Source organism: Rhinolophus hipposideros (genome assembly GCF_964194185.1).
Source record: "Rhinolophus hipposideros genome assembly, chromosome: 19".
NCBI classification, from domain to species: Eukaryota; Metazoa; Chordata; class Mammalia; order Chiroptera; family Rhinolophidae; genus Rhinolophus; species Rhinolophus hipposideros.
Window position 1 is genome coordinate 3118497 of NC_138065.1, and position 70620 is coordinate 3189116.

The 70620-nt window shown below is 49.4% G+C and overlaps 3 protein-coding genes across 3 annotated transcripts; 1 reads left to right on the plus strand and 2 right to left on the minus strand.

The window, feature by feature from the left end:
* Positions 1-2365: 2365 nt before the first annotated feature.
* S100A9 (S100 calcium binding protein A9) lies at positions 2366-5003 on the minus strand. Its single transcript, XM_081025168.1, has 3 exons — positions 4984-5003; positions 4433-4598; positions 2366-2774 (listed from the first exon to the last, which is right to left on the minus strand). Exons 2-3 carry the CDS (start codon positions 4571-4573, stop codon positions 2478-2480), a joined length of 438 nt encoding a protein of 145 aa, XP_080881294.1. The 5' UTR covers positions 4574-4598; positions 4984-5003; the 3' UTR covers positions 2366-2477.
* A 6378-nt stretch (positions 5004-11381) lies between these two features.
* Positions 11382-20218, plus strand: LOC308487329 (peptidoglycan recognition protein 3-like; the record flags this gene model as incomplete). The annotated part of the gene is made up of 8 exons (XM_081025412.1): positions 11382-11436; positions 12077-12175; positions 12837-13038; positions 14418-14536; positions 15480-15632; positions 16813-17011; positions 19254-19372; positions 20040-20218. 8 exons carry the CDS (start codon positions 11382-11384, stop codon positions 20216-20218), a joined length of 1125 nt encoding a protein of 374 aa, XP_080881538.1.
* Positions 20219-38262: 18044 nt separating this feature from the next.
* Positions 38263-39856, minus strand: LORICRIN (loricrin cornified envelope precursor protein; the record flags this gene model as incomplete). The annotated part of the gene is made up of 1 exon (XM_081025513.1): positions 38263-39856. The coding sequence occupies one exon, from the start codon at positions 39854-39856 to the stop codon at positions 38501-38503; it is 1356 nt and encodes a 451-aa protein (XP_080881639.1). The 3' UTR covers positions 38263-38500.
* Positions 39857-70620: the final 30764 nt, after the last annotated feature.

Here is a 70620-nt window from a genome sequence, read left to right on the forward strand (position 1 = left end):
TTCTGTGTCCCTGTAAATGTGGTGGGAAACCAGTGTTAATGCCCAGCAGGCACGAGGACCCAGCCTCTGGCTGGGTGTAAGCACAGACCTTCCAAGTGTCAGTGCCAAAGGAGGAGGCTCCTCTCCTGGAGGAGTTCGGGCAGGGCTGTTGGGGACAAACCTGGGGTGCGGCAGGTTGGGTTAAATCAGCAATTTTCAAACTTCTTTTTTCAAGACAAATCCCTTCCTTCAAATGGAAGCTTCTGGTGTACAACAGAGAAAGACTGGTACGATTGAATAAAGCCGGGGAGGGGGCTTCAGATCCATCAGCTCACTGCTCCCTACCTTCCAGTTTGAGATTCCACGATGATATCCAGAAGCCTTCCATCTACTGGATTTAATCCCACCCTCTTCTTCGCCCCTTTCTCCACAGCAGCAGGAAGCATGTAGGAAATCTGAGGACATCTGTATGTCAGTATCTGTTGAGAACCTACCATGTACCAGCCACTACTCTAGGTGCTGGGAATAAAGCAGGCACTAGGCCAGGTGCCACAGACTTGGCCCTCAAGGGGTTCGTGGTCTAGTGGGAGGCAGTCACAAACATCTTCGGGCACATTATGATAAGTAATGGTGGGCAGAGGGGTGAGTGGTCTCCCCTCCCCTCTCCTCCCCTCTCCTCCCCTCTCCTTCCCTCTCTCCTCCCCTCTCCATCTTACCCTACTCTACCCTACCCTAGTCTAACCTACCCTGCCCTACCTAACTCTACCCTAACTCTACCCTTCCCTACCCTACATTTCCCTCCCTTCTCCTCCCCTCTCCTTCCCAACCTTACCCTACCCTCCTTTACCTGAAGCATGGAGTTCTGGCAAGGCCGCTGATACCACGCTGACCTCCCAACTTCCTAACTGGTTCTCTTTCCTCTACCAAGCTGCAATCAGAAGGGGTGGCCTCTCCCCGGACATGAAGGTGAGGGAGCAGGGCTGTCCGAAGGTGAGTGTCCCCAGCTGTGGAGTCCTCAAGTTAGGCAGGGAAGGGATTGGCGGCTTCTAAACTCTGCTCCCCAAGTTCACGGCCTGCAGTGGGTCCTGGAAACACCCTCGTGCCCTCAAGTGGAAGCCCTTATATCTTTGCACCCACAGCAGAGGCCCCAGGGGTGTGCGTGGCGGGGGGCACCAGGCAGTGTGGGAGAGGCGACTGTGATCAGTCAGCTCTTTTCTTCCCCTCACCATTGGGGAAGCAGCTGGGAGGCACAGCTTGCAGACAAGATGGGTTTCAAGCCCTTTTCTCTGTGTTGGACAACTCCACCATGGAGGATTCTAGACTGGTCCCTTTCCCACTCTGTGCCTGACTTTCCACATGTATAATATGGGGGATAGAGGGGACATAGATGGCTGGCAATCTTTCTCCAGCTCCCCCTGATCCTAATTCCATCATCTTCTCTCTGCAGGAAGGGTTGGGCAAGGCAGACACCCCTGATTTGGGCTTTGGTCTTTGGAAGGCCCATCTCAGCCTGGTACCTGGGCACCTTGTGGTGATGTTGTCAGGCCCGAGGGCCAGGGGAGATGGCAGAGGAGTCACTTGCATGTGTCTGAAGTGAGCAGTTGGGTGTGGAGGCCGCTGGAGGCAGGGAGCTGGGAGCCAGGCTAGGCTGCAGGTTTTGCAGAGAGGCAGGTGCCCCTGCTGGCCTGAGCCCTCAGCTACTGACCGGGATGGAGGAGCCTCAGGCACCTCAGGGTGGTTAGCTTGCCCACAAGACTTAGAACCAGGACCTTCAGGCCTGAAAGCCTCTCTGGACCCAGAGTCCAACCTCCTTGACTTTCACCCCTATGTGGACCAGCCCCAGTGTCCCTGGGGAGTGTGAGACACAACTCCCTTAAGAGACACCCACTGGTCCTGTGGCTTCTGAGCTCCAATTGTGTGTAAATACACCCATCTATGCTTGTCCCCTCTGCTCAAACTCCCATATTCCTCAGGTATGGCCCGTCCAGTGTGCATCTGAAAACTTGCAGAGGAATTAGTTTCCATTAGGAAAGAAACGGCTGTGTGGACAGTACAGGGTGAAGAGGGCTCGTGGCTGCAGGGGGTAGGTGTGGGGGCTGGCATGTCGAGGGCATGGGATATGGCCCTTTTGCTTTCTGTGGGGACAAGGCTGGACAGGGAAGTCCTGAGCTGGGCTGGGGTGACCGGGAGTAGGACCTGAGGTTAGAGGTAAGGAAATGGTCGGGGCAGGGAGCCCAAGGGGCTCAGAACAAACCCACATTATGGCGGCTTCTCATCTTGGTATCATGAATGAAGGGGTTGAGCCCCATCAACGCCAGGGCTGTGCACCCCAGACCCCCGGGGCAGGACGGGTTGGGAAGGGAGTGGAAAAACACGCAGAGAGCGCTGGCTTGGAGGAACACTTTATTTCAGCCCCGGCCCAGCCCCACAGTGAAGGCGATGCCGCATGCAGCCCTGGGGCCCTAGCTGGGCGGGGACAGGGTGGCCTGGCCTCCTGATTAGTGGTTGTGGCTGTGGCCGTGGCCACCATGGCTGTGGCCGTGGCCGTCATGGCTGTGGCCGTGGCCAGATTGGTCAGTGCCACCTTTGTTGTGGCAGGTGCCGCGGCTCTCCCCGAAGCCTGGCCCGTGGCTGTGGCCTTCCCCTGGAGGGGCGTTCTTGTGCATCTCCTCGTGGGACGCCACCGTCAGCCGGGCGATCAGAATGGAGAACTCCTCGAAGTTCAGCTCCTTGTCTCCATTTGTGTCCAGCTCCTCCAGGATGTGGTTTATCGCGGCCTCATTCCTCTTCTGCTTCTGTAGGTTGGGAGGCAGGGCGGTCAGGCCTGGGTGCCGCCAGGGCCGGGGCCCGGTAGCCCAGCAAGTGACCCGATGGCAGAAGCACAGGGAAACCTGGCTCCTGGGCCTCAATTCAAAATTAGACACGACCATTGACGGAGTGCCCGCAATGGGGCAGAGGCACCGTTTGCTGTCCCGTTTATTCCACGTACAACCGGGATCGACTCAGAACCCGGTCGTGTCCCATTCCCTCCACTTCTGCCGACTTGGCTCCCTCCCTTTCCATCACGCTCCCTTCCCTCGAGGTTACAAATTAGTGATGCTCATTACAACCTGTGTAACGGGAAGCACCTGAGGAAAACAAGATGATTCAGCTCTAGTGGAGGGACAGAACAGGGTGGGTCCCTGCTGACCCCACAGGGCGTGACAAAGTATGCAGGCCACGCAAGGTGAGGGAAGGATCCAGGTGGGGCAGAAGTGAGCTCGGGCTGTTCCAGTTATGCTACTCGCTGCCTGGGGCACCTCAGCTAAGTCCCCTTCAGACCCTGTGGGTGCCCAGCCCACCTCCCAGGCCCTTCCGCGGCCGCAGCGCTCTGTTCGGTCTGTTTTCCTACAATATTGCCATCGCCCCTGGGGAAAAACAGTCACCCTGAGCAGCGCATTGGCCAGGTCCCAGTTTCCCCTCCTGGCCTGTGGCTCTGCTTCTGGCAGAGGGCGTGGGGGATGGGCCGGCCCAGGCCTCGCACAGAGGAAACCTTGCCAGCACTACTTCTGGGCTGCGCTCTTTCTTGTTTGCCCTGGCCCAGCGTCCTGCTTGCTGAGGTCTGCCCCTACGGGGAGCTGTCATCATCCTGGTATCTCCTACTGCTGCACCATCCCACCCACTGCGGTGGGGAGGGCTGGCCACCGACCCCAGGACGTCTGCTCCAGGAATGCACCCGAGGCTGGGACCCGGGTGTCCCACCTTTCTTAGTCCAGGCCTCTCTTCCCCCAAAGTCCCCAAATTGGTGAAGAAACCCAAAAGATCTAGTGGAACAAATCCCCCTTTTTCCTAGAACTGCACTAATCGTTTTCAGATGGGTACATGCGTCCGGAGTGCCGTGTAGCAGCCAGTCAGTGCTGGGCGGGGCTTTCCCACAGGCGGTTTGTTTCCTGCTAGAGACCCTCTCGGTGGGAAGAGCCCCCTCAGGTCTTGTCCCCAGTGTCTGCCTGAGGCTTAGTCTCCTGGGCTTCTACTTCCTCCTCCACCTTCAGGTCTCAGCTCAAATGTCACCATCTCAGAGGGGTCCTTCCTGTCCACCTACCTAGTCAGTCACCTCCCCCGCCCAGCCCCACCCCCACACAGCACTCCCGTTTACTTTCTTTCGGGCACCTATTGGCTTTGGGTGTATCTGTGCTCTGCACTGGTCACCCGCTTTGCTGTGTGTCTGTCTCTCCCATCGGGACACTGGGTCCCTGTTTGCCACCACACTCCCCTGCCCGGGACAGGGCCTGGCACACAGCACGGCATCAGTCAGTCTTTCTTGATTCCGTGGGTGCTGCCTAACTTGGAGCCCCTCCAGGGCCTCGGCGCCCGCTGCCTCCGGAGGCTGGGCTGAAGGCTGGGATTTTCTCCTTGACCATTGCACCCCTTCCTCCCTCCTCAGCCCAGGCGGTGGCCAGGAGCCCAGCCCTACCTTGAGGAAGTTGGGCAGCTCCTTTTTCACCATCTGTTTGAACTCCTTCTGGTTCAGCCGATCGTGGTGCTCCTGGCGCGTGGAGTAATGGTGGAAGGTGTTGATGATGGTCTCAAGGCTGCATTCCATCAGCGACGACATTTTGTCTTCTACCTTCCTGGTCCGTCTGAGCAGAGGAGATGCAAGGGGTCAGCGCTTAGAAGAAAAGGCCGGAAGCTTCCCTGACACCTCCTTCTGGTTGCTCTCAGGTATGAAGGGGGAAACAGAATATAAGGGAAGCCATAGGCTGCAACTGAACTGGGAGATGACCCTGTCCCTCACGTGTGAGAAATGGTCGTTAGAATATATCTGGAGAATGCCCCAAATCAGAGCGCTTGAGAACAGGAGTCTCCTGCAGAACAAGACCTAGAAAATGTGAAGGAAGCTTTAAAGTGAGTGGGTCAATCAAGGAGGGCTTCCAGGAGGAGGGTTTGAAAGGAAGATGGGGGGGAGTAAAGGAAGAGTCGGCAGGCAGGCAGGCTCCTGCCCAGGGAAGCTGGCAGCTCACTCACCAAAGCCGAGAGAAGTCACACAGAGGGGTTTGACAGGGCTGTTAGTGCCCAGCATTTATAGGCCACCCCTGGCCATGACTCTCAGCCCTCTAGTGGGCAGATTGCATCACAGGTGAGCAGTGTGGTAACCCCAAGTTGGGCTGTCACTGCCAGGAAGGGGGCTGGGGTGTGACAGGAAATGTTCACACAGATCCTTTTGCTTTTTTGTGAAATTCCTAGTCCTGGGCCTGGAGCTGGTTGAGGAGGAAGCTGGTTGGTTAGTTCACTTCCCCTCCACCCCACACCCCTGCCCTCCCTAAACCCGGACAACAAGCTGCCTCTCCTCTGGCATCCCTCCCTCCCCCTGCCCTGTTGAGGTGTCACCTTCCCACCTATGCTGGCCAGTGGTGGTGGTGGGCAGAGGACCCCCGAGGAGCCCGGTCCACTCTGACCCCTCCCCCATGTGGGTAGCCCAGCAAGGATGGCTGAGCCTTCCCCTGCCTGCCTGGCTCTGTGCTTGTGGGAGGGTGAGCGGTTGACATGGAGGTCTTAGATTTATGGGGGGCGGTATTGAGTTGGAGTCAGAAGGGCCCTCAGGGTTGTCAACCCCCTTGTATTGCAGATGAAGAAACTGACACGCAGAGAGGGACCTGAGTAAGGTCACATAGCCTGTTGGTGACATATCAGGAATTGGGCCCAGCATCCTGGTTCCTGATTAAGGGTGATTCGGATTAAACTTCCTGTTGTAGCCTGGGTGAGAGACCCTCAGGGCTTGAGTCTCTATAGAGGCTGTCAGCATTACTCCTCTAAATCCTGCTGTGGGAGCCACGCCTTCAAGGAGCTTATAACCAGAGACAACTGTTTTGATGTGGCCTCTTGGGCAAGACCCGTCCCTCCCTGGCTGCAAACCTCCCATCACCCAGGGAGAACAGGGGAGAAGGCTGAGCTGCTCTGTACAGGCACAAAGCTCCCCACCCTGCCTGCCCTCCCCCCCTGAGTCACCCCCCACCTCCAGGCCTTTGTCTTTGCTGCTCTCACCCCGAATGCCCTTCCCCCTCTGTAGGGTACAGTCCTACCTGCCCCTCATTCAAATGCTACCTGGTCCACGGAGCCTGCTCTGTTCTTTCCAGCGGGGCACAGTCTCTCTCCTCGGACAATGGACAACGATACCCCCGCCACTTCTGGCTCTCAACACTCCCTTTCTGGAGTGAACTTATATACATATTTTGCTTTTGTCTGATCTTGGCCTGTAGGTCCTCAGGGGGCGTTCTTACTCACGTTCATGTCCATTCAGGCCTCGGCACAGGGAGACCTCACATCTGCTGAAGAATCGTGTCCTTACTAGCACCCCTGCCCCTCCGCCCAGGAATCGTGTCCAGAGGACCTACTGTACGCACCTTCCCTAACCTATTGCTTCCTCTGGCCTCTCCCCTTTCACCAGGGAAGGTTCTCTCTTCCACTTGAACCAGACCTTCGTCTGGTCCTCAGGAAGCCTTCCCTCACCGCCCCGGCCCTCACTGCTGCTCTGCCCCCTGGAAGCCCGAGGCAGCCCGTGTGTGCGACAACTTGGCCCTCAGCACGTCCCGTCTGCACTGCTGAGATGGCACGTGGAATAGTGGCTCAGTTCACACTGGCTGTGTGATCTGGCCTCTTAACCTCTCCGTGCCTCACTTTCTTGATCAGCAAAGTAGGATAATTACAGGACCTACCTTGAGAATTGAGACCCTACGTGTAAAGCTGGAAGAGATCGGTAAATAAGAGGTATTATTATCGGTTGTCTTTTCACTCATTCATTCATACAAGTATTGGTTGAGCACCTACTATGTGCCAGACGCTGGAGGAAGAGTTGGTGAGTGAATCACAATACACGGGGAAGGCATAATCTTATATCCTGAGTTTCTAGTCACATTTGAACTCTGGGGAGCTAAGGACAGCGCCTGGCACAGTGCCAAGCACACAGCACATATTTAACGAATGCTTGCTGAATGCGTGCTTAAATGAATGAGCAGATCATCTATGAATCAATGGACAGTGCAGGTAGGGCGCAGGAATACGTGGATGGAAACTTCAGGGGCATTCCCCAACAGGACCCCATTGTTTGAGCTGATGGAGGAAGCGCACAGGGCCGCGCCCTCCCTCCTCCGGCTGTTAGGAAACCTCTTGTTTCAGGCAATTGGGACAGGTGCCTGGGCACCTCTCATCTGTGCGCCCACAGCACCCTCTGCTGCCTCTACCGAAGCACGTTCCACTCTGAACCGAGGATCTCAGACGCAGTTTTCCGGGACACGGTACTTAGAGGAAACGGGTGAGGCGGGCTGGGCCTGAGAATGTCAGCAAGAAAGTCACCTGTTGGGTGACTGTGGCTACTGACGCGGGGCCTCAGGGTCGAGACACTAGGGAGCGGTGGAGACTGTGGCGAATGGGACAGCTGGAACTGGGCCGCAGGCCAGGGTGGCCACGTGGGAAAGTGGACCTGGTGCTGCTGGACCTCCGAAGGTTCGGGACATCTGAATTTTTATGTGAGAACGTCTGCTTTTAAAATTTGACACCTAATTTTAGAGGAGAATGAAGACATTCACAGTGAAGCATGGTGTGTGAAGGACAAAGTTTGACCTCTGCTGCGCCTCGGAGTTCTCGCGTCCTCCGTGTTGCTGCGGGACTCGCTCCTGCAGGTCCCCACAGGGCCTGGCTCAGGGGGCGTCGGGGGAGCGTTTGTTGAATGAATAGACGCTGGAGGACACAGATACACGAAGACGTGAGTGAGTGTGACATGAGCACTGGTCTGTTGCCCGGTGACTTTCTGCAGAGCCACGGATCTCCGCATGAAAGTGAAACGAGGATGGGAATAGTATCAGCAGTTGGTGGGAGTGAGCGGCTGGACGGGCCTTGGAAATAGACGGCATCCCATGTTGGCAGTGGGTTCTCTCTCGTCCCGGGGCACAGCAGCTCCATGGTCCCAGACTAGCCCGGACTGGGGGCGGGGGTGGCAGGCCTGAGCTGGGCAGGTCCTGACCGTGGCAGGCCATTCCTGGCCCCATCAATCGGAGCCCCACCCCCACCCAGCCTCCTCACTGCCACCTGAGGCCAGAGGTTGGGATAGGGGTGGTGGGCAGTGGGGTCATCTCCTTGGGGAAACTCACAGCCTCCTGCTAGTACATGAATTGGGGCAAGTTTTCTGGTTCTGAACAGTGACTCTGGAGGTGGCCATTGGGAGAAAAGGGTCTGGTTTCCTGGGCTGTGTTAAAAACAAATCAGCACAGGTGAGCAGGCAGAGCTCCTGCAGCTCTAATGCCATCGTGGTGCTCCCCCAATCCCCACTTCCCCCACACCCACCCCGGCCCTGGACCAAGAGTGGGTCTGTGCCTTTCCCCTTCTCTGCAGCCTGCTGTTGTCTGCAGAGAATCCTGCTCCTTCTAATAGTACACCAGGTGTTATGTCGGGGGTGTAATACCAGACCCCCCTTGGGGGCTTTCCCCAGGCTCTGCATCCTGTAGCTTATGGGAGCGACCCTGGTTGAAAATTAGAGCGGACTGAGGGCTGAGAGCTGGGTTCTAGTCCTAGCTTTGCCAGGCCTGCTGGGGGGGGCTTTGGAAGTCATTTCCATGCCCAGGGCTCCATTTTCTTATCCATTAAGTGAGGTCGTGGGATCAGCTGGCTTTTAGGTCAGCTGTTTGCTTCCCCCGGACTCTCTGGAATCCCTTTGAAGTATAGAGCCCTTTAGAGAAAACAAAGGGCATTCACACACATTACCAGGTTGCCATTCTAATCACTGGCTTTTGGGTCAGTCTCCCTCACGAGATTATTATTAACTCCTTGAGAGTGGGGGTTCTTGTGTGTACTCAGCCCTGGCTGATAAGCTTTGTGTATGAGAGACAGCTGATAAACGTTTGCAGATTAATATGTGATTGAATGGGTTTTGATGGAACCTATGCTTAGAAAATTGTTCTTTCCTGTGATTAAAAAAGCTGTGCAGCTGGGAGAACCCAGAGACGGAGGAAAAGGAAGTGGGGAGGAGTGATGGGGATAGGGAATGGGGCGATCCCTGTGGGTGAAAGGCCGAGTCCGTGCTGCCCCCTCGTGGCCTACCTGCGTCAGGACAGCCTGTGGCATTCGTTGGACCCGGTTCTCAACCTTTTTGTTCTTTTTTACTTGAAAAATTATCAAGTGTCCAAAGAACTTTTGTTTACGTGGGTTACATCTATTAATATTTGCAATATTAAACATTAAAAAATTGGAAGTACTTATTCATTCACCTAAAGTAGTATTAGTAAACCCACTGCATATTAACACATTAAACAGAACACACAAAATAATTATCTTTGAAAAAGCTAGTGAGAAGAGTGATATAAAAAAAAAATTTTTGCACACCTCTATGGCTTAAAATAAGATCACTGGATTCTCGTATCCACTTCTGCATTTAATGTGCTATATGTGATGTTTGGATTGAAGATATAAAGAAAGTCCAGCGTCACACAGATAAGGAGGTGGAAAAGGGAAGTGTATATTTATAGTCTTTAAAAATCATTGCGGATATTCTTCTTTGATAATTCACCAAAACTCAACAAGTGGAAGTTTCTTAAAGGTTAGTTGCCATGTAGAATCTGACACCATATCAACAAATCCATTGTACTCTATTAGAATTCACTGGTCTAGCATAAAATTTGAATTGGTCTTTTATGCAGTCATGACTTTGTAACTTTATGTGTTGGTCACCTGGAAAATATGGATTCACTAAATTATACACATCTTCCAACTGTTGACACATTTCATTATCATATATATATATATATATATATATATATAGGCATGTATTAATATCACCATTGATCTCATCAGAAAAGTCTGTAAGTATTGGGAAATGGTCATACTCATGGTGGCAGGCACAATATTCCAAAATTCTAATTTGTGCTTGAAAGCTCGCTCCATACGTGTTTATTACGCTAACAAATCCCATTGGTTGTTTTCCTTGACTTGAAAGTTTCACTCTGTTCATTTTTCAAGAAAATGCCTGCCAGGTATATACCCTAGCATAAATATCCACATCTTGGCTATTATCTGTTCTTTAAGTGAAAATGGTGTTCCATGAAAAAAGTGAGACCAGACTGCAGAGTGTGGCACCGGTCAGGCGATGAGCGTAACGTGGCCTTGTGCTGCAAGTGGGCCAGGGGCTGGAGATACCTGGTTTGTGGGAGGTTTCCTGGGTGGGTGACAGTTGACACTGAGGGTGGGGGTATGGCAGGAGGGGGGATGATGGACACGTAGACTGCAGGGGCAGAATAACAGCTGTCTCCTGGAATGTACCTTTCTATTTCTCTGTCCCCACCCTGCCCCTGCTGGTGACCTGGTGGAAAGGGGGTGGAAGGGGGTGGATGTTGCTGAGGGACCTCCACTCACAGCCTCCACACCACGGAGCACGTCTGTCTCCAGGGCAGGAAGTCCCCACATGTGGGACACACTCCCAGGTCCCAGGGGCACCCCCAGGTTGGCTGGGCTTCCCGGGAGCTGGGACGAGGCAGCCGCTCAGGGACCTTGGGCAATTGTGTCCTTTCCCAGGGAGGAGGCACCTGGGCTTACTCACAGGGCGGGTCCTAGCTCTCAGCCCGAGTCCAGTCTCACCTGAGCTCCTCTTGGTGCTGTGGACCCAGCCTGGAAGCTCTGCTCTCCTTCTCCTCTCCACCTTTGTTAGGGGCCCAGCTTTCCTCTTCTCTCCTGGAAGCCAGAGCCTGAGGCTCCATTCCCGGGAGGGAGTGGCCTCCAGTGCAGGGAGAGTGAGGGCCCAGGAAGCAGCGGCTGGAGGACAGGCCAGGGCCAAGTGTGAAAGGGGGAGCTGCCTGTACCCAGAGCTGCACGGGACCCCAGGTATTTCTGAGTGTGAGTGTGTGTGTTTCTTTCTGGGAAGCCCTCTCCCATCGAAGGATCTGGACTTCACCCGGTGGAGTGTTAAGATGAGGAGATTTCTTCTGCCCTAGAACTGGGGACTGCCCCACTTCGACACCCCTCTCACCCCACCCTACCCCCAACCGGGAAGGAGGTCTCCGCAGTGACCCACGTATGTGCGTTTCATGTTGGTTCTAGTGTTCCTGGATTCTTCTATGAGAATGGGAGTCTGCAATCCTACATTGCAGCTGTGGTGTAAGGATTAAATGAGATTGCATGTTCTAGTGTCTTGCACATAGTAGGCCCTCAATGAAATGGAGTTGCCCAGGGTAAGAGGATGAGGGTGTTTACCATCCGATGAGTAGCTGTCCTGAGTGTGGCACCCTGGGAAGCCTGGCCACGTGCTGGCCCTCAGGAGGCCTGCGTTTGGCAGGAGGCAGACATCCATTGGGGTGGGTGCCTGAGGAGCCAACAGGGTCTGATTCACTGTCTGCGTCTCCTCTTCCACCGTCTACACTCTCCCTGTTGCTGTCTAGGACCACATGATGATGCTGTCGTGCCTTGTGGTCTTATCCGCACTGGGTCTCGGGGCCTGGGGTGAGTTTTCCTTCACTGGATCGGAGAGGAATGGAGAGGGATGGTCCTCAAGTCTCTTATCAGGAATTCTTTAAATGCTGACTCTTGTGTAGGGAGAAAGGGTCGCATTGCCTTCAGAGCCCAGAGCTTGGAGTCTGTAGACTAGGGTTCAAATCCTTGCCCTGCCCCCGGCAATGATTTCAAACGAGTTATTCAGCTCTTTAAACCTTAATTTTTCCACCTGAAAATTGACCCAAGGCTCCTAGATTTGTGAGGGTGAGGGTGAAAGGAGACGGTGCGCAGGAAAGGCTCAGCCTTTGGGAAACGGGAGCAGGGATTCTGTTGGTGGTGTTATTATGTAGACCAGAGTCTCACCTCTGACCCAGCTTTCTGCTTGTCAGTCAGAGAGTTCCTTGGGAAAAGGGTGACGTTCCCGCTCCCTGCCCCTCACTGTGGAACTAACCTCGCAGGATGATGGGGAGTTGGCTGGAGAAAGCACACCAGGTCCTGGGCAGCACAGAGGGGCTCCTGGAGGGGCCCAGGGACCTGAGGAGGAAGAGAGACCATGGAGGGGCGGCCATGCCTGGCCTGAGCCCGTGCACCGAGCTGGCTGGCACAGGGCTTCCTGAGGACCCAGGCAAAACGGAATGTCCCTTTGCAGGTGACGTCTCCTGGGATCAGGCACAAGCCAAACACATATTGGAGAGGCTCCAATACCTGTTTACCAATGTCTCCCTGCTCACAGGAGAAAGCAGAGTGGGTCTGTATGCGAGGAGGCTTAAGGACCGCTGGGGTTTGTCACGTGACCAGATGTCTCTGAGACAGAAACAGCCACTTGTGACTGGGATGGGGACATGTGGGGCAGAGTGGGGCACCGGCAAAACACCTGCACAGATTACCATGGCCCTTGGGGGTGGGTGGTGCCTGGAGGGGACAGAAACCAGCAAGGGGAGAGGTTGCCACTGCACTCAGAGGACCCTCGCCTGAGGATGGAGACACACTCTCCCCACCCTCCCTACCCGGGCTCTGCCTGGAGGGAGCCCCCAGGCAGAGGAGATGGAGTCGCTCAGGGGGTGCCCAGGACAGGGGACTCAGGGAGTTGCCCAGAGTGGGTGGTGAGAAGCTCCGGAGAAGACTTTCTGGAGCAGGGAGGGTGGGCGTGCAGGGTGGGGACAGCTGGGAGTCAGCAAAGCGTCCAGGTTCTCCGTGCAGGTGCAGACTCCGTGATGGGGGTGAGTGGAGATGAGATGGGGGTGTGGAGGGGAAGGGGGTATGCCTGCTGCTGAAGGCCTCCTCCTAGACGCCTCACCTCACCAGCACGGGGCAGACACAGCCCAGGATGGTACATGCCACCGCCCGGGGCTGATGTGACAATGAGCAAGGTGTGCTGAGTGACAACCCCTCCTGCGTTCTCCCCACAGATGTCTCCACCATGGTCTCTCGCAAGGAGTGGGGGGCAGAAGCTGTGGGCTGCAGCACTCGGCTGGCCACGCCGGTGCATTTCCTTGTCACGCACCACGTCCCTGGCCTGGAGTGTCACAACCGGACTGTGTGCAGTCAGAGGCTACAAACGCTGCAGACTCAGCACGTGCACCACAACAGCTGGTGTGACGTGGCCTACAAGTACGTGGCTGGGCTGGGGACACGGGGAGGCTCGCGGTCGGAGCTGCTCTTTAGGCACACGCCCTTAACATCTGATTTCCTGGCTTTCTGGGTTGAGGTTACATTGGGTTTATCATGAATGAAATATTTAAAAAACCCTATAAAAACTCCAGGTCTTGTGGGATTTTCTGTGAGGTCCTTGACACTGAGATCTCCTGCAAGGAAGCCGGGAAGGTTAAGTACTAACTATACTGTCGAACCCCCTGGGAACCCGGTTGACACAGCACACTGCAGGGTAGGGGGGAGTTCCAGGGCCCGAGTGCGTTTCCTTCTATCTAAGTGGTACTATCTCCATGCTATGGGCCAGGGGACCAAGCTAGGGAGGCTGATTTCTTCCAAGTCACACAGCTGTGTGACAATTGTGGCGCCCACCCTGGCTCCGAACTGTCTCTTTGTCCGCTGCATATCCACTTCACCACGCGTGTGGGCTTCCATCTTGGTGAGGCGATCGTCCATCTCTCACCCTGATGGTCACTCTACCAGACCCTATTGGTGGCCACGACCACGTGCCCGCGGCCCACCTCTGACTTTCTCTAATTTCTGTGCATGGTGATGGCTGCCTGCCTTAAATGCCCGCTGCGTCTCTCTGTTTCCTGCTCCGGGCTTTCACCCAAATCCTATGAGGTGAAGGGGAGTAATATCCCCCTGATGGGGGGAGGAGTTGTGGGTAACTTCCTCAGGCCCCAGCCCTCCTGAGGGACAATTCCAAGGTGTAAGTACACGGTTCCTGGGAAGGTCACGTGTGGGGCTGGTGGTGGTGGTGGTGCCGGGGATTGAGCCCCAGGTGGAGACTGTTCCCATCCCAGCTCCCACATTTTGTTGGGTTTCTACCTTCTGTCCCGTTCTTCTTGATCCCTCATTATGGCTTCTGGGATCTCTTCCCAAATTCACTGCCTACGTCCACATCCTTGTCGGAGGTGCCCCTTCCTGGAGAGTCTTTGTAAGACAGTTGCCCTGGCAGGGAGAAATCCCATGGACAACCTGTGTGGAGACTACCCGGAAGCATGCATTGTGGAGGAAGGAAGGCAGGCATGTTAAAGGAATGTGGAGGCAGAGAGAATCTTACATCGTGTGCTTGGGTGTGTGCTAATGGCAGACCTCGTCTCCTTCTGAGTATGAGAAATCCCAGGGGTGTCTGAACAAGGGAGTGGGTCCTTCTGAATTCTAAGGACACGTATAAATGACTTAGCTTAGCCACTGTCTGGGACGAGTCCACACAGATTCCCTTTAGTGACCATGGCTCGAGCCATGGTCCCTTTGGAGGGGAGGCAGGTGGTTCCTCCTCTCGCAGGCCTGTACTACAATGCCGGTCCCTGAGCCCATATCTCCCTGCTCCACAGCTTCCTGGTTGGGGACGATGGCAGCGTGTATGAAGGTGTTGGCTGGGGCGTGCAAGGCATGCACACCCGGGGCTACAACAACGTCTCCCTGGGCCTCGCCTTCTTCGGTGCCAAGGAAGGTAATGCGCATCCCTTTGACCCTCCGCCAGTGGGTTGACTACGCTGCCTTCCTGTGGTCTCTCGTGTCCACACCCTTGTCTTTTCAGCCTACATCATACTTGTCCTTGCTGACCATCGCCCGCCTCTTGAACTTTTCTCGCTTGGATTCTGTGACATGGTGACATGGCTTTCTTTTCGTCCTCTTCCTCTTCTCTGGTCTGCACTCCTGCGAGATTGCTGAAGCCACCACTGACTCTGCTTGAGCTCATGAGTTTGTCCTTGCTTGTGGAGTCTGAGGTTGAGTGACTGAGGGGCAGGTGGCAGAGGTGGAAAGGCATGGTTACTCTCTTCCTCCAGCGTCTCCCATGGGGACAACCCAATCGGAAGCCGCCAGGCAACGCAGCCTGGGAAGTGTCGTTTGCAGGGTTTTAGCCCCTTCTAAGACAGGAGAGCAGAGGGCAGGATGGAGTGGAGAGCTGACAAATGACTGGCACCTGCCAGGATCCTCCTCTGACAACCGGGGCGACGAATAGCATTTATCTCAGAGGTTTTCCATGAAAATTATATGAGTTAATGGATGTAAAGAGTGCTTGCCGCATGTCTGATCGCGAGAGCTCCTAAGTAAATACTGTCACCCTTTTCTCCATGCTAGGGCGTACCTGACTGGGTGAGGGAGGCCTCCCTTCGCATGCAGCTTTTACTGCCTCCCAGCTCTTCCACTTACAGATGGAGCGGATAAAAGTCTTATTTTGGCACTTGGAAAAGGTCAACTACTTTGCCTCCAGGAGCTCTGTCCAACTAGTTCCTGGTCTCTTCGGTCCCCTGTCCTGGCTACTGGTCGAGCTTCCTCTCTTCTCATCCATCAGTTCTGTAGGCTCAGGTGGTCACCGTATCCTCCTTCCAGGTCTAGACCAGGTCGGAGTTTCTTGCTGACAGCTCTGTGTTCTGTGTCACCTCTTTCAGGCAGTACTCCCAGCCCTGCTGCCTTATTAGCTGCAGAGGACCTGATCTTCTATGCCATCCGGAAGGGTCACCTGTCACCCAGGTATATTCAGCCACTTCTCTTGAAAGAAGAGGCCTGCCTGACCCCTCAGCAGCCAGTGATGCCCAGGAAAGGTAAGGTTCTCAATCCCATCTCACCCTTCTCCCAGTGAGCACTCAACCGTTAGGGAAGGCTTTTTCCTATTGGCGTTCATTGGCTTCTTGGACCAAGAACACCTTATGCTGAGGTCCAGAACATTCTGAGATGGTGTCTTCCTGGGCTCCTCTCCTCCCCATTGGAATAATATAGCCATGGAGCCGTTCTTGACATAAATACGTATGTACACACATTTTCACTTCATCAATAGTTACCAAATACTAGACACTCTTCTAGGTACTGAAGATACAGCTGTAAACAAAACAGACAACACTTCACATTTCAGTGAAGAAAGACATAACGTGAAGAAGTCAGAAATCAGCACGTAAAATACATATGATGTCAGCTGACAGGAAGGCTATGGAGAAAAGTGGGCAGGATAAACATGTATGTATATTCATGTCTACTATGTGAACACACACACACATACACACATAAGTGCAAAACTCCGTAAACCTGCAACATGACCACAGGGCTGCGAAAAACTTGAGTTCACCGATTACATTGACGTCAGAGTGAATATTCAGAGAAGGTGGATAAGAAAAATCATGATAATAAAAATCAAGCAGCCACCTAAAACCAGTACAACGAGTAAGCACGTTCAGTAGTTTAGCATTCTCAGCGAGGGTGGACTTTTTCTTGGAATCACGGGCATCTTTTATTAATGTTTTTGGAAAATTGTCTCTAGTGTTTCTTGCTTTCGGACAACTGTTATCTTCAATAATGATAACCTTTCACACTTGGAGAGTCCTTATTAGATTTCAAATTACTTCCATATACATGCGATTAGTAGCTGAGCAAGTCAGTTGATTTCTGCATATTGGCCCTGTTCCATACGTCCACACACCTGTATGTATTATATCTACGAGGCATATTCAAGCAGGTAGGTACACTTTGTCTTTTGAAGGAAATGGCCATGACTCTGTACAATCAACAGAACCCGTAGATTTTTGCTCCCGTCCGTTGGCTCCAGCCACTAGACCCAGGCAATTCTTATCTGGCCTTTCCCAGAACCCCACAGCTGAGTGCGTGTGCTGGTGTGCCCGTCGGTACGAGTGGTTCGGGGAGACTGAGCAATAACCCAGCCCACAGTGGTGAGATGGTCCGTGTGTGGGCACAGGTGAGCGCCCATGTCCTTGGCTTTTCACTTCGTCACAGCTTGCCCCATCATCATTACGCGGTCAGCTTGGGAAGCGAGAGAGACGTACTGCCCTAAAATGAACCTCCCTGCCAAATATGTTATCATCATCCACACTGCTGGGGCCACCTGCAATGAATCCATGGATTGTCAGATTCGTGTCCGAGACACACAGTCCTACCACATGGACAAGCTGGACTTCTGTGACATTGGATATCAGTAAGTGGGGTTGGTGGAGATGCAACCCTCGTTTTCTTTAGGGCTGTAGGAAGAAAGGCTGGGGGACGGAATCGATATTTATGGAGCCCTTCCTGTGTACCAGGTGCTTTACATACGGTATCACGTTTTATTTGTGTGAGACTCTGGTCTATCATTCAGACATAGCGAAGAGTTAGTTATCTCTCTTCTCCACGAGGGGCTGAGAAGTAGACTCTGGAAAGTAGACGTTAGAAGCAGCAGTGATACAGCAAGACTGTGAGCGCCTTCCACAAGGCCGTCGAAGGGTTGTGCCTCTTTTGTTGTAATCCCTTCCAACCACTCAGAGACACAGCCCCTGCTCACCCCCTGCCTTGGTCTCCCAGCCCCAAACTTGCTCTCTCTGCTGTTAGAATCCTCAGTACCTCTGGTATTGTTTACTCTGTTTTATATGCACAGGAGCTTTTCATGTCTCTGGGCCCCTCTCCTCATCTCTCCAGCAGGGACAACAATCTCTGTTCTATTTGAAGATACAGAGTGACATCAGAATGTTCTTGTTCAGTGTCTTTAACGCCACGTCCATAATAAGGAAACACGAAGCTAATGGAATAGCTGAAGCTACTTGGCATTTCATAGAAGGGATTTAGCGTTAGAGTATGACAGATGGCAACCCTTTGTGACTTCATCACGACAAACTTCACAAAGTCTCGGGTGGACGTGCTTTTGCATGTGTCCTGTTTTGGCTGCTGACTCTCTCCTCTTAACTCCCACTAAAAAGCAAGCTTTGTGGACAGCGGAAACTGTTGCTGTTTTTTGTGGGACTTTCCACGGCCTTGGATGGTAAATTTGGAAATCCCAAATGCAAACTGCCACACGCTGAGGGAATGTTAGTTTTCCCTTCTCATTCAGTCATCAGGGACTCGATCCCTGTTTCTTGACTTTGAAACCTGTTATGCTGTCCCCTTCGCCCTCCAGCCTCGGGGTCCGTCATCTCTAATCTGGATGTTGACTGTCATCAAGACAAAGCATCCTCTCACTCACTGTGTTCTAACTTTTTTACCTGTGTTTGTTGGGTATCTGTTATGTGCCTGGTGCTTGGCAAGATAGAAATGGTTCCTTCCTCTGGGGAGGAGAGAGGGAAGATAGCAAACCAGTAAGGACCGGTCAGAATTAGGCTGTGACGGACGAGGAAGAGGATGGACACAGGATGAGGCTTCGGGGGAGTGAGTGTGTCAGGGTAGAGCTCCCAGAGTGCGGGGCATCCAAGCAGAGACACAGGTAACACGTGGGGGTTAGTCAAGCAAACAAGGATGGGGGAATGTTCCAAGTAAGGGCCTGGATGCAGACAGAGCACATATCTCTGAGGCCCTGAAGAACCTCAACTCATACGTAAAACTAGATTTCAAGAGGGGAAGGGTGAGAGGTAAGGCTGGAGAGGCCGACAGCAGTCATATCACGAGAGGCCTCGGAGTTGGTCCTGACAGATTGACTCTATTTGAAGGGCAACTGGAAGGTCATGCCCTATGATAGGATTCGTGTTTTAGCAAAACCACTCTGGGTGCTATTTTAAGAATGGATTGGAAGCAGGCGAAACACTGAGCAGGAAGGTATTGCAGTAATTCTGACAAATATGGTGGGCACCTGCAGCAGTGTAGTGGCCGTCGGCATAGAGGGAAGAGGAGGGATTTGAAGTAGGAGATGTGATTGACAAACCGATTGACCAGCTGTGACTCGTGATTGGATGCGACTGGGAGGAAGAGGGAGGCACTCAGGATGATGCCCAGTTTCTGGCTGAGAAAACTGCAGAAGCAGCTGAGTCTGTTGGGGCATGTGGTCTTTATAGATGGTAATTGAAGCTACGAGACTGGATGATTGGAAAGAACATGTTGAGTGAGAAGAAAGAAGGGGCTCGACCGGAGTGCCCAGGAGCACCACCTTCCTACACAGCGTCAGCGTAACCCAGAAGAAAAATACGTTTCCACTGTACTAGTGGAAGGGTCAGATTCTGTGGCTTTATGGGGAGAAAGGCCACGTGGCAGGGGATTGAAGTTGGGACTATGATTGCTTGTCACTGCATGACCTCACTTCTCGGGTTCAGGGACTGTCGTTGTTTTTCTTTTTTTGTCTCTGTGCACATTGGCCCGTAAGAGCCTTTCAGTCAATATCCGATAAATGGACGAAAGAGGGAATGAATGAGTCAAGGAGTGAATGAAGCCAGTCCTTCTTCCCAGAGTGACTTCCTCCGTTTCCCTTTGCCCAATCCTAGCTTCCTTGTGGGCCAGGACGGCGCTGTGTACGAAGGTGTTGGCTGGCATCGCCAAGGCTCTCACACTTACGGATACAACGATATTGGCCTAGGAATTGCGTTCATCGGCAACTTTGTAGGTAAGGAGTGAACATGGGGCAGAGGTTCTGGGTGATAAAGTACGGTGTGGAATGTCTAGGGAGGATGGGGGAAGAGGCCACCTTGTGGTGCCTGGCAGTGTCAGTGGAACATTTTAGCTTTAAAGGACTCTCCATACTGGATGCAGGTCACCAGGAGTCCCTCGATGGCAGAGCAGTGTCCCCAAGCCATCCAATCCCCATCTCTCCTCATAGCCATACCCAAGACAAGCATGGAGCAAGACAGAACATAATCTTTTGCAAACTTTGGTGCTTTTGTGGCTCAGTCAGCAAGTGCATCCTTTTCCTTGGTAACCATGGCAACAGTGCTGGGGAGCCTCACTGCCTATTATGCAAAGCCGTGGCCATGGCTGGTCCGGTGGGGCCATGGCTACCTAGTGATGCCTTCTGAGAAAAGTGTGCTGGGCTACAGCCTCTCTTCCAGAGCAGTTTTGAATTTTCCGGAAGAAGCTTTGCATGCGGGAATCAAGGAACGCAATGACGTTGTTTTCTCTTTGTGCCTGGCTGTCACAGTTTATGTGTATTGACTGTGGTGGTGCTGGTGGGCGGGGGAGGGGGCAGAGGGAGACTGGAATCTGGGCTCTTGTCTCCGCCCTAAGCAAGTAACCTGGAGACCCTGATGATTGATGGGGTAAAATGTGTTTTGCAGAAAAGCCCCCCAATGCCGCGGCGCTGGAGGCGGCCCAAGCCCTGATCCAGTGTGCGGTGGACAAGGGGTACCTGACTCCCAACTACCTTCTGGTGGGGCACAGTGACGTTAGCAATATCCTGTCTCCTGGGAAGGCTTTGTACAACGTCATCAGCACCTGGCCTCATTTCAGGCAGTGAGGGAGCCCCTGCTCCCTGAGACTGTCCCCCCACTCCCCTCACGGGCTGCTGGGCCGCCCCTGTCCTCACCCTCCACGATGGCTCAACACCTCATGTCCCTCCCTGCCAGCCCCGTCCGTCCTCCTGTCTCAGGTTGGTATGACCCTCTTCTGCTGGCATCCTCCAGCGACCCCCATGGCTGGGCATCCAGCCCTCTGAGTCTGGGCCCACTTCCCCTCTCGTCATCTTCCTCTGCCCTGGCTCCCAGCTCCTCAGCCTGGTAACGTGACGGCTGGTCCCTGTTTGACTTCTCACTCCCTTTGCATGTGCCCCCCTGCCTGGTGCCCCTGTCCTGCTGTCTGCCCAGCAGCCCTGAGTGTCACATGCGATCTGGGTCAGTGCCCCAGCCCCTCCTCTCTACTCACACACTCACTCATCTATACTTCAGTGCAGCCCTTACTCAGGGCTTAATTTTTTCTAGATGTGTCTATTCTCTCTGACCAGTCCATTTTCTCTGTGTCCTCAGTTTCTCAGCAGTGTCTGGAATCTAGTAGGTACTACAGATATTTGGGGAAGAAATGCGTGAATAAACGAATGAGTAGATCCAGGTTCCTGCTCCCCTTTCCATTTTGTTCATCATCCCATCCTTGGGGAACCCTCCCACCAGCATCCTCTCTGCTCCCGTTTCCTCTGCCTGAGGCTCAGAGCTGGTTGTGGTGACTTGTCTGTACTGGGTGCTGTGTCTCCAGGGTCCTGGGTGCCCATCTTCCCAGAGCTCCAAGAGGGCAGGGACCACACACTCATCCAGGCTCAGGCTGAGTCCACGCATGGCGCCCGGTGCCCGCTGCCTGCCCTTGCCTGGCCCGGCCCCTGGGTGTCAGGCTGACCCAGAGTTGTGGCTCCTGCCCAGAGGGAAGCCCCTCTTTTCAAACAGAGGACACAAGTACTGCTGCTCAGGAGAAGCACAGGAACTGCTGTTGTTTTTCCTGATCTGGAAACGAAGGGAGGAGGAAGAAGGGGGAGGGACAATAGAAGGAGCCAGAAACATGGACTCCCCCTGCCCCCATACCTTTGGTATTTGGTATTTGGTCTGTTACAGAACAGAGTGTTTGACGACCCGGTGCCAGCAGAGGCGAACTCTAACCACCGAGAATTGCAGTGGAGAAGGATTGGCTATTTTATTATGAATGGCGCCACCCAGGAGAACGGGAAACCAGTGCTCAAAAGCTGGAACTCCCTGATCCAGGATTGGGGCAGGATTTTAAGGGGCTACAGGGAGCAGGTGTGCGGAAGTGCTGGCGGGGCGAGTTTTAAGTGGAGGAACTTGGAGCTTGGCCATTTATGGTAAAGGGTTGTCAACACCGGATCTTACTAGACGGTGGACTCTCTGCTTCTGGAAGGGTTCCAGCGTCCAAGTTCTGGTTATGTCCCTTTGATTCCGTATGTGTGTGTGTGGGGGGGTGGGAGGTGGGGGGTGATGGGGTCGTTGGGGGGTGGGAGTGTGGGGAGAGGCTTTGATTCTGGGTGAAGCTGGAGGTTAAAGTTCTCTCCTGCACAGGCTTGGGCCACATAACATGCGGTTTTCATCTGTTGTCTCAGAAGAGCAACTTATTCGCTCATTAAACAGGGTCGGACCATTTTGCACTGCTTCTGTGGTTACATGTCTTCGCTTTCTGAGTGTTTGAACAGCTCTTATCACCAGGCAGGTTTTCACGTTTTTATAGCCCTTTATGCTTTTCAAAGACTGTCCTTCAGACCGCTCTGGATTCACTCTGTCCATTTGTCATTTGTCCTCAGGCGACCTGGCTTGTAAATCAGGGAAAGAATGGTTTGTCTGCAGGTTCAAGTAGGCCCAGGGGATCTCAGTGCCCCTTCCTGATTTACTGCGGGGGAGGGGGGGTTCTACCAGACTCCGGCCAACCTGTCCTCCCTGTTGGGGTGGGGGTGGCGGCTGGGCATGAACTTCTAGAGGAAACTTCCGCAGCTGCTGCGTGTGTTTCTCCTTCTCTTACAACATTGAGGGTGAGTCCCACAGTCCCTCAGCCCCTCACGCAGGAAGTAGCCTCTGGGTGGACGTAAGAGTCCCCAGCCCCCACCCCAGGAGGCTGTGGACTGTGGACAGGGAGTTGTGACACCCCCAACTCCATCAGCCTTCATCAAGGGGTCCTCCCGTCCACAGTATGACATGGTCTGGATGATTGTTTTCTCAAAATGCTGTACTTCTATCGGTCTTAAATACACAAAGTTAGAGCACTCAGCTGGCAAATGCTCCTCCCTTCCCCCCTTCCCGCGAGTCCCAGGGTGTCCCGTTCCAGGCAGCTGCCTCTTCTGCGTCCTGCCCAGCTCCCCCTAAATCATGAAAGCGGGTTCATGCTAACACCCCCCTCACAGGCTTGTTGGGAGGATTACGTGATGTGTCAGGGCCTTAGTACTCACGGTTGGCCCAGCAGATGGTTCCTTATAGTCAGCGGAGGCATTGTCAGTCTTGGGGCTGCGATTGTCGCTATGAGTCCTGTGTGACTGGCAGGAAGGATGTACCTTCCTGGGCACCAGCCTCAGAGGCCTGAGGGCGGTTTGGTGCAGGCTGGTGAGAGCTGGCTGAGCCCCAGCCGTGAGGAGGAGGGAGGAGCCGAGTCAGTAGGTCACCAAGGAGCCGAGGTGAAGGAGGGGCAAGTCCCCTGCACTTCCCCTGCACGTCCCTTGCACTGTTGGTGTGTGTGTGGGTTGTCTCTAGAGCTCATCTCGTCAGCTGTCTTCCACACTGCGGGCTGGAAAAAACAAAAGGTGCCAAGGGAACTTTTCTTTGGTTCCAGAATAGAATGGTAATCTGCTTCAGCTCCCAATTTTACGGAAAACTGAAGCAATGGGCACAGATGACCTGTTTACGTTCACACGTGAGTTAAATAAAGGAAGGAACACTCTGATTCTGGGCCGGGCACGTTCTTATTGCCCCTCTGGTCACCATCATTTTATGAGGCCTCCTTTCTGACACAGTAAGGAAACCATCCCAGCAGCACTTGGGGCTTCCCACGATCTCCCTCCTACCTACCCTTTTCCACAGAAGGAGCCCAAGTGGGCAATTTCCAAGCTCGCCTCCTGGCCCGCCCATCTTGGGGGCTTTGCCCACACCGTCCTCAGGCCCCTTCTGACCTCTCCAACTCCACCAGGTTTTGTTCACAAGGTTAGCTCTTCCAGAGGCCTGCTTCTCCAGACCAGACATGACGCCCCCTCCCCTGGGTGCCATGGACTTGGCCTGCTGGTGGCTCATCACTGTCCTCACCCCTGCCTTGGTCCTCCTGACCTGGATTTCGAGGCTGCACCTGCACCTCCCTGGTCTCTGTGTCTCCAGGGCACAGCGCAGGGCCTAGCAACCTGGGGGTCACCTATGTGCCTGTGGAATGGAGGGGTAAGAGCCACACCAGCAGGCTGGCGTGAGCAGAAGCCGCTCTTTCCTCGGCTGGTCTTGGGACATTTGTCACAGAGTGGAAAATTCCAGTGTCTTCATGCAGCCTGAAACCCGCCCACTAGGGTAGAAGGTCAGATTTCTCACAGGTTAAGTCCATCCTAAATCCAGGCCATCCATGGCTCCTGCCCCCCAGTGGCCTTCCATCAGTGTGGGATCCAGGGGGTGACACTTTCCAGCACCTGCCTTCCCCTGTCACCATTGGAGCCCCATGGCTGCTCCCTCCCAGGTGTCCTATCAGGGAACGTCTCCTGCCGAGGCCCTATGCCCTCTCTCTGTACTCCCTGGCTCTTCCTCTGTCTCCCTGGCTTCTTTCTTCCCACCCTTCAGTCTTTTTCTCTGATGCCTCTATGTCTCTCTCCCTTGCACCTCTTTGCCTGTTTCTCTTTTTCATTCTCCCTCTCTACCCCTCAGAGTTTCTCAGTGTCTCTCTGCCTGCTCTCCTGTGTCTGTGTCTGTCTGCCCCTGTCCTTGCCTTTCTCTTCTGCTCTCATCAACGTCTAGAATATGGCACTGAGGAAGGAAGAGTGGGAAAGGGGGTCTGGGCATAGCACTTCGGACCCCACAACCAAGCCCTGTTTGTCCCAGGGCTGCCAGGAGTGCCAGGGAGTGGGGGCGGGGGCAGAAGGTCAAGGGTGGGGTGGCTCTGGGGAAGTTACAGTTTTCCAGAAGTTCAGAGCCCCACAGAAGTGGGATAGGTATGTTTCTGGCCCAGCAGGTTCTGCTGGGCAGGGCTGACAGGGCTGAGAAGAGAAGAGCTGGCTCAGACAGAGGGGAGGCGTATTAGCTGGGAGGAGTGGTGGGCGGGGCCAGGAGCTCCTGGGGGGTGTGGCAGGGACCCCTGGGGGACATTGGCAGTGGGCCATAGTAAGAAGTGCCTCCCCATGGTAGGGAGCAGGGGGTTCCCTGTCAGGGTGGCCGAGAGCCCTGTGGTACCCAAGATTGATGTTGCCTGCATGGGAGGGGGCTGGGGACTTCTTACTCATCCTCCAAGGCTCAGCTCACGTGTCCCTTCTCAGTCTGGCTCTTGAGACCCCCAGATTACGTCTTCCTGTTCAGTCCTTTTTGGGCGCTCTGTTCATTTGTAATTCTTTATTTATGTGTTTTGTTCTCTCTCTGTATGTCCATGTTTTGTTGTCTGACTTTCCCACTACATTGTTAACGCCGTGAGAGTGGGCTCCTGTCTGTATCTGCTCCTCGTGCATAGTCGGTGTGATTGCAAGGTCTGGGGACAGGTGCTGTGATGGTCTATTGACTTGTCCAAGTGCCGTAGGTGTGTCTGGCCCGTCCTCGCTGAGCTCCCGTGGCTCATCCTATGGGAAGGCTGGGGTGAGAGGAAGGGACGTGGCCTAGGCTGGGATCAGAAGGAAAGTGATCTGGGGTCAAACCAGATTGCAGCAGAGCGCAGTGTAGACGCTATAGGTAGATAATTGTGAGGGCTGAGGGCCTAGTAACATGTGCTGGTCTTTTCTCTGTGCAGACTCTGCATGCAGCACATGATATTTATGGTATCACTGAATCCTTGAGACAGCTCTGCATCTGAATGACACTGGAGTGGTCATTCCTATTTGGTAGCTGAGGAAACTGAGGCTCTGCTTGGAGGGGTTAAGTCACCTTCCTAAGGTCCCAGAGCCAGTGCTGAGCCGAGTGTCTGTCCCTTTCTCTGCACATCAGGCTGTCCTCTAGATTGCTCACAGTCCTGGAAATGGACAAAATACCCAGGGCCCCCCTGACTCAGACAGAGTTCATTAGAGTAATTACTCCCCTTTATCCAATGATATTCTTTAGTGCACAAGGTGATACATGTAAGAAGCCCATGGAAATGGTAGTTCTGAATTCAAGTCGTAATAATAATAATAATAATAATAATAATAATAATAGCAATGAAATCCAAGATTGCTTTACCTTTTGGGTCACACCATCAGCCCCACTGGCCCAGTGGGTCTTTCCATCACAACTGCTACTAACCCGTCTCTCCGCACATCATGCCCTCACCAGGCCCGTTTTTCAACGTATGTGCAGGACTCTGGTTTGTCTTGATTTCATGTCTTATGCGTGGGGTTTCCCCATAGTTTAAAATCTGTTGACATCTTTTTGAATTTTGATTTTGTCACCCTCTATGAGCCATAGCTCCCTTTTTCATCTTCAGCATTTTTATTCAAATCCTTCGTTATCATCTCCCAAGCATCCATGAATATTGGGCAACAAACCCCAGGGACTCCTACGTACATTGCCCCACTTGACCCTCCCAAGAATCCGTGAGGAGGGCACTGAGATCCCCATTCCACAGAAGAATAACTGGGGAGACATGCTCACGAACCCAGACGGAGCACTTATTTCCCTTCACCATCATTGTCTTGTGTAGTGTTTCCAGAATTTAACTTTAGGATGACGGTAGCCCATTAGCCATGAGTCTCTGCTGTGTGTTGCACCAACCACTAACTCGTCAACAGGAACGATCCATCATTCAATTCCTGTAATTCTGTGACTGCCAGAGGGAGAGAAGAATGTGTGAAACACACGCGTGCGTTTGTGTGTGCACGTGCACATGTGTGGTGTACGAACGCCACTGTTCATTATGATCAATGAGTCCATTTTTATTGCTGACCGCCCACAGTTATTATCTCATTTATCATCCGTATTCTTCCGACTCCCAAATCTGGAATTTCTATTCTGGCTTTTCACTAAAACACAAGTTTCTCCCTTAACTCCATTCCTCATTACTGTTGCTCTGTTAGTCTTTTTACATGTGTGTGATGAGGTTGACATCTCAAGCGTGCATCTCTGACAGCATGGCCAAGACCTGGAGGTAGCCCCTGAACCTTTTGAGTTAACTTTGGACATACCAGCCTGTTACTGAACCAGGCACGTAGGGAATAGCATTGAATTTTGATAGTAAGCCCAATATGGCAAGCATAGGACTTGTCTGATTGATGTGTGGCTTGTGGAGGGTGGATAGAGTGTGACCTGTAGACTTCTGGTGTCTGAGGAAGTTAAAGGTGTGTTGTTGCTTAAAATCACAGAGAAGCTTGGTTTACGTTCTAGTTCCAATGAAGCCGAGGATTCTTGTTCAACCTTCTTGGTTTGTTATTCTGTCAAATTTCGGTGATAGTGAAATTCTCTGGGTTGGTATTTGCAGATAAATGAGAGAAAGAATCGGCAACATTACAAGTAAATTGAAGTATAAAATATCCACATGTTCTCACACTGTGTGAACTAAAGGTGACCCATATAGTCTTTTCTTAGTGATGTTTTCATCTGGAGGTGGGTGGGAATGAGGCGAGGGAGGGGACCCGTGAGGTGAGACAGAGCCCTGCTGGTCATGGGCTGTGGGCCTTAGGGCCTTTTCTGTCTGGAATGTTATCCCCGTACCCCTTCATTTCTTTGCCTGGGCAATTTGTATTCATCCTTCCGTTACCAGTCTAAATGTCATATCTTCAAAAAAACCCTTTTCCCCCTTGTGTCCCACCAGCCATATCCTCATTCAGTAACTTGCGCCTTTCTAACATTGCACGATTTGGACCCGTATCTTTAATTCTGTGGTTATTTATTTTATATCTGTCTTTCTCACTAGACTGTTAGCTTTATGAGGGCAAGGACCTCCCCAGTGTCTCTAGCTCCTGAGATGGTGTCAGGCCTATTAGCCCATAATAGTGGCCTAATAAATATTTGTGGAATGAATGCATGTCCTCGGTGGAGTAGAAATAGGTGACCAGGACTTTTCCAGGTCTGACATGTGTTGGGTCCAAGTGTGGGTTCTGCCTCCTGCAGCTGTTGGAGTGGAAGGTGGGTTGGGGAACAGCTAAAGGGAAGTGGAGTCCTGCTCTGGCTTGGTCAGCAGGTGAACTGGCTCCCTGGCCAGGGCTGGGGACTGGGGAAGCTTTGCTGGGTGAGGAGGTGGGGAGCCCAGGTGGTGCAGGTACAGGAAAGAAGGGGGAATGGCTGGACATGCAAACACGCTGGGGCACTTGCTCGGGGGTGTGTCACCTATTGGCATGCTGATACTTCTGGCCACAAAACTGTTCTTGGCATGGCAGGATCCAGTGGCCAGGCAGCCTGTCCTGAGACCTGGAGGTCAGAGAGGAGCCATGATCTGCTTCCCAGATGAGTCTGCAGCGCTGCCTGAGGACAAGTCTCCACTTGCTCTTGTTCAGCTGTCCCTGACAAATATTTCCATGTTTCACTTCCTTTCCCAGGTTTCCGTCCTGGCCCCCCTGCCTTCAGCAGAGAACTGAGGGCCATCAGCAGGACCTCTCTCAGCTTCCTGTGACCTCGCAGATGTTCCTGCGACCACATTCCCAGAGCTGCCTTCACATTAGCTTCAGCAGGTGATGAGTCCCTTTTCTGTAAGGTCCAACTTTCTATTCCTTCTCTTGATGTCCTCCTGTTCACTCCCCTTTGGGACCTCTCCCCCTTAAAACAAAACTCATCGCTTTTACATCCCAAACGTATATTTATAGCCCAAACATCTTTCTTTATCACTAGGATCAAATTCTATGTGCTTTCTCCACTTGGGTGTCTAGTAGGCATGTAGAACGTTCATTTCCGAAGCCGAGCTCCTGGTCTTCCCTCTAAAACTGCTCCCACCGCAGTCTCCTCCAGCTCAGTAAATGCAATGCCATGCTTCTAGTTGTTCAGATCAAAATTCTTGGGACCGTCACTGACTCCTTTCTTTTTCTCATTCCCCTCATCCAGCTGGCTCTACCTTCAAAATGCACTCAGAATTCAGCCACTTCTCAGCTCCCTTGCTGCCACTCTGGGTCAACCATCTACCACTTAAAGAACTGTGATGGCCTCTTAATTGCTCTCCCTGATTCTGCCGTCCCTCGGCCTTGAGTTTATTCTCAACACAGAAGTCAGAGAGATCCTGTTAAAATCCAAATCAGATCATGTCTCTCCTCTACTCAAAACCCCCTGATGGCTTCCCGTGTCCCCCAGAGTAAGAGCCAAAGTCCCTACTATGGCCTAAAAATTCCTATACAATCGGGCTCCTCGTTTTACCTCCAACTGCACCTCCTACTATTTCTCCTCTCTCCCTGCGCTCCAGCATCATTGCCCTCTCCCTTCAGTGAGGTCTTTTCACGCATTTGTAATACAGTTAGATATATATAAAAAAATACATTCTGCTTGCTGTCTCGGAAGTCTTCCTACCTCCTAAATGATGTTTTAAGAATTGCATACATTTTGGATCATTGTTGGTGTTGTACAATTCAGTGGGTTTTGACAAACATATGGTCATATTTCACATTTGCAGTATCCTACAGAATAGTTTCCTTTCCCTAAAAAAATCCTCTGTAGTCCCTCAATTCAACCCTCTCCCCACACCCTGAAGACCTGGTAACCACTGATCTTTTTACTATCCCTCTGCTGTCTTTTTCAGAATGTTATGTAAGTGGATTCATACAGTGTGGAGCCCTTTCAGATGGGCTTCTTTCCCTTATTAATATGCATTTAAAGCTCTCCCATGTCTTTTCCTGGCTTGATAAATCATTTCCTTTTAATTGATGAATAATATTCCATTGTCTGGATGGACCACAGTTTGAAAGGATGTCTTGATTGCTTTCAGTTTGGGGCAATTATCAATAATGGTGGTAAAAATATGTGCATGCAAGCTTTTGTGTGGACATAAGTTTTCAAATCAGTTGGATATATTCCTAGAAACATGATTTCTCGGTAACATGGTACGACTATATTTAACGTTGTAAGAAACTGCCAAATTATCTTCGAAAAGACATGTACCATTTTGTGTTCCCAACGCATTCCGCGATGATGGAAAGTTCCTGCTGCTCCACATCCTTGGACCAGCTCAGACATGGGAGTCTCTAGGCATTCTGACAGAAGTGTAGTAGTGTCTCATTATTGGTTTAGTTTGCAATTCTTTAATGACAAATGAAGCTTAGCATCTTTTCCTATGCTATTTGCCACCTGTATATCTTTTTCAGTGAGATTTCTGTTCAGAAATTTGGCCCATTTTTAAATTGGATTGTTTGTTTCCTTATCGCTGAGCTTTAAGGGTTCTTTGCATATTTTCAATACAGGTCCTTTATTAGATATGTGTTTTTGCAAATATTTTCTCCCAGTCTGTGGCTTGTCTCTTTATCTTCTTATCATTGTCATTCACAGAGCAGAGCTCTTCATTTTAATGAAGTCCAACTTAACAATTTTTCTTTCACAAATTGTGCTTTTCGTGTTAAATCTAAAACTCATTGCCAAACACAAGGTCAAATAGATTTTCTCTTATGCTTTCATCTAGAAATTCTATAGTTTTGCATTTTTACATTCACGTGTACGATCCACTTTGAGTTATTTGTGTGAAAGGTGTAAGGTCTGTGTCTAGCCTAGCTCCATTTTTTTTCCCTATAGGACTGTCTGATGGGTCCAGCACAATTTCTTAAAAAGACTATGTTTTCTCCATTGAATCGCCTTTATTCCTTTGTTAAAGGTAAGTTGATTACATCTGTGTGGCTCTATTTCTGGGCTCTCTGTTTTGTTCCATTGATCTGTGGGTCTATTCTTTTGCCAATACCACACAATCTTCATTACCGCAGATTTGAACAAGTCTTACCAAGTCAGCAGTGTAAGTCTTTCCACTTCGTTCTTCTCCTTCAATATTGTGTTGGCTATTCTAGGTCTTTTGCCTTTCTGTATAAACTTTAGAATCAGTTTGGCAATATTTGCAAATAGCCTGTTGGAATTTTAACTGGGATTGAATCTATAGATCAAGTTGGAAAGATCTGACATCTTAATAACATGAAGTCTTCCAGTCTGTGAACACAGACTTTCTCTCCATTTGTGTAGCTCACCTTCTATTTATGGCATCAGCATTTTGTAGTTTTCTGTACATACATCCTAGTCATACATAGTTCGATTTATACCTAAATATTTTATTGTTTTTGGTGCTATTGTAATTTGTATTATTTTAAATTTCAGATTTCCAATTGTTCATGTCTGGTATATAGGAAAGCAATAGACTTTTGCATATTAACCTTGTATTCTACGCCTTTGCTATGTTTGTTAAAAAAAAAACAAAACTCCAAGAGGGCTTTTTTTTCCTTCTCTTCTTTGGGGTTTTCTACATAGATAATCTTGCCATTTTTGAACACAGACAGTTTTATTTCTTCTTTCCCAATCTGTATACTCTGTGTCTCTGTGGCTCTCATTTGTGGCTCACATTATTTCTATCAGACATAACTGATGTCGTCCATTCCAGGACTGAGACATGAGACTGAGACATGTGATTGGCAAGGCTTGGGGAGAGCAAAACGGTTTCGGTGAGGGAAACCTAGCCTGTCTCATTTCTCAGAGCATTCTGAAGGGTGAACAGGCCGGCGTGACCTGTTTGGACTTTGAAACACATTTTGACAGCTTCCTACACTAATGACTCAATGTGGCACTCGGGGAGACTCTTGTCATTTGCAGGGGTCTGCCCTACGTACAGAAATAGAAGTTCTTACTCAAGTATAAAACGTGGCATTTCTGAGAGATCGACCCTAAACTGGTGTAATTTCCATGTTTTCATTGAAACTTTATCTTGAGGGTAACGGAGAACCATCAAGGGGCGGACGGGTCAGATGTTTTTTGTTTGATGGATTGGTAGTGGGAGCTATACTCTGAAATCCAGGTTTGCAGATTGCACCAAGCTTGCCTTGGCAGAGAAAACCCAAGCCGACAGGAACCACTGGAAGGCATGGGAACACGGCGCGCCTGGTTTTCCTCTCAGCTCTTTGGCTTCCTCTTATCACTGTCCTCCAGATTCTCTTCCACCTACTTGGAATGTAAGAATCTCCCAGAGCTCTTTCCTTGTCTTTTTTTTTTGTGTGTTCTCTGCTCTTTCACAGATTACGTCATCCATTGGCAGAGTTTTAACTTCCCACTAAGGGCGGGACCCACTATCTCCGGGTCCAGCCAAGATCCTTCTCTGAGCCCAGGGTCCGAATGTGCAGTGGGCTGTGTGCAGTGGCCACCCCAGTTCCCCTGTGAAGGCACATGTGTGCCCTGTGAATGCACCTCTTTTTCCCCAAAGCCTTTTCCAAGCTGGAAAATGCTGTGTCTCTCTTCTTCTCCATGCACATCTTGTGTGAGTAGCCGTATTGTTACTTTGGAGCTGGACGGAACTGGGGCCAAATCCAAGCCTCTGTTTCCAGGTCTGCAAAATTGCAATTTACAAACACATAACTCATAAGGCTATCGGGAGGACTGAATAAAACAGTGAAGATGAAATGCTTACTACCAGCCACGGGCAGAACAAGCCTCAATAAACATTAACTATTATTTACAAGCTATTAGCTGCAAGTCTTACGGTTCTGAGCTCAAACATGTCTCCTGACTCTAGTTTCTTCCCGCCTCTTCCATGCCGTGGCCTGAGTTAATACTCCCATCATGCCTCGCCCAAGTTCTTCCCTAGTCGTAGTATGAACAAGTCATTTTCATCCTGCTGATGGTGTAATCTTTCTTAAAACAAAAGAAAATCAATCAAACACTCAAAAAACAGGTCTGACCTGTCAGGCCCTTGCTGGTTTCTTGCTACCCATGGAATAAAATCGAAACTTCTTATCTTGGCAACCAGGCCCTTCATGCTGTGTGCTCGGATCTCCTAGACTGCATCTACTCCCTTCTTAGTCCCCTGGTTTTTTTCCTGACTCGACCAACACATCTGTTCCCTGAACACACCGGACTCGTTCTCAGTTCTGCCTTTGAAGGTGCTGTTTCATCTCCTTGGCTGTTCCTTCTGCTCCTATGCTCGGTAACCTAATTAATGATTCTCAAAGACCTAGGGCAAACATCATATTTTCTACTGATATCCTCAATCTTCCAAAACAGAGATCCCTAATTTGAGACCCTGGGGAATCTCTTGCTTTTCACGCTGTGTTGGGATTTGGGTTTCTTTCTCTATATTATCAGTGAGGTTGTGAGCTTTGAGGAAGCGGACATTTTGTCTTATTTTGAGATGCATGCACCCCCAACTCCTAAGGGACCAATAAACATTGGTGGCCCGGTTAATGGATTAACGGTATTGGTACCGTATCTGTTTGTCTGTCCGCTGGAACTTGAGCTCTGGAAGGTCTAGGACCTGTGTGCCGTTCATCTTTGTGTCTTCAGGGTCTATCCGGGTTCTTGAATGTAGTGTTTATTTAATAGTTTGTGTGAGTCAGCAGGAAAGTGAGAGATGAATTTCACCACGGATAAGGGGCAAGGGAGGCCCTTAGGTTAAAATTGAGTTTAATGCGATGATCACGGTTAAAATAAACAGCAATGACAATATAAATAAAAATAAACTTGGTGCCTTTGGATAGAGTAACAAATCTCTCTGAACCTCACTTTCTTCATCTGTGCCTATGAGGTGGTTGATGTGGGAAATTTGTCTGTTTGCCACAGTGATGGAGTGACAATCTTTTTTAGTAGTATGAAATTATTTGCTGGTCTTGGCTAACACATTTTATTTCTCTTAATATTTTGATATTTTCTTAAAAGATCAAGTGGCTTCAGAAAGATGACACCCAAGTGGCTCCCAATAGATGTCAGTTAGGAATCCCAGGTGGCCCAGCTGGTAAGGGCGCAGGGTAGGGTCAGCAAACTCAAGCCTGACTTGAAAGCCAGTGCACTTTCCTCTAATGTCCATACGTAATACAGGGACACTCTGCCCCTCTTTTGTGGAAACTATGACGGAGCCCAGTGAGCCCTTGTCAGAAAATACGGATCACCCACAAGGCTCCCTGTACAGCACTGAGGCTGAATGAGACAAACGCTTGTTAGAGAGGGAAGGAAACCTCAAACCTTCCGGTGGCAGAGGCATCGTGACATGGATAAGGTGCGGTGCTGCTGCTAACCAGCAGGGAGCGAGCGAGTCCGCCCGTGCTCAGCACGAGTGGGATGCCAGTGGCACTCAGGGTCTCTCAGGTAGGTTGAGATCCTAAAGCACAAGTGACCTCCCTCTAGCCAGATGGGTATTTATAGCTGTGAGCTCCACAGCGGCCGTGTGAGATGGGCTTGACTATCCCCATTTTATAGAGCCTCGGATAGGTTGAGGCTAGAGGAGGCTGAGTCTGCGTGGAGATAGGGGACAGGGTTGCAGGGCAAGGGGGCCTTCTGCCTCCCAGAAAAGGGTAGGTCACCATTTTCCTATTATTCATAAAACTGTAATAACTTCGTATTACATTTTCTTGTAGGTATAATTTATAATAAAAAACCCCAAAGATTTAACAGTCAAATAAAACGGACACATGACATTCAGGGGAACAATCATAAGCAGAGATTCTGGGACTGGATTGAAAAACATGACCCTATTATATGATGTTTACAAGGATACATTTTAAATATAAAGATGCAGAGAGCTTCAAAGTGATAATATGAGAAAAGGTCTACCACACAAAGAGTAAGCATAAGGAAATTGGAGTGACTCTATTACTATCAGATAAAGAGTGGACTTCAAGACAAAAATTATGATAAAGGAAAACGTTTCATAATGTTTAATCTGGAAGATAGAACAATTCTAAATGTATATGTACTGAAGAACAACCACAGTTGGTGATTTTTAACACCCGTCTCTCAGTAATTTATAGAACTAGCAGGCAAAAATCAGTCAAGTTTCAGAAAAATTGAACAACACAGTTAACCGATAATCAACTTGACTTAAATACCCAAGAACTATGAAGTCTTCTTAAAGAATTTTAAATGCACATGAAACCTTCTTTAAGATAGATCACAAAACATCTCTATATTTTTAAGGATTGAAATCATACAGAATAGGTTCTCCAACCCCAATGAAATTAAATTTCTAGAAATTAATAACATTATGCTCTCTGGAAAATGCCCCAATATTTAGAAATTAGGTCATAGATTCCTAATAGGTCATGGATTAAAGGAAAAAGCATCACAAAAGATATTAAAATATTTTGTCATAAGTGAGAATGAAACTCCAGCATATTAAGATTTGATTTGTGGAAAGCTAATTATAGATCATCCACTCGGAGAGTCTCCAGGGTATAACAAAAAGACGCACAACCAAGCTTTGCTGAGATGCAAAGCGTCACCATCAAGAATTCTGACACAAACACATGTATTACAGACTTGTACACCTGAAACCTATGTAACTTTCCTAGCCATTGTCACCCCAATAAACTTTAATTAAAACCAAAACAAAACAGAACAACAGTTCTAGACCAAGAGAAGAGGAGGAGAGAAATCATAGAAATGATAGGTAAAGCAAGTATGAGATGAGAAGTGACTGAGGAGAATGAGGAAAGCAAGGGGTAAAGGCAGACAGGAGAGAAGCTCTAATGGAAAGGGTGGGCTGATGATAACATCAGTCTGCAGCCAGGAGCTGAGTTAAACACTGTCTGAAAGCTAACAGTGCCCCCTTGCCCCCTTGTCAGCCCCCCCCCCCAAAAAAAATTTTTTTTTAAATTAAAAAAAATTAAATAAAAAATCTGATGCAGTACTTTGAAAAACTGACAGTATCCAACAAAACCGAACATAAACAGATCTTGTGATAGCAAAAAACTGGAAACAACACATATCAATTAACATTAGAAAAGACAAGTGTTGATATATTCATACATTGGTAAACTATATGACAATGAAAAATGAAAAGCTACTGCTCAGAGCAAACCCATGAATGAATTTCACAAACATAATATTGAGAAAAAAAAAAAAGCCAGACAAAGAAAATACTTAAGATTATATTTATATAACCTTCAAAAATAAGCAAATTTAATCTACACTAATCAAAGTCAGAATAATGGTACCTTTGGGGGAGCTAATAACTGGAAAGGAGATAAGAAAGGCTTCTGAGGTTTAGTTATTTGGATGCATTTGATGTAAAAATTAATTGAACTGTCACTTATATTTTGTGTACTTGAATAAATGTATGCTATACTACAATAAAAAATATACTTTCATTTTCACTTATCTGTAATGTTTTTGAGTGTATCTCTCTGTATAGTTTTTTTTTAGTGGTTGCTGTAGATACTGCATTATATACACGTAACTTATCGTAGTCTATTGGCATTGAAATTTTACCTGTTTGAGTGAAATGTAAACCTTACCATTACTCTCTCTATTTATCATACAATTGTCTGAATTATTTCCTCCACGTATGTTGAGAACTACCTTAATGTTATGGTTGTTGCTTCAACTGTGAAACATAATTTTAAAAAACTCAAAGATACTGTTCTATATTTACCCCAAATTTTACACTTTATACTATTGATTCTGATGTGTCATGTTGCCTTCTTTTATCATTTTCTTTTTGTTTGAAGAACTTCCATTAGCCATTCTTTAAGATAGGTCTACCAATAACATATTTTCTTAGTTTTCTCTCATCTAAGAGTGTTTTTCTGTTTTGTTTTTGTTTTAGTCTGTTTTCTCTCTGTTGTTGAAATTGGATAATTTCTGTTGACCTACTTTTGAGTTCACTGATTCTTTGTCATCTCCGTTGTGCTATTGACCTATCCAGTGAATTTTATCTGTTTCAATTCTATAACTTAATCCTACGATTGGGTATTATATTTTTAGTTCTGAAATTTCTACTTGACTCTTCTTTATATCTTTTATTTCTTTGCTCAGGCTTATTTTTTCACTTAAGTGTATTTATAGTTTCTTGTTAAAACTATGTCTTGTAATGTCTTCTTTAAATCACTGTCAGATAATCCCCAAATCTGTATCATTTCAATGTTAGTATATATATTGACTGTGTCGTTTCTCATTCAAGTTGAGATTTTCCTGGTTCTCGGTATGATGAATGATTTTTGATTGTGTGCTGGACATTTTTGGTATTATGTTGGGAGACTGTTTTAAATCTTTAGCCATAGCAGGGTTCTGATAATACTACAACTGTGAGGTGTATGTATGAGGGGTTATCTCCTTGGGAAGTCCAATATTTCCAGTCATTTTTTTTTTTGTGTAAGATGTTTGGCTAAAGTAGGGTGGATGTTGGGGTGACCGGTTGGCTCAGTTGGTTAGAGGGCAGTGCTCATAACACCCAGGTCACCAGTTCGATTCCCACATGGGCCAGTGAGCTGTGCCCTCCACAACCAAAGTGAAGAACAACAGCTTGATTTGGAGCTGAATTGCACCCTCCACAACTAGATTGAAAAAAACAACTTGACTTGGAGCTGATGGGTCCTGGAAAAACACACTGTTCCCCAATATTCCCCAATAAAAAAAGATTAATAAAACAAGTAAGATAATCATTTTAAAAAAATTAAAGTAGCGTGGATGTTGTCTAAAGGTTTCTGCCTTACAGGTAGGTCTTCTCTTTCCTGATCCTTGGACAAAGAAAGCAGATTTTCTTGGGACTGTTTTTCTGTCTGCATCTGTTTGCATTTTTTGGTTGCAGACTTTCTTGTGCCCAATCCAGGATATATAGAGGCAAAAAGAAAACCCAGAGAACTTACCACTGTGTCAACTTTCTGAAGACTCTACCTGTTCTGCCTTTTTCTTTCCACCTGTCTGACTCTTCTCTTTTTTTTTATACATTATGTCCAGATATTTTAGTTATACTTAGCGGGAGCAATAGGGAGAAATACATTTACTACATCTGGTACAGAATTAAAAGTGTTCCTTTCATTTAAAAAAACAAAATTAATGCAGTGGTTGGACTATTAAATCATTAAAGCTACTACTCGTTTTCATCTCCGGAAGTTACTGTTGTAAAATGAGGAAGGTGGTGAAGAGTTGGGGTCAGGTGATTTGTCTTTCTCTCCAGCAGTGATTGGGTAGGGGGAATGCCTTGGTTTTGTTGATGTAGCAGGCATTTTGCTTTGAGTTAATCAATACAAAGGCATTTAATACGGTTGGTAGAATCATGAGGATATGAAACAGGACCTAGAAAGTTCCTGAGCAGGCTGATGTTCTATGTCATGTAATTAAATAAAGCAACTATAGCTTTTTCCTTGTTAAGTGGAAAGCTTCCTGTCTCCCCACGATAACTCTGGTATTGGTGTTTAACATCTCATGCACGTATACTGTGTTAGAGAATCTCCCAGGGCAGTCCTGTCTTATAAAAAGCATTTAACTCAAGGAGGAGACCCAGGGTGGCTACTGGGGGGCGGAGGGGCTGTTTACCAGAGTCTGTTCCCAAGATCAGACTGTTCCCAAGATCTTTTGGGTTTTGGGATCACCTTGGGTTTTGGGATCACCTTTGGGTTTTGGGATCACCTTTGGGTTTTGGGATCACCTTGACGCGATAAAACTGTAAGAATTCACATCTTGGGTTACTCTTGCCAGCTACCCTTTCGTCGAAAATAAGACCTACCCCGAAATAAGTCCCAGTTAAGATGTCAGCGAGAGGACGCATTTCATATGTTATGATGTTCCAGAAGATGACATGACTGTTTTTGAATAAACGTATTATTGTACATGAAAAAATAAGCCATCTCCTAAAAATACGCCCTAATGCGTCTTTTGGAGCAAAAATTAATATAAGACCCGGTCTTACTTTCAGGGGAAATACGGAATTCCTCCTGCCTCTGGTGACCCGCCCTCCCCTGCACCCAGGGAAATAAATATATTTGTTTAATGAATGAATGTATGTGTGGGCAACCGAACAGAGGAACAGAATGAATGAACTTGGAAGCTACGAAGACTCCCGGACACTCAAAAATTCTCAGGAATTGCAAATTTATTGGCTGAGGAGGCTCTGGGGTTGGAGGGTCGCTGTACAGAACCCCGGGAGGGAAAACGCAGGACAAAAAAACAGCCTGAAAGCTTGATGGCTCCCACCCGCGGACGAAGACACGAAAGGTCTGGGAACCTCAGCGCAAGGTCAAGACAGCGCTAAGCCCGTCCGCGCCCACGGAGACCGCCTCCAGCTCCTTCGCCTCTGCGGAGTCCCGCCAGCCTCATTTGCAGGGCCAGCTGGGCGCCTGCTTCTGCTGGGTCTGGTGGCACTCCGGCACGCACGCGCCACTTCCGCCGCCGCCCCCGGAGGAGCCCCCGCCGCAGCCGCCGCCGCCGCCGCCACCCCCGGAGGAGCCGCCGCCGCAGCCGCCAGACGACTCCACGCAGTAGCTCTGCTGGGGCGCGCACGCGCTCTGGCTGGTCTGCTGGATGAAGCCGCCGCCGCCGCCGCCGCCGGAAGAGCCCCCGCCGCAGCCGCCGCCGCCGCTAGACCCGCCTCCGTAGCTCTGGCACGTGACCTGCTGGCTGGAGCCGCCGCCGCCGCCGCCGCCGGAGTAGCCGCCGCCCCCGCAGCCGCCGCCGCCGCCGCCGCTAGACCCGCCTCCGTAGCTCTGGCACGTGACCTGCTGGCCGGAGCCGCCGCCGCCGCCGCCACCGGAGTAGCCGCCGCCCCCGCAGCCGCCGCCGCCGCCGCCGCTAGACCCGCCTCCGTAGCTCTGGTACGTGACCTGCTGGCTGGAGCCGCCGCCGCCGCCGCCACCGGAGTAGCCGCCGCAGCCGCCCCCACCGCCGCCGGAAGAGCCCCCTCCGCAGCCTCCACCGCCGCCGGAGGAGCCGCCGCCAATGCACTTGACGATCCCACCGGAGCCTCCGCCGGAACCTCCTCCGCAGCCGCCGCCGCCGCCGCCGTAGCTGCCGCCGCCGCCGGAGGAGCCGCCGCCAATGCACTTAACGATTCCACCGGAGCCTCCGCCGGAACCTCCTCCGCAGCCGCCGCCACCGCCGCCACCGGAGGAGCCCCCTCCGCCGCCAATGCACTTAACCATCCCACCGGAGCCTCCACCGGAACCTCCTCCGCAGCCGCCGCCGCCGCCGCCGGAGGAGCCGCCGCCAATGCACTTAACCATCCCACCGGAGCCTCCACCGGAACCTCCTCCGCAGCCGCCGCCGCCGTAGCTGCCGCCGCCGCCGCCGCCGGAGGAGCCGCCGCCAATGCACTTAACGATTCCACCGGAACCTCCGCCGGAACCTCCTCCGCAGCCGCCGCCACCGCCGCCACCGGAGGAGCCCCCTCCGCCGCCAATGCACTTAACCATCCCACCGGAGCCTCCGCCGCCGCCGCCGGAGTAGCCGCCGCAGCCGCCGCCGGAGGAGCCGCCGCCGCCGCCGGAGGAGCCGCCGCCAATGCACTTGACGATCCCACCGGAACCTCCTCCGCAGCCACCGCCGCCAGAAGAGCCCCCGCCGCAGCCGCCGCCGCCGCCGCCGCCGCCACCGCCACCGCCGCCGCCGCCGCCGCCGGAGGTCTTACAGACCATTGGGGGCTGGGGAGTGGGTTGCTTTTTCTGATAAGACATCCTTTGTGAGGAGAATCCTGGAAAGAGGGTAGAGAGCATCACTGGACCATGTGCCACAGGACGCGGGGAGGAGGCAGCTGCAGCCATGGCAACAGCCCGCTTGCCGCGCAGCTGCCTGGCCAGGCTCCACGCGGTCCCTGCTCAGGTCCGGAGAGCTCTGGGCTGGGCCTCCTAGCCTTGCTGCGTTTAGAGTTGCGTCCTGTCACAGAACGTCTTCACCAAGATTTACATAGCCCAGCTAGTAGGGCCCATTTCTGTCTCCCCCAGCCGGCCTCTGGCCTCTGCTGGCTGAGTTTGCAGTAAACAACCCATGTTCCGCACGAGAGGTTGGAGCACTTCCCCTCTCAGGTCTCTTCCAGTCCCAACACGGATTGTCTGAATGCAAATAGGAATTTATCCCAAGCCTCCACCTAGGCTGGGGGATTTTACCCATGCCCGCACAACAGACGGTTTGTCAGGACGTCAAAGGACCATTGTACCCAGTTCTGTTCTGCAAAAGCTCTTAATTCAAGTTCTTGGCCTATCCCACTGAGCTTAGTTAGCCATGATCCCTGGCCATTTATCAGAAAAGGCAGCCTCCCCTATGGTCTTGTCTGGGCTCCCGTGGTCCTGTGGACCACCATCTCACCAGACATCGTCAGCGATTATTGCCTATGCCATTTGCTTAAGCTTAAGCTTGGATGAGGGGACCATGACAAATAGGAAGTTGTGTCCCAGCATCTCACAAGTCATTGTTTTCTCACAACATATCTCACAACGTCTAATACAGGTGTTGGGTTCCGGTGGCTCCTGAAATCTCCATCTGCAGTGTTGTCTAACTCATTCCCCCTGCTCTGAGAGAAAGCTCAGCCTTTCTTTACAGGCTTATGAGGTCCTTCCAGCTCATTCACAGGCCACCTGGGACAGCCTCCTGGAGTGCCCCTCTGTGCCCAGCACCAGGCCTGCCCCTGTAGGGGGCTGCCAGAGAGACAGGAGATAATCTTGCTTTGTGGAGTTTACATTTTGGCCAGAAGACCAGAAACCATCTGCACAGTAGCTCAGCCCGCCTTTCTTTTCTGCTTGAATCCCCTCTAATCATGAATGTAGTTGGGAAGGCAGAGGTCCAGTAGCTGCCAAAGCAGAGAGACCTGGCCTGTCCATCCCCTGCTCCACCTAGGCTGTGCGGGCCTGGATTGGACCAGCTGGGAAGACGAGGTCCACTAGAACCCACACTTACCTGAAGGAAGAGTGAGTGAGGAGAGGAGATGCTGGCTGTGTGAAGAGCACTGGAGCTCCCGAGTATTTATAGTTGGCAATGTGACTCATCTATTGATCCAGGCTAGCCTCTTGTGTTTAGCCTGTTACGTGATCCATGCTGTCGCCCCACCTCCCTGTGATTGCAAGCATTCATGGAGATTTTGGCATTCTTGAGATGGACATCCGCATGTGTGACTGGCTCCTTCTCTGACGCAACTGTGTGGCAGGCTGGCATAGGGGGACGGCCAACCAGAGTGGATGACGGACATTGTTTCCAAAATCTCTGGCATGGGGCACATGCCATAAGCAGAGGGCCATGCTTGAGGAATAGGTTCAAGACTCGAGGTGGCCTGAGAGAGTCACACTGGAGATCTCAGTCTTTGGTCCAGGGAGGGTGGCCCTTTCAAATCCCACTGTTTGGCTTCTGATCCCATTGCTAGGAAACCCTCGTCACTTTAGAGAGAACCAGCCCCTCCTTTGCCCCAATTTTCTCCTCCAGGGTTTCACGCGTGCTTTGCTGGGACGTTTCGGTCTTGCCCACGAGCTCTCGAGAGTGTGTGAGCCCCTGGCACCCAGTTCTGGGCGGTACCCATAGATGCTGCTGTAACTAATCGGACACTGGTGCTGCTTTGATTTGTTCCTGGAGACAGCAGGTGTCTGAGAAAATGGATCATCATTACTGGCTTTCCTTGCAGAGACGCAACCTAGAGATTGACTATGTGGTCCTTGCCACCATGGTCTTTTGGTCTGGGCCTTGTGCGGCAACACTCAACCTCAGCCTGAGAGGCAGCCATGGAATGGAATGGGCCTGCAGTTAGGGGACCGGGTTTGGGTGCTCCCTTTGCTACTTGCCAGCTCTGTCACCTTGGGCAGGTTCACAACACCTTCCCCAGTGCCGGCAGCAAGGAGACTCAGTGTTTGTTGGCTGTTGAATGAACAAGCTTTCTGATGCTCAGTTACCTTGTCTATCAAACAGGAATAGTAATGCCTGTTTCATAGGCCTGCGAAGAGGGAATAGTTTTATTATAGTGTAGAAGGCGAAGCTGTTCTTTTTATTGTTTTCTCCCATAATAACACATTCCGACCGCTAACTTGGCCTGCCCTTGGACAGCAAGGTCAGGAGGGAGTCCACGGAAGGCTTGAGGCAAGCTCCTCTCTACGAAAATCACTCGCAACCTCCCTATTGACTCTAAATCAGTAGCATCACCCTTCTCCTGGATCAGTAGACCTCACGCTCCCCTTCTTTCATCACTGGAACTCGATCTCTGTTGTTTAAGATCCCACATTTGAACTTTGTTCCACCCAATTATGTGTTGTAATGACAGCTCCAATAATAAATTAACTTAATTATGGTGGAGTTTTAATGACTCACATGATCTTGATTGGATTATGTGGCCTTCAGAAATTTGTGGCACTGATTTTCGTTTTGGATAGCACGAACCCAGGTGAACGCATGTGCTCCCCCTCCTTAGAGCGTAGCCAAGAGAGAAAAGGCAGGATTCTCAGTTTGAAGCTGAGGCACCCTGGAGATTTTGGACGGAAACAACCTCCAACGAGATGATTGCCATGGTTATAAAAAGAAAGGTTTAATTAGTTGGGCCGTGTTGGAGAAGGGGAGAACCATGGTTCCATGCACTGACCTGTGGCCACGTCCGCCCATTCTGTGTGTTCTTTAGTTTTTAGGGAAATGTAAGGAAAAGGATGTCAGCAGTGTGATCTTGAGAAGAAAAATCATTCTTCCTCCCTTTTTTTTGGTGTTAAAATAACCATTTCTATTACAAATGATGGTGACAAGAGGTGAGAGTTGTTTTTTTCATGTCCTTGTCAAAATAAAGATGGGGCTGTTATATGCCGGTTACTGCATTTTGTTGAGGGAGACTTCTCGATGCAACTGGAAAGTTTGGTTAACTCGAGTGCAGGTGACCTCAGAGAGCTAATCATCTTCAGATTGCCCGTGTTAGTTTGGAGGGTTTATGTTCTAAGAAGGATGCGTTATTTCCTTTCTATTAGACTGAAGGTCCTAATACGGTTCTTCACGAATTAGGACCTTGGCTGGTTCTTCACGAATCCAGCCAACAGCAGTGTACTGGGCACTATGCCAAACACTAAGGAAGAGGCAGGAGCCTTCGAAAGCTGGATCTCCTTAGTAAAATTGGTGGTGGTGGTGGTGGGGCGGGGGGGACTCCATGTCTGCCTCTGCCACCCTATATAGCGTTTAATAAGGAAAACCTAACTAATCACCTACCTTTTTGGTACTGAGCAGTGCTAGGTCCTGTGGCTCTCAGCCCGTGAGCCTCACCTGAGTCGTGGCTGGAGGAGCCTGGTTTCCCATTTTATCCCTCTAGACTAGAAGTAGTCCCTGTGGGATATCTGTGTGGACAGTAATTGATGGCCTCGTTTTACTATATCTGCAAATGGTGGAACTGTGTAGAATTATTATACTTAAGTATTTGGAGTTTTGTAAGACTTGACATGGCAGACTTTTAAGATTTATAGCCTTTAGACATTTCATCCTAACTGTGTGCCTGAGTTCTGCAGCCTGACAGATTTAGGAGACAGCTCCTGCCTGGATTTGTCTCCTTAGAGGGGACGGCCCATAGTGCACGTGTTGGTGTCCAGTGAGATGCGAGGCGTTCATTCATAGGTGCTCCATACCTCCTGGTGGAATTGAAGGCAGTTCTTGAGACCCATGGTCAGTCCTCAGTCTGAGGGGAGATTACAGCTTTTGAGCTTGAGGAACCCCCAGTCTGATAGAAGCCAGCTCATCACGATCTTTGAGTGTCTAAAACTATACACGTGAATTCTCATGACTGCTGACAATCTTCACACCTGAGGGGAATAGGGCCGTGTGGTTTGTAAAGAATGAAGACACAGGGCAGGGGTTGGGAGCGCTGGAAGGGCAGGCACAGAGCTTGGAAGCCCTTAGCGTTGTTTGGGTTGAATGGGAACAGTTTTCTCTTAGAGTCCCGGCATCTCCTTGGGCTGCCATTTCTCTCCTCTCTTCGGCCCTCCTGGTCAGCAGTTCAAGAAGTGGTGACTCTGGTTGCTGAGTGGGGAGAAGAGCGAGGTGCTTGGGATAGGCCAGCTGTAGTGGCTCACAGCTCCTGGAACTCCTTCTCCAGGAAGCTTCCCAAAGTTCATCCCACCCACTGCTTCCATCTCCCGGCTGCTTTCCCTTTCCAAGGCCTTAGGAAAGATGGTACTAGTGACAGCCTGCTAATGACACATCCATTAGCCTTGTCTCCTGTTTTATTTTATTTTAATTCATTTTATTTTATTTATTTATTTATTTATTTATTTATTTATTTATTTATTTATTTATTTTAAATATTTTATTGGGGAATTGGAACTGGACTTTATTGGGGAACAGTGTGTACTTCCAGGACTTTTTCCAAGTCAAGTTGTTGTCCTTTCAGTCTCAGTTGTGGAGGGCGCAGCTCAGCTCCAGGTCCAGTTGCCGTTGCTAGTTGCAGGGGGCGCAGCCCACCATCCCTTGCGGGACTCGAGGAATCGAACTGGCAGCCCTGTGGTTGAGAGCCCACTGGCCCACGTGGGAATCGAACCGGCAGCCTGCAGCGATAGTAACACTGAGCTCCAACCGCCTGCGCCACCGGGCTGGCCCCTTGTCTCTTATTTTAAGTTATAACTGCCCTTGAGAGTGTGGTCCCTGTTAGTACTTTCTTCTGTGTTCTAAGATTTGTTGATTTTAGAGCCCTCTGGGACTTTATCAGGACGTGTTGACTCATGAGACAATCCCCTTCAGGTTCTTCCTTGCACGGAGGACCACCGCTGAGTGATTGAAGGGTTCCCGGATGGCTTATAGATGAATGCAGGGTCAGCTGTGCTCCCGGGGGCCACGCCTGCCCGACCCAAATGCTTCCCATGGGGACAGACTGGTTTATGGGCTGCTGTCACATACGTGTCTTGTTTGTTCCTCACAAGAGCCCTGTGTGCTCAGTGATGTGTTACCCTCATTTCTCACATGTGGAAGCAGCTCAGAGAGGCTAAAGGAATGGCTCAAATTCCCATAGCCATTCAGAGGCCAAGCCAGGATTCAGACTCAGTGCTTTTGATTCTAAGTCTGGTGCTCTTTCCACGCTCTATGTAGCTCTTCTTTCTGGATCAGTGTCGGCAGAATGAAGGGCTGATGCCTCATCAGGCTCAGGTGCACACCCTCGGGGAGACAGGGAACAGAGCTGCTCTCATGGACGTCCCAGCTCCGCAGGGACAATTGTGTGTACTGGTAGCCTGCAGGAGCTGGAAGGATGCATCTAATCAACTCCAACATTTGCAGAGGTAGATGACGACCCCAAGGCCCAGAGAGGCTAAACCACTTCCCAAGGCCACACAGCAGGGCCAAGCCTAACCCGGCTCTCTGGCCCCCCAGCTCAGTACACCTTCACGTAGATTCAGGCTGTGACTTTCTGCTTTCTCCTGATAAGAATGGCTCCAGGTATTGGCAGTGAGACCAGGGAGTCATTAAAATGACAGTAAAAGTATACATTGCTGAGCGGACATGCTCAAGGAAGCTGCTGGGCCTGCAAGTAGATTGCTGATTTCCCCAGGCCCTTTCATGGGTAGGCAGCTGCCAAGGGGCCTGAGGGCCCAGGACTTATCTCCTGAGCTCACATGCAAACTTTGGGAGCTGGGAGAAGCAGTGAGCAGCGCTTGTGGGCTCTAGTCCTGCCCCAGACGGGCAGTGCCTCCTAAGGCCTCTAGGACTTTTGTGCCTGGTGGTGGTTGGTGGTCTAAGAGTCTTGGCTCCCGGACCAGCCCATCCACTGAAATCCATGGGTGCATAACCTCTGTTGTGTTAACTGGATCCCAAGGCAAATGGAATCTGAAAATCAACATGACAGGAAAAATACAAGCATTTTCAACTGATAGCCTTTTAAGCTTTTTAGCCAAAGCGTTAACCGAGCTTTCCAGACGTGTGCTAACTTTAGATGACTGGCACCACTGTGCCTCTCTCCTGGGGTCCCTGAAAGGAGGGTAAGTGCTCTTTCCATTTTGGTTTCAAATCCAGTTTGGATACTTGAGTGCTACTTCAGCAATCCCCTGGGGCTGCCGTGGGCCGTGGGAATGACTTCTGTCTAACCACAGATTGTTAATAGGGTTTACTACTGAGAACCAGAATCTGGACCCAGGCTCTGTCGTGACCAGTAAACCTGGTTCCGCACACTTGCCGGTCAGCCTTTAATTTTTGCTCATTCTTCAAACTATACTCCTTATTTCAGTAGCGCAACTTACGGAAATTAGGTGGATAACTTGGAACAAAGCTTCCCATTGCAAAGGTGGAAGTAATCACGATTTGGTTGGTGGGTCTCCAGTAACTTCTTTATTTGGGTCCATTCTCGTGCTCAGAGACTCCCAAGCTGGTGGCCTGTGGAACCACTGTCCACATCTGGGACCGGTTCCCAGGTTTCCCCTCTGGCTAGGAGCACCATCTCGAGAAGATCAGATGCCCCCAAATCTCCATAGTCCCATCCAACTCAGGGCTGGGCCTCAGAGTGAGTATTTGGTAAGTGTTTGTTCATTAGCCAAAGAGATACTGAGAATTTAGTCTCATATCCTAGGGCACATGTCATCTGACTCAGTTTTCCGTGGAAAGGAGCTTAAATAAATTGGCCATGGCAAACTGCTCTCCCCAGCACCCCCCACCTTTCATGCAAGGTGCCTGATTTCCCCATTGTCTCCGGCTTCTTATTTTTCAGAATATGCCTTGGATCATGGCTGTCCAGTTACCCTGACCTCCTATGGTCTAGTGGTCAGCTTCCTGGATGGGCCTGAAGCAGCCCCAGAGTAACGGTGAGGTTTGCTAGTCTCTGGTATTCTCTGGAGGGTGGCCATCAGAATCTCCCCTCTTCTGGGGTCTTGGGGTCTTGTGGGGCCTGTACCCTAAACCTGGCCCAACCGCGAAGCCACTGTCCTTCTGCCCTTAGGTCCTCCACCTGTAAAGCCCATCTGACTTCCATGTCGGTTTCCTATAGGCCCCTCCTTCCCATGGCCCTCTCTGGACAGAGAGGAGGGAGGTAGGAGGTGGGTCCAAGGCAGTGATGGAAGAAACTCGATGGGATGACACGAGAGAACACAGACACTCATACTTCTCTGGGTGCCAGCCGTGGGTTCAAATTGGGAATTTGGGGAACTCTTCTCCCTGAGAGCTGACTCTGGAGGAGGAGGGAGGGGTACAGCAAGCAGGAGGGCTGGGTGAGGAAAGTTGGTCTGTGTCATGAGTAACCTTTGCAGAGTGTCATTACCCAGGGTGGATATAATTGCACGGGATTAAGAAAGACATGTGGGCAGACGGCATTGCTTTACCTTTTTCTGCAATTAAGACATGTCACTGGGTCCCCGAGAAGGATTAACACCGCTCCTGAGTGCTCCGTGGCAGTGAGTCCCCTCTGGGGGGAACTGGCCTCCTTACCCTCTAGTAAGCCATTCTGCTGGAAATATGCAAAGAAAATGAAGTACGCTCACTACAAAGAAAAATAAATCACCTATCATTCCAGTATCCAAATACAACTGGTGTTCAAGTTTTGGTGACTATTTTTTGTATCGTTCTTTTTCTTTCTTTTTTTAATTTCTTTCTTTTTTTACCGATACTTCTCTCGTACGTAACTCAGTTTGGGGCGCTGATTTGCCATGTGAGTTGTTATTGCTCACAAACCCATCCCCATGTCCCTTCACTGTCTAACCATGCGTTTGAACGACTCTGTGCCATTGTCCACTCCTGCTGTCAGCAGTCCCACCTCCCGGCTGTCCTGGAACCTCTGGACCCTGGAGAACTCGTTATTGAATTGCATGGGGTCTCGGTTGTCTCTGGTAGACTGCTGGCAGGGACTTTGTCTTCTTTTACATGTGTAGTGTGGCTGCACAGTAGGTGAAGAGGAAGGTTTGTGGTGTGAGGACCCCCACCCTTTACTTCTCATCTCCCCTGATTCACCTCATGCATAACCCAGTGACTCAGTTTCCCTGGACTGTGTAACTCCACAGAATCATTGTTTCCCCCCAAATGTTGTTTTCCTCTTGTCTCCTTAAATGCCACCTTCTCTTCACCGGCTGCCGGGCCAGGATTTTCTCGGGACAGTGTGGTCGGACGCAATCCCTTTCAGTGTGTGTGAGAAGGTATGGGGACGGGGCAGAGAAGGAGTCGGCGGTTCAGTGGGCATTTGGAAAAGAGGTCACTTTGGACACTTGAATGCAATACTAGCCAAGTGCCCAAGGGACGAGGTGATGCAGAGAAAAGAAGCAATTGGAAACACCTGCTCGGAAGAGGTAGGTTCAGAGCTAGGATTGCAAAAAAACAGTGAACAGCGTTTCTCTAGATTTGGACTTTGGCCCTCATTATTTTGCCATCACGTGTATGTGTATGTGTGTGTACGTGTACATAGGTGTATATCTATGGGTCATGTGTGTACACAAGGGTATGTGTGTGCCTGTCGCCTCTCCTCAGAAGCCCTGACCTCCACAGACTTTCATCTCTCATCACACCGACTCTCACAGAACCTGTTCTCTCTTTCCTGGGAAGGCGAACAGAATTGCGGGCGTTCCTCCCGCACTCCGGGGTTGCTCTCTGACCCTCACTTGTCAGCCACCCCTTGGTGTCCACAGCAGCTGCATTGTGGAGCTGACCCACGCCATTCTCCACGACCATGGCAGTGGATTGGCCCTGATTACGTGGTTCTGCTAAAAATCCCCAGTGTCCTCACATCAGGATGAAGCCCAGATTTCTTAGTGCAAAGGGCCTTTTGTGGTGCAGTTTCTGCCCACCTCTGACTATTCCCCCATAGAAGCGTTTTGCTCCAGACACGTCTCGACTCCTGCTGAGCCAGGCTGCATTCAGTGCCCTGTATTTTTTCCTGTCCATTCCCTGCTTCGGTGACTGTCCTATTTCCTTCACTTGTCTAATTCCTATTTACCTTTCAATACTCTATTCAGCATTATCCCTCCAAGAAGCCTTTCCCAGCACCCCCGTCTGACAGAGAGCACCTTGTCTTGTGGCACAGTGGTCGTTCTCCCACTAGACGAAGGTCTCTTTGGAGGGGACACCTTGTTCGTTGTCTTGCATCTCAAGCTTCTGGCACGATGCCTGCCCAACCCTCAGTGCATGCTGGGAGAAGGGTGGATGGACGGATGAATGCACGACTCCTCGTTGCCCACTTCCAGAATTGTCAGTGGCCTGGAAATTAGGTGACTTAGCCTGGGTGGGGAGGACATTATGTCTCTGTCCTATTTTCTTCACCTCCCTAACAAGATTGTTTGGTCCTGGAGGGCAGGAGTGGCTTTGCAGCTCCTAGTAAACCTAGAGCCTGTGGACACACCAGGCACTGAATTAATGTTTATTGAAAGAAAAGAAAAGAAAAAAAAAGAGGTAGAGAACAGAGGGAGGGAGAAAGAAAAAGAAGGTAAGAAGGACAGATTTGTTTCAGAATTTGTAGCGTGGCTGGTTGGAGTCCAGTCAGAAATGGTGACTTTTCCTCTCTTCCCAACTTGGGGTTTTCTGATCCAGTTCTGGCAACTCCCAAGAAATGATAAGACCTGTTTGGCCGGAAAGGGGGCGATAAGTGAGATTACATAGTTTTTGAAGTTTTTAAGTCGATGTCAGTATAGGTTTCTGAATTGTTGGTGCGATTTCATTATAAAGATGATTGTGATGTTAATAATACGTGATTAAATTATTCATAATATTTAATTGCTCTCCAGGATTAAGACGGTTTACTCCTCATAATCCCAGGGGCATCGTGTGTAGATTATAGAAAAGGTACATGGAGTGGTGTGTGCTCGCCTCTGGTGAATCACAAACCATCCTTATTTTACTAGCTATGTGCTACTTCTCCTCCCCCCCTTAGGAAAATATTGAACTTTGTGCTAAGTGAGGTCTTTGAATCCTGAGTTCTTTTCTTACTAGTCTTGGAATTTGGAGCAAGTCACTTGACCTTACCTTAAAATGGTAAAAAATAATACCAACCTCACAATTAGATGAGAGAACCAAATTCCAACCCTAGACCATGTAGTGAACATTTCTAACTGGGGGAAAAGACTAGGAAATGGAATCTGGACTAGAAACCACTCCTTTGAGCATTTGAGAATGGAAAGTAGAAGAGGTAACCCCCTCCCCTACCCGCACCCCCGCTCACCCCTCCGTTTTAGAAAGAGAATAACTTGTTCATGTTTGTAGACTGTGGACAGAGGTAGAAAACATTTATTTTGCTGAGGTAGATGTGTAACTCGGTGATAATTTGCAAAGGGAAAGAATAAAATATGATTAACATGTTACTTTTGACCTTCATAAAGATCTTTATGGGTTTAATATTTTCATTCATTTGCTAATTTGTATAGATTATCGAAATAGATTTTATTTTGATCATCTCTTCATGCCACAAATAGAATACAAAGGAGCTATTTTTATAAAATTGGATATGTTTTCTAGAAATGCTTCTAGCTATGCTCTAATGTGTATTAGAACAGGTACTTCAGGTTTGTGGTATTTATGGATATTATTGCCTAGGATGAGGTAAAAGAAAGTAATACAGCTGTTAAAATAAATTTGGCAAAGTGAAAATAGTGAGTTGATCTAGAGAAAAGTACTAAATAATAACACAAGTGGTACGCGGATATGGGAAAAAAAACTGAAGGAAGTATGTGAATCATTGAGATTTCCAAAACCCTGAATTACAACGTGGGCCCTGCTATTTCCCTTTGGAGGGTTCCAAACGTCCGTGGGGAAATGCAGACTCTGGTGTAGAAGTCCTGCCCCCATGTTCAGTTAAGGGCAGGGGGTGGTTCAACAGTGTGAGAGCAGATCCTTCTCTCTCCTTTCTGAACCCGAGGATGCCAAGATCCAGGAGCTGACCGGAGCATGTGTCTTTGGAGGCAGGCGTGTGAGGTGGGCAGTCCTCTGACCCCTAGGCCTACCGTCGTGCCCCCAGTCTCTTCCATTCTTCCTCCAGCTCAGTATGAAAACGGTTTCTGGGTTGTGGTGAGATTCTGGTGACTGAATCAGTGTGAGGAGACGTGGGGTGGAAGCCTGGTCACATCCCTCGCCAGGTGTGGGACCACATGTCCTGTCGCTGAACTTTTCTGAGCCTGTCTTTGTGTGTAAATTGGGTTCGATGTGCCTGCGTTTTGTGGATATTGTGAGGATTATACAATTTTGTTACCTGGGAAAGCTATTGAACAATAGTAGGTGTTGGAGTAAATGTTGGTTGGACTCAAGGAAAGATCGTACAATCCTAGAGTGTAGACATTCTGATAGTAGTTTAATGTGGGTCACCATCAGGGGCTCACAGTTTGTAAGGACTGGAATTACAGTCAGAAGGGCGAAGTGATTATGGTAGAATGTCAGGTGTCACTGAGGGGTGGGCGAGGGGGGAAGTGATCGGAGGCGTCTCCTAGGGGCAGATCCCAGTGGATTAGGGGTCTGGCTAGCCTGTCCCTTTTATCCTCGTCATATTGTCCTGAGCCATTCATTCAGGACTTAATACTATTAGTACAATAGTAGCAACTACCATTTGTTGTGCCAAACTCTATTTTAAAGGCTCTCCACGTGGGATTTCGTTTAAACCTCACCACCTGTGGGACTAGTATCACATTTCCCAGGTGACAAAAGTGGGGTTTGAGGACCATGCAGAACGCGTCCAGCATCACATGCTCAGAAGTAACTGAGCCCAGATTACAGCACGCTGGGCAGCATTCCATGCTATCTGGTCTTAGCTTCCTAGTCTGCACGAGGAGCGGCTGGGTTGGCTGACCTCCCAAGTTCCTTCTAGCTTTGGAAGGACTGGTGATTCCCGTCTCTCACAGCCTTGCACAGAGATGCTGGTGCCTGATTGGTCCCCTGTCTGCAGGATGCTCTCCCATTGGACCACTGACGTTGGGTTGAGGGACCATGTGGAGAGTTCAGTCCAAGATGACTCAGGTCCAGAGACCATTTTGTTGGTTTGGTCCATCTGCCTTGGCGATCTTCCAGACCGACATCTCCAAGGAACCCAGAAAATTAAGGACCCCAAGGAGCTGGTTAATTAAGCTTCTGTGATAGAATGGGGGAGACTGTTGTGCCTCCCTTCAGGCGGGGAAGCGCAGGCTTTTGGACCCTATGTCAACCTGGTTTAGGGTTGAATGGAAAGGAGGTTCCCAGCCAAGCCAGTGATTCCCTATCCCAGGAAGCGTCTTCCAACGCACACGTTGTGTGCTCCCTTTCTGAGCCACTATACTATTAAGAAAAAAGTCATTTTCATGGTGTGTTTCCATTATGGGTTAATGTCTGTCTCCCTTGCTGGACTAAGAACTCCTTGAGGGTAGAACAGAAATGTACCAATCATTCCAGTAGGCAGTCCCGGGCTTGTCATGTAGTGGTGCCCGCTAAGTGTGGGTCAAACAAAACTGAGGGGCACGTCATAAGAAGGGGACTGTACCCACTGTGGCCCTAGGAGGATGTTATTTCACTGGAGGATGAGCCTGCCCTGGTGAGTAGGTCACCTCCGCTGGGAAGCCCTTAGTGGTGCCTACCACCATTGTCACCACCAAGCTTAAGACTTGGCTATGTACAGGACATATGGGTGCCACACTACACCCTGAGCCTTGCTTCAACATAGTGTCTGGTCTTGGAAACCTGGGGAAGTCACCAGGAAGAGGTGACAGCAGGGTGATGTTAATTGCTGCTCACTGTGCCTAATCCCCCAGTGACTCAAATATGAGATGCTGCAGCCAAACTCTTGGCTGATGGACATGGAATGAGCCTGGTTCAAGTCCAAATTATTTGTTGTCTTTGCTGGAAGGAGTGTGAGAAATGCCACTGAGTTCCAGAGATGCCACGGCTGTTGTGTTTACTCTGTTTGGACAGGCGATTACAGGCACAACAATTTGTTTTTCTTTAAAATAAATTGTTTTCTGATTCCTGAGCCTAATTGCTCACCTTGCTATCTGTGGCAGAACAGGATGAGTGTTCCTCAGCAGGGCTCAGTGTCTGTGGGGGTGTTGGGCCAGGTGTGGCCGGTGGGGCCTTCTGCTACCGCTGGAATGTGGGCTCACACTCCTTCTAGGTGACCTGTCCACATGGGAAATGGGAACTAGTAGGGCCAGGCCTGACAGGTGTGGTCAAGGCTTGCCCAGGGTGGGCTAAGAGAGCCTGCCTTGGTGGACTTACTTTGCTCTCTACTCTCTTCTTCCTCTCAAATGCATAAAAGGAAATTGCCGTCGTGGACAAACCCAAAGTGGAGTGGACACCGAAGGCTGAGATCCAGAACAAACTGTGGGGGCCCGGAAGGAACAAGTAAAGCCCTGTAGACCACCCAGCCTGGGAAGTACCATCCTATTTATTCGCGGCTCTCATTCTAGTCCATGTACCCTTTTCTCCAGGTGTCCTTCTAGGTACCCTCTCCTCACCCACCCTTGTCCTGTCAAATGGCAGCAGCAACAAAGGGGGGAGGGGCTTTAGTCTCAGTAGCCAGGTAATCAGCCCTGGAGTTTTCTGCTTTGTGCCTAGTTTGACTTCAGCACCTCTGTTTTCTTCATCCCCAACGCCATTGCCACCATGTCTATCTTGCCATTATTTCCAACACTCATCAAATGCCAACACTGTATGTTATCATCTGCTACCACGGCATCGTCATTATCCCTATCCTGACCACCACTGCCACCTGTGCTCATCATCACCATCGCTACTCCCATCTCCACCAGCTTCATCGCCTCCATCACCTTCACTCCTACCACCATCACCACCACCATCACAAGTACTACTTCTGCTACCTCCACAAATTCTTCCCATTGCCACCACCTCCATCATTCCCACCCCACTGCCACCACCTCAGCCAGCCCCACTACCAGCTCCGCCATCATTTCCACCGTCTTCAACACTCCCACCACCATCACCACCATTATTCTCATTCTCCCCACCACCATGGCCATGACTCGCATGGGGAAGACAAAATTTAGGAGTTGATGAATAGCCATCTTCAAATGATGAAAAGACTGTGGCAGAATAGTTCAAGTTACTTACTATGGGTACAGAAGTTAGAGTTAGAAAAATGGATGGAAATGACAAGGAGTTATAATTACATTTGGGCAAGTGTAAACGATGTTTTTCATGGAGCTAGGGGAGAAAAGAGGGATGAGATATTTGATGATAAAAGTTGAGTAATTTGGAGCAAGCTGCATTTATTTGCCTAGGTGACAACCTGCTGGGTGGTCTAGCAGGTCTGAGTAAGTGGTCTTCTGGTCCAGCTGCTTGCTGATGCTTGGGTCCCCTCCAAAAACTCCCGTAACAGTGGCACGTAAGCTATATAATGCTTTTAGTATTCGGAAACTCATTTAATCCTGAAGTAGCTAGTTCCTTCTGGCTGTTTTTATTTTGTAAGTTTCTAATCCTTCTATAATACAGGCATACATTCTCTTACAAATTTTAGACATTTCAGATCAGGGTGAAATCCTTTCTGGTCACCATTCCTGATCCTTGTTCCCAAATCCTTATTGCCTTTGCACAGGCAACCAGTGTTGTAATCCGGTATGATTTTTTAATATTTTCTTGCCTTTATGTACATATTTGGAAACAACATAGTATTGTATTGTGTGTATATGTGACACAAATAGCATGCTTCATGTGTCTTTCTGCCCCTTGGTTTTTTTTTTTTTTTTTAACTCAACAATAACTTAGTGGAATGGTTAAGAGGATGGACTCTGGAGCCACTGCCTGGATTCAGGTCACAGCTTCGTCACTTGTTATTTGCGTGATCTAAATTATTAAACATCCCTTAGCCTCAGTTTCCTCCTCTGTTTAGTGGGATTATAGTCTACCTGTATCCATAGGGTTCTGGTGAGGATTAAAGGAGTTGGCTCATGTAAGCGCTTAGAAGAGTGACTCAGTACTCTTCGTAGACAGTCATATTATTGCTTGCCATTATTCCTTAGGAATTTGTAGGTTGGATCTGCCGCAGTCTAGTTAGCCATTCCCAAATTGACGAGCATGTAGGTTGTTCCGACTGTCCCTATTGCAAACAAGCCTTTCACGCATATTTTTACGTATGCCCCCTTCTGCACCTGAATGGTAGTCTCTCAGAGGGAGAGAAGAAGTAAAACGGCTGCATTCTGTCACTTTAAATGCTGCCTTAGGAAAACATAGTTATAATGAGTAAATCTCTGTCTCCTCTTCCTTCCACCTGTTGGTTTTAGTTCCAGTCCCTTGGGCAGTGGGAGCTACATAGTAGCTCTGAGGTAGTAGAGCCCAGTGGTCAGGACTAATAAATAACCGCAGGGTCAGACTCACTTTGGGGACGGGGGGCAGGTCACATTTTGGGAGGCTTGCTAACCATCTGTATATCACAGCTCGTTTAATCATCATGTGATAGGTACCTCAACTGTCCCCATTTTACTCAGGAGGAAACAGAGACAAAAAGAAGCCATGTAATTACTGAGGGGTGCACAACTCTAAGTGGTAGACTTTTTTTTAGCCAGGTGTGAATGCCGAGTCAGTTACTCCATGTGTCCTCTTAGTATTCTAATCAGCAGGTATAAAACAGTCAATAAATGCTAGCACTATTCTAGGGCTGATGGGTGATGATTAGGCCTAGAGAATTATTAACACCGTTCCCTTTACTACTCTCAGATTGCGATGGAGCTCATCTCTGGGGCACTCATTTTGTTTCTCTCGATAAAGTGATAATGAAACTGGGGTTTCAAGCCTTGGGTTGACGGATGAGATACATGCAAATATACTTAGGTGTGAATGTGAATGCATATGAATTCCTGTTTGTGATTGAGCAGAACCTGATGGATGAGGAGGGAAGCTACGCTGGCTGCCCACCAAAGAGACTGATGGGGGTGTCTGTGCCTGGCACCTGAGGAGAAGAGGCCTTCGTTTGAACTTCGTTTCAAACTTCGTTTGAAATGCTGGAGTATTGGAGGTGGATGGGAAAGGCATTTCCTTCTGACCCAGAAATGCCTTCCTTCTGACCCCTTGTGGCTGGAGCCATAAGGCAATGGCACTTATTGAACATTGAGTCCAGGACAGAAGCTGCAGATACCGAGATGAAGCAGGCACAGCCCCCGCCTCCCAGGAGCTTGCTCACATTATAGATGGAGTGTGGACAAGTGCATGAATGATGGCAGGACATGAGGACACACTCTAGAGGGAAATACCAAGTGTAGTGGGGGCTCCTAGACCTAGAGTCCTTCAGAATATGTCAGAGGGACCAAGAGAGCGGAGAGGAATTCGAGGCAGAGGGAAGAGCAGCGGCGAAGGTGTGCGTGATCACAGCAGGGCTCGTGCAGGGTGCACGCCTGGGTGGAGGGGCGAGGCATGTCACCTCATGGAGGGGGTGGAAAGCCAGGTTAAGGAGTTCTGCTGAGGAGGAAGGACATGGCGAGGCCCAGAGAACCTGCGTGTCTCCAGGCGGCGCCCCGTCCCCAAGGCAGAGGCAGTGGGGTGAACCTCCAGGGTTTGCAGGGTGATGAAGGGCCGGTGGCTTTCATCACAAGGGAAAGGCTAGATGGGCACAAATCCATCTCTTCTTCTGGAAAAACTGCTCCCAGGATGTGCCTGCACCCGCCGATGACACGCAGAAGAGCGGTTAGGCAACCTGGGCCCCTCAGGTACTGCCTTTCTTCTGCAAGGTTTCGATGACAAGAAAAGAGGGATTTCTTCACTGCTCAGCTGTGCGAATCACTGGGCGGAGGGGGCTGTGGTGAAATGGGGGACAGCCGCACCCTACCCTGCAAGGCCCCTGGGTCTCAGCAATGCTGCAGGCAGCCATGCCTCTGAGTTTAGGAAAGGGGGATGCCTTCCACACTTTCTTCGGTTCCTCACATACCTTCATTTACCTCATACAGTGTGTCAGCTGCCTCGATGAGCCCTTTACAACCAGGACCTGATTTCATCTCCACACTAATCCTGATATCTCCATTCGACAGATAACAATATGTGATGCATGTCACCGTGAATGTCCATTTCATGCCACATCCATTGCCGTTCAAGTGCACACAGACAGGTGCTATTCTGGATGCTGGGGACCCAGCAGAGACCATGGTCACAAGGAGCTGGTGACAGCGGCACCTGGCAGGCTGCTCCTGGGATCTCCCAAGATAATGGGCACGAATGTGTTTGCTAGATCAGAACGTGCCGCGTGTATCATGGGCCACCTCGGCAGGCAGAAAGGCTCAGCACACTGCGAACATTGGATCACCTTGGCCCATGTGGACCAGAAAGCTCACAAGACCTGGCACTTGTGACTGCCCTTCTATAGGTGGCTGGGTGGCTTGATCCAGGTGACTGGAGGTCTTGGCCTTCGAGGTCCTAGGGGTCAGACAGAGCACTATATTGGTTGCCCAGTTGTCACAAGCTGTGAGGGGTGGCCTTTTTCCCTCCTCCTCCACTCCCCACATTCCAGCTCCTTCCACAGTGCCCGCCCCGGGGCTAGGAAGATGCTAAGCATTGGAAGGCCAGGTGTAAGGCTGGAACCTGCTTTCATCCTCTTGGTCTTGGGTCCCTGTTTGCCTGGACTTGTGCTTGAAGGTCTGAGAAGCAGCAGCCCATGGAGAGAGCTGGGGGGCTTCAAGACCTAAGCTGGAACTCACGAAGCTGTCTAGTCCCTCTAATGTTTTATTGTATTATATTTTTTTATTCGTTTATGAATATACCATCCTCAACCCCGTAGCAAAGAGTACCGGGGTTACAAGGTACCCTTTGAAAATCAGAACCGAGGAAGGGAAGACAGATCAGATCTAGGAATCAAACGGAACAGTTTTTCTTTATCATTTTAAAACAACGAGTAAAGGACGTAACCCATTACAAAAGCAATGTGTGCTTACTTAGGACGTTTGTAAAATACAGAAAACACCAATAATAACAGAAAAATAATCTTAGGGCTAAATTACACTGGTGTTTAGAGTATGCAATTTCATATTTATTTTTTTAAAGTTTCATTTAATAATAAGGTATCGTTTTTCTATCCCATGTTTTAATGATTGAATACTATCCCATTGTATGAATATACCTCAATTTATTTAATCAGTTCTCTACTGTTGATAATTGACATTATTGCGTTTCCTTGCTTTTATACAATTGTTGCCATAAACAGCATTGGACACCCAAGTCCTTGAACACTGACAATTGTTTTCTTAGGTAAATTCCCAGAAGCAGGATCCCCAGGTCCCATCATGTCCTACGTACAGAGAAGAGCAGGCTCTGGAGCCAGACCACAGAGAGTACTGACACTCTCTGCCACCTGCCAGGCGAATGGCTTTGCAGGAGGTGACAGGACCCTGGTTTCCTCCCTGGTGAGTGTGTGTAATAACAGTGCCTCCTGTACAGCGTTGCTAAGTGACCTGTGTGGCTTAACACAGGATAAACCCTTAGCTCGTGTCCTGGCCCGCAGTGAGCACAAAACTTGGCTATTATCGTTATTATTATTATTTTGTTATTGTTGCCAACTTGTCCTCCTGCAGGAGTGTCCCAATTTAAACTCCCACGGGCATTGTATGAGAGCAATCGTTTCCACACACCTTTGTCAACACTGGGTATTATCATTCCTTATTATTTCATTGTGTGCCTGTTTGATAGGCAAACCTGTTGCTTTCATTTTACTGCTTTGATTACTAGTAACAAGCGTTTTTTTGGATGACTTTATTGGTATTGATTGATTCATTAGTGAAATTCCCGTTCATGATTTTCCCCCCTGGTTTTGGGTAGGCACAAAAACCACAACCTTTTTCAGATGGATTTCTGGAATATACTAAGGTCTTGTGCTATTTGATTTTGTCTCTTTTTGTGGACGTAGAAATTGTGTTTTTCCTTGTTGTGCTTGCTTGCGCCAATACACTGAAAAGCCTACTCTGCCCATCTTTTTCCAGTTTTTAGTGTTTTATAATTGTTTTACTTTTACCTTTTGAATTCAAATGAAATTAATTTGGAATTTTAATAGTTAATTTCCCCACTATTTGGTTTAATTATTTTTCAACGACTTATGGTAGACCTAAAGGACTTATTTCTGGCTGTCTCCTCGGTTCCATTCATCTCTTTGTCTTTTCCTATGCTTGCATTTTAATTGTTTTTTGTAGCTTTATAGAATACTTTAATATCTGTTGATACAAGTCCACCTTCACTAATTTTTGGGGGAAATATTTTCTTGGCTGTTATCATCTGATTATTTCTATAAACAAACTCTGGAATAACTTTGTGACTTCTAAGAATACCGATTTTGGTTAGCATTGCATTAATTTTATAAATTTGGGGAGAACTGATATTTTTACTGCTCTTGCACTTGCTTTTAAAGTAAACTTTTAATTTTAGAATTAAAGTAAAACTTTTAACTTTTTAGATTTTTTAAAGTTAAAAGTAAACTTTTAGTTTTAGAATAGTCTAAGATTTAAAGAAAAGTTGCAAAGCTAAAACAGCATTCCTGTGGCTCTAGCACCCAGTTTTTCCTACTGTTCACATCTGACATTCTTGTGGTGCATTTGTCACCACTAATAAACCGATATTGACCTATGTTATTACTAACCCAAATCCATACTTCATTTGGATTTAATTTGTTTTCTCCTGATGTCCTTTTTCTGTGCCTGCATCTCACTCAGAATCCCACATTAGCCGCGTGTCTCTGTAGGCTTCTCTAACAGTTTCTCAGAATTGCCCTGTTTTTGATGATCCCAACCATTTTGAGGAGCGCTGGTCAGGTAGTTTTAGAACGTTCCTCAATTTGGGTTGGCCTGATGTTTTTTCACCTTTATTTTCACAAGTTGTGAAAACAGTTTAGAACAGGCATTGTTTCTTTAGGTCATGGTAGCTAGAGTCCAAAGGAAATCAGAGTAAGTTACAGAGCTCTCATCATCCATAAGGGAGACTGTTTTCAAAAAAACGTCTATCATTGGGACCTTACAGTGGGTAACATGGAGCACCCAGTCTCCATCAAGGGTGTGGTAACATACAAAAATAGTTTCTCGTGGCCCCCTTTTGTTAAGACTTGTTCAGGTCAGCTCGGGGAGTTTTGGTCCAAGCAAGGTCATTTTTTGAGCAACCAGGTTAACACATTTTGCATATTTGACTTCTGCTTGTCTATCTCGTCTCCCAGAAAGAACCTAGAGGAGAGGTGTGGTGACATACCAACTCCCTCTGACGACCTTGGCAGGGCCAAAGAGTATCATTATTAGTTTCTTGGTTGAGTCTTCTCCTGGATTCTGGACCCCTGAAGTTAGAAGGTACGTGCTCACAGCCTGAAGTACTGGTGAGTGTATTTGCATAGGATTTGGAAAGCAGATGAGCAGGGAGTAGGCTTGATAACCTACTATGAAAATAGAGATGTCAATCCAGTGCTTGAACCCACATGAAATGCTGCCTGCCACTTTATGGAGCCGAGCTTTTGGGGCCACCTGCAGGTGCAGCTTGGGCTCAGCCCTAACCCTTACGGAGGCCCTTGACTGAGCCCCTGGTCTTCCATTCCACAGTGTAAGCAGAATTATTTTGTCTTAAAAACAAAAGGTTTGATTACAGAAGTACCTTAGCAAGGGTCCCCTGGTCCTCATGTGACCGGCTTCTCTCAGGACCCCTCTGTTTTTGTTTTCTTTTACTTTTAACTTTTTAAAATTTTTATACTTCACATGCTTTTCTCTTACACTAATGACTTAGTCACTACCAACATTAACATGTCACTTATTTGCTTTATTTTGCAATATACATTAGATTCAAAATAAAAATATCAGTATAATAACTTGCTTTAAAGTCTTGAATTAAATTTGAGATTTCTTTTGTCTTGAGAACATATCCCATGAGACCTGTTAAAATATTTCAAATGCTTCTAAAGCATTTGAAATAATTGTTTTCTTGGTGTGTTTATTACCAATTTGATATTATAATTACATTTATTTGTTTTTAATTTTAGGAACTCTCTTTTTGAATACTAAAATATTTATTTCTCAAAAAACCAAAATTATATCAAAATGAACATGAGGTTTGATTCCATCTCTGTCTCCTCCATTTCGTAATTTTTAAAAAAATGTTTATGTTCTTGCACTTTTTTATCTTCATCCTCCCTCCTTGGCCTTTCTGAACTTGTCGGTCCTAAAGCTCGCAAGCAGGTCAGAAGTAGGTGGTCGTAGCGGAGGGGAGGGATTGCTGTGGGAGGACTCCTCTGTTTTGAATTAGCTGCAAAATCATCTCCCATCCCCATCCCCAATCACTTCTAGGTCAAAGGTAGAAGTTCGCTTCATGGAATTACTGAGTCAATTGGATTTTGGAGAAAACTTGCCAGAGATGACTGTTTTCAGTACTGATCATTTAATCATTGATCCATAGTCTCTGGTAGTAATTAAATTCTAGGGCCTTATGCCGTGGTCCCTTGAGGCCTTCCCTGAATCATGTCACAATATGGAAATGCATCACCCGTCTTCCAATTCCGCGTGGCCTGAAAGCATAAATTCGTTACACCGGTGAGTGTTACTGCATTGTTAGTGTAATAATGAAGGGGGTGCGAAAACACCGCGATTTGCACACTTGGAAACATCCTGCACCTGAAATGTTGCAGTTACATTGAGATTTGAACTTGTTGCCAGTCATTAAGGACTAACCACTTGCCTTAAACTTCCTTGGTGCCTGAGCTCATGATTGGTTTTGACCAGTAGAGACTGAGTTAGATTTGTGTTTTTTTATGGTTTTTTTTTTTTTTTATATTTGTGCCTGGGCTTGGAGTCACGGTACAGATTCTTTGATGTTCAGGATTTGATGAGTCGGACAAAAGCTTTGTGGGCGCATATTTCAATACCTTTGTTACCTTTGGGTTTCTAGGCCCTCTGTGTGATAGATCAGAAGCTCAGACAGTTTTACGCTCAAGCTCGAGGGAGACAGCGCAGAAGGGAGATGGGCTCCAGCTGGCTGCCCATAGGGAGCTGCTGGGGGCATTATATAGGGCGGAGTGAGGGAGGGCTCCACGTCAGCTGCGGTGCCCTCTCCTTTCTTCCTGCTTACGGTGATGCGAGGTGCTGGCACATGCCTGGTAGGCCCAAGAGGGCGGTGCTTCTCAGTACGGCCGCTAGGAAGGTTCACAGCGGTCAGTTCAGGCTTGTGTGCACATGGGAATGGTGGAGGTCGATGGCCTGGGGGAAGTTTTGCGGTTGGAAAATTGCTTATCTCCGCTTCCAAAAGCAGCTGAGCTGGGTGATGCCAGACATGGTGGTTAAGTGGAGCTGAGCCCCCGCCCTGTTTTGTTTCACCTTCTTCACCAGGACACCAAGAACTCGTGACTTCCACATAAGTTGTACGTACCAGGAATTGGAGGTCAAGCTGAAGCGAGGGTCCCACGTCCAGCCATCTTTAAGGCAAAGCTCAACTACCTTTTCTTTTGTGAATTCACTTCCTTACCCACCAGGGCAGAGTTGCCCACTCCCTCCTGTTGCCACTTTTTCACGCTAGACATTTTTCTAACGTTATATTTCTTTGATTATATTGCAAGGTTTTTTCTGTTTCCGGGTTTGCCTCTCTTGGTGGACGATGAGCCCCTTAGGGCAGCGACTTTGTCGTCTTCTTTTCTGAATTGCTAGGGCCGAGTTCAATGGCAGGCCCAGCCGGCATCCATTAGATGGGTGTAGAATGAGTGAACAGACCAATGGGCATGCCATGCCAATTTCATCAGTGATCTGCATTCATATTCAGCTGCCAAGCATTCTTTATACCCAGAATTTGCCACCAGGCTGCAGTGTGGAGCTCATGGCTGGACCTTCCTCGCTTGGGACCTCATACCTGGGTGCTCTGGCCGGTCCCCTGTTGTTTCATAGGTGTATGAGTGATTTCCCACTCCAGGGTCCCTCCCGACTCCGGCTTAGAGCCAGTGGATGTCAGAGGTAGAAGGGACCTGAATGGGCATCTAGTACAATCCTGTCCTTTCACAGACAAGGGGGCCGAATGGGCTCCACGTTCCCAGTTCCTGTATTGACCTCAGCACTGGAGCCCACAGGGCAGGTAGGTGGGACTGAAGATTTGATTTCATGGGAAGCTGAACCTGAGTGACCCTTTTATACGGTCTGAGACCATGGCTGGAACAGTCACTGACTCCCACCCTGTTTTGGCTTTAGCAGTCTCTGGGGCTAATGGGCATCAGGGTGGATTTGTCACCTGGATATTTTAGTAGAAGCCATGATAATTATCAGCGGGTCCTCCTTCTGCCTGCCTCACATCCGGCCCCTCCTCACCGCCTGTCAAAAAACACCTTGCACAACTGTCCTCTTTTTTCAAATGCACTGGGGCAACTTTTTCCATGAGTCAGCTCCACTGAGTGGTGTCATCACTTAAGAGGATGTGGCCTTAAGAGTGTCACCTGGGGTCTGGACAGCTGGGGGTGGGAGTGGGAAACTGGAACGTGGTGGCCCTGATGAGGGCTTTACCGGGGGCGTGTGAACAGGGCACAGGCCCACATTCTTGGAAGTCTGGCACTGTCCCCAGTGCTTGACCCCTGCCCCACTTCTGACACCAACATTCTTGCGTTTAAAATTGGGTTGCGGCAAATGTGGGTGATGGTGTTGGTGGCAGGTATATTAAGCTGCAATGATATAAGAACTGGGAGGGTCAGAATCGACCTCTGAACCCCAGCCTGCGTTAGACATCAGTGGAGTATTCAATACGTGGATGGAAAAACACGTCCTATTTTGGACAGGGCTCTTTACATGTGAATAAAGAGTTTGTCAGGTGTCTTTCATTTGTTTGTTTTGCATGTGGATTTTTAATACCATACCTTCTTCGTGACCAGTGTGGAAAGGCTGAGGATAACGGAGTGTGTGGTGGGTACTCTCAAACTTTGCAGGAACGCTAGGTGTGGGGTCTCCTGAGGCCCCGGGGTTTTTCCTTGCCTCTCAAATTGAGGGGGGGGCTTTGGGCCAGGACTGTGTCTCTCTACTTGCTCTGGAGGCCCCATCTTCAAACCAGGCTTCCGTGATGGTCAGGGCTGGGTCATCACACAGGATGAGTCCTCCAATCAGATGAAATGTGTGGCCCCTCAGGCTTTAGACCAAGGACCCTGTGACAGGCAGAAATGGTGGCAGTGCGTAACCAGAGGGCAGAACTGTCACTCCCTCTGCCTCAGTGGCCAGCACCACCTGTGGGTCGGGCTCAGGCAGTAGGCAAAGGGCAAAGGGCCAGGCCATGGTCCCAGCACCCAGGGCCGTCTGCACTGGTTCGGGGGAGGGCCAGCTGTGTGTGTGCGTGTGTGTGGCATATGGTGAGAGGGGGTGCAGTGTGCAAACCTCATACACGTGTGAGACTCTGGAGGGTAAGGAGAAGGGGCCCCCTGTTCCAGGAGGACAGAGTGAGTGGTGGTGGAGGGTGGGTTTGGGCTGGGTGAGCTCCGCGTGCAGCCCCATGAGGAAGCTGATGGGCCTGATGTTCGGTTGTCACTGGGACCTGATCCAGCGTCTGGTGTTGAAGGCTCAGGCGGGGCTGCCCTGGTAACTGGGGCACAGCGTTCATGCGAGTTCCAGCTCCACCCCTGGAAGCCCTATAAATGGGAGCCTGAGTTTCGTGGTGGCTTCTCCCCTGGTTTGGGAAGCGGCTGCTCAGCAGTGCTCCTGCCCTCTAGCCTGCCCTCTCCAGACACCTGCAGCCAGATGTCTTTCATTGAGGCCGCTTAGGACCCTGGGTGGCTCTGCTCTGGGAGTTTCTTTGAACAGCAAACCAGTCCCGTTGAATCCAGAGACCCCGTATTTGAAGCCACTGTGTGCCAGGTCGCATGCAGACCTTGGGATGGAGGGGAGAGAAGGACACGCCCTGTTCTCTGGGGGCTCCCAGCCCAGTGGAGGTGCTGCCAAGCCAACAGCACCTTACCGCCAGGCCTATTTGTGAAGTCCTCCAGTCCTCAGGTTCCCCTCCTCTCCATGCTCAATCTTCCCCTCTGCACTGAACCATTTCTTAGTGCTGCTTATTCTAAGGAAAAACAAACAGCAGAAGTTTTCTAGACTCCTATTTGCTCTCCTGCTATATCACACTCATTTCTCTGTTCATGTTCACATCTGGGCATCTCATCAGAACAGTCCACACAGACTGTCCTTGCGGTGGCACATCCCTTCTGTCCCTCAGTCCCCTCCCCTCCCCTCCCTACTCGGTCCTGTGCCACCACGCAGACAACTCTGTCAAGGGACCAGCAACCTCCGTGTTTCTTGAGCTGTTGGTGGTGTTAGACTTAGGGGTTCTCCTTGCTGTCTTGGGCTCCTCTCTTCTCCCGTCTCTCCAGACCCCCCATCTTTCTTCACTGGGTGCTCTTACTGGCTGGCCCTGCAGGCTCCCGCTCCATTATCCAGCCTTGGGGTCCTGCTCCGAGGGCCCACTTCTCTCCTGGGATAGAGCCTGGCCTGTCATGGGTGTTCAAAAATAGTTGTCGAATGATAGATTCGTTAGTTGATATCAGACTGAGCTTTACTGAATGGAAAACAATTATGAATGTCAGCATCAGTGTTGGAAGGTAATATGGAAATCGTCTATTTTAAATATACTACAAAATCTGGAGCCAGACAGCTCTATTATCTGTGAGAGACTGAGGAAGTTGCTTATCTTCTTTGAGCCTCCATTTCTTGTGTATACAACAGTGATAATAGGACGACCTACTTCTTTTGGTTGCTCGAAGGATTATAGTAGTTACTGTTCAGGAAGTGCTTGGAAAATATCTGCCCCATACTAGTTGCCATTATTGCTATTATTGTTAATTATTATTAACAGTAATACTCTTAACAATTAACAATAAGTACTCTTCCCTGGCGCAGGAATGACTGCAGCATTCCTGGCAGGTGCTTTTGTAGTCCTCGTGATGGGGAATGCTCTCCCTGACAGCTTCAGCTGCTTCTAACAAAATTCCAAGCTATTTGTCGTAGGGTTAGCCTTCTTCATTAGCATGTAACTCTATGTTAATAGTCACTCCATGCTAATGGTAATTAAAGGATGATTCTGGGACCCAATTCCAATGTGTGTGAGGGGGTTCTCTCATACTCACAGGCAATCCTCGGACACCCGCAGGGCGCCCTAACACCTCAACTCAGTTCTGAGGCTTCCACCCGGAGACAGCATCAGATGGCACAGGGTAAGGAGTCAGTCCCACAAGATTCCCCTCCACCTTACCTCCCCAAAATACACATATTTCAGATGGCAGTCTTCAGTTCAGGTTGTCACCTGTTCCTTTGACTGCCTGGCTATAAATCAGACGTCCCCACAACCCACTCCTTCGGTTTCGATGAATTTGCTAGAAAGGCCCACAGAACTCAGAGACATTTTACTTACTAAATGTACTGGTTTATTATGAAAGAATATAACTCAGGAGCAGCCAGATAGGAGAGAGGCACAAGGCAAGGTGTGGGGGGAAAAGGCATGGAGCTGCCAGGCCCTTTCCTAGCATGCCGCTCTCCCCAAATCTTCAAGTGTTCATAAACCTGGAAGCTCTCCCAAGCTTGTTCTATGGGTTTTTATGAAGGCCTCATTACATAGGCATGACCGATGATATCACTGGCCATTGGTCACTGAGTCAGCCTTTAGCTCCTTCCTTTCCCAGGAGGTCGGGGTGGGACTGAAAGTTCCAACCTTCTGATCACATGATTGGTTGCCCTGGCAACCTGCCCCATCCTTAGGTGTGGTCCAAAAGTACATCATTACCACAACAAAATGGCTTTTCTTATGGCTTTTATCACTTAGGGAATTCTAAGGGTTTAAAGAGCTCTGTGCCAAAAATGATGAAGACCAAATATAGTATGTTTCTTATTATAAGCCACAATGTCACAGTAATAATAATCACAACAATATTTTACCAGTTACAAAGTGATTTCACAAATATCTCATTTGCTCCTGAGGGTTGCCATCTTGGAGAAGTGTGGGTAGGCGATCATCATTTCCATTTTTACAGGTGCAGAAACTGAGGCTGGGAGATTTGCCCAAGGTCCTGCAGCCACTGAGTAACCCTGGACTCCATTATAAAACATCTGTAGGAGGAGCTGCTTGTCCCATGGGTGCTTAAGACAATCCACTGGGACCAGGAAAGTATGTTCAAACTTTTTTCTATATTTATTACTAATCTTTAAAATTGTTTACATTTTGTATTTTCTTTTTTTTTAACTGGGGAATATTGGGGAATGGTGTGCTTTTCTAGGACCCATCAGCTCCATGTCAAGTTGTTGTTTTCAATCTAGTTGTGGCGGGCTCAGCTCACTGGTCCATATGGGAATCGAACCGGCGACCTTGGTGTTATGAGCAGTGCGCTCTAACCACTGTGCAACTGGACGCCCTTGTATTTATTTTCTACCTTATATGATGTTAGGTTGACAGTGTCTCTCTATTGTGTCTACATAATGTATATGTATTATGGGACGAGCTCAAATAAAACGTTGGACTTTTTAGTAAAGTATACATTCAGAAAAGTATAAATATCTGTGTTGTGCATAGCTCAACACATTTTCACACACTGAACACACCCAGGTAAGCAGCAAGCAGATCCAGAAATAGGACATTACCAGTGACATCCAAACTCCCTTTTGTTCCCTTTCAGTTATTCACATCCTGCCTCCAACTTACCTGTAACCGCCATCCTGACCTCTACAGCACAGGTTTGCTTTGCGAGTTTCTGTACATTATATAAATGAAATATGTTTTGTGTTGAAACCTGTGACATTGTCAATATTCAACAGGTTTTGACCTCCCTAAATGGCAATTTCATATGTCTCCAGAGAGGTTTCCAAAGGGCTGGCCCCAGTTTGTTCTCCTGCAACCTCTCGGACGCTGTGTAGTCTGTCTTTTGAATGTTAGCCATTCCAGTGGGTGTGTTGTGGTGCCCACTGAGGTTTGGCACTTCTCTGATAATCAATGAGGTGGACTATCTTTTCCATGTACCTGCTGGTCATCAGCAAATAGTTTATCAGGGAGTACAACATAAAGAGTGTGAAGACTTGGAGAGACTAGGGTACTTTTTTAAACAGCTTGGACTACGTTTTTCTTGGACCACTTAGGGGAGGAAGTCCCCATCTTCTGATGCTCTGGCAGAGGGAAGGAAGTGGGGAGCAAACCCAGAGGGAAGATGAGGACTTCCACGTCTCGTCTTTGCCGGGTCTGCCTTGGGTTTGAGGAGAAGCTTGTTCTGTATCCAACACCCAGTTTTCTGCCCCGATGGGATGTGTTTCTAGTCCTGGGCCTCTGGGGCAGATGTCTTCTCTGTGACTGGTTGGCAAAGGCTCTTTTCAGTACATTCATAGCAAGCTGTAAATAATTCAAATGACGGAGTTGGGGGATTTAAAAGATAAAAAAAAAATCTAGTCCAAATTTCCTGTAACCTTCTTGGCTAGTCATTTGGCCTCCTCTTGCATTCTTTCTGTGATGGTGAGCTCACTACTGCACGAGCAGACCATTTCATTGCTGGGCATTGTATTCCTGACATGAGCAGAAATCTGCCTTCCTGTACCCCGAGCTCATTGAGCACCCCTCCTCGCCCGACAGCCTGTCATCACCCTGTTTCACGTACTACGTGTTCTCATTTATGCATTTGTGTGTCTGTCGTGTTCGTGTAAGCTGTGGGAGGCAGGCACTCTGTACATCTAGTTCACCGTTCTATCTCCAGTGCTTGGAACAGGGCTTGGCCCCTACAAGGCTCTCAGTACATTTTTAAAAGGGAAGAATAGACATGGTGGAGTCTAGATTGGAGTCCCGGCTTCTGATTCCTGAATTTGTGTCCTGACCCACATGCATGTTTGCCCCCACCTTCCACCTCCCCATACGTTATTTAACTTTGTTTTGCACATTGGGCCTTCCTCCCTCTCTCTTAGATGCTACACCTCTGGGCCAGCACCCAGCATTGGCTGGTCTCCAGTATGTGCACCTGCCTCTGACTCAGGCCAGGCTGGGTGTGGCCCACCCAAAACCCATTGCCTCTATGGCCAGCAGATGGTGCTGTTGGGAAGGGGATAAAGGGTTCCCAGGGCTTTCAAAGGAGGGCAGGTTGGTTTTGAGGCTGGCTGGGGAGTGGGGGAGCTGGGGAGCGTGAGGTCAGATGGCCCTGCCAGCCCGCCAGCCTCTTCTTGCAGCCATCTCCAGCTGGGAGGCAGGTATCTGTGGGAGAGAAGGAAGAGCAGGAGTGGGCGAGTCCAGACCTGCTGCCCATTGGCCAAAGTGTCCTGGGGCTAATGATGGCAGTGGGGATGGAGTGGGAGGACGTGAAGATACTTCCCACCATACCACTTCTCTGGGCCATGACATGCCAGTTCTTGCTTATACAGGGCTAGCCTGGGCACTGGCCTGTTGATCCAATGGCCTCCACGTGACACACACACACACACACAGTAGGGCTATGAACGGGGGGCAGGCAGTGAGCTCTAAGCCTTGTGGGCTCACAGTTCTCCAGAAATTTCTGCCTATTCCCACTTTGGGCTGTACATTCCTCCAGCGTGAGAGTCTCATCTTCTGGCCCTCTGTGCTTCCACGGCACCGATCATCACGTCTCTACATGCAGGTGCCCAATTAGGGTGACCACTTTGTCTTGGTTTGCCCGGGACGATCCTAATGTTAACACAAATAGTCCTGCATCCTGGGAACCCTCTCAGTTCCAGGCAAACCGGAATGGTGGGTCTCCCCATCAATGAAAGAAGCCTCCTTTGTCTCTGCCGCACGAGGCCTGCGGGTGGGTCGACACTGAGTGTCTAAGGATTGGGGGGTGGCCTTGTGAAGGCAAGCAAAGAACATAGCATGGCCTAAGTGCCACCATTGGGGGCCTCATGCTGACTGTGACACACGCCATTCACGCAGAAGGCAGCTGCAAGACCCCGGGGGACCAGTGCAGATGCATGGAGCCCAAGCTGAACTGCGGCAAGTGTCTCCCTGTAAATTTAGGAAATGGGCTTCCTGGAGGAGGTGAGCTTGAAACCCCTGGGTTGGCAGACACAAGCAGGAGAATCCTGGTTGGAGAGAGGCAGGTTCAGGTGGAAAGGAGGCTGCGATGGGTTGTCAGGTGCCCATGCACAGGGAAGAGACAGATCACTCAGGTCCAGGATAGAAAGGAGGTCCAGAAGGTAACAATGCAAGGAACAAAGGGAGACATGTGCTAATCCCTGACTGGGAAGGTTGGGTTTGGGAGGCATGAGAAGTTACTGTAAGGTACCACTCAGAGCTGAAGTGTTTGGGCCCAAAAAGCATAGTAAGAAAGCTCTTAACTTTGAGGATCCACTTCTGTCACTTACCTGTCCTCCTTTCCTTTAGCCCCAAGCTATGGTCCCCACTCTGCTGGTCTCCTGGAGCCTGGGCCCCAACGGGCCTCCCAGGAATGTTCTAGAGGCCAGAGTCATTTCCCCTGGGCAGAGCAGGTTCTTGTCTACTGAATGGACGGGTGAATCCACAGCGCCCTCCTCTGAACTCTGTCCTGTGCATCTTTTCCTCTTGTCACATGGAGTCCAGAGATCCACTGTTGTCACATATTGAGCTACCTGCGTAAATCGAAGTCAAATCAAGTTAGAGAAAATTCAAAAGTTGATTGTGCATACCAAGGAACAGTTCCGGAAACTGGAGGACTTGCAGCCCAGATGGGCAGCAGCTCAGACCGTGA

Coding starts and splice junctions, on each gene's coding strand:
- S100A9 (XM_081025168.1), bottom strand. CDS start 4,573: ATGTCGTCGCTGATGGAATGCAGCCTTGAGACCATCATCAACACCTTC. Junction 2,775..4,432: donor AGCTGCCCAACTTCCTCAAG/GTAGGGCTGGGC, acceptor CCCAACCTACAG/AAGCAGAAGAGGAATGAGGC.